Genomic DNA, 60,948 nt, shown 5'->3' on the forward strand with positions numbered 1-60,948 from the left:
ATATAATTTGCCGTATAGTCATTTCAGTGAACTGAACATATTCTGCACAGCTACGTACCACCCACCATTTAAAAACCTAATCACAAAATAAAACAACGAAAAAAACAACAAAATGAGATGAGCGACAATCTTTCCCGACAAAAGCTCTATCATAAACACATTTGTCGCATTACTTGTCCCCATTTCATGTACAATGGGGGGTCTCATAGGCCAGAACCATGTTCCAGCCTATCAATCTGTCACATTAAATCAATAATCAAGTCACTTGACGCTTTCACTCATGACGTTTCCTGCAATCCATCACTGATCAGCATTCTAATTCTGTGCTCAAATGCACTGTGATGTGTGTTTCAGTGTTTGCCTGTCAATCTGTTTACTCCTACATCAGTTCAGTCAAATTAATTTAGACCTGCAGCACATATTTTCACTGAAACTTCGAAGTCAAATTCAGATGTTTTTTTCCCTTACACATTTGCATATTATTCATTGCAGTAAAAAAAAAACACATTCGACAAGGATCATCAGCAATCTAAGCTCCCATGAACCTGTGATGCATACTTTCCCGGCAAAAGATTCGATCCAACTTAGAAGGATCACTTGAATTTGTCTCCGAGCTCTCATCCTTTCTTTCCCTTAACGTCCGAAATTCCCTTCTCCTAGCCATGATCAACTTTAGGGGCATCAAATCCTGCCATGGCAAGCGTCTCTTTTGGTAGATAAGAACGAGCCAATGATTTGTGACAAGTCATTGGACCTCTTGTGTGTTGGAAAATTATCAGAAAAGATCGATTGCTTTGCACCAGTGGCACCGGATCATCGTCCTCGGAATTGCTTTGCATTATACCGTTTACATTACATTACATTATTATTCAGTGGGATTGCAATTACCCAAGTTACTCTATTTTTGACCTGTCAATCTCTGCATGTTTGAGAGGACAGGACTGGTGAATCTGAATATTCTGAAGAAATGGTGGAGATATCGCTCTGAGAAAGTGGAAAATTCCTTTGGCATATACTGAACTTTCACTTTCTACTGTACCAAGCTCTGAGATGTCTGCAAGATTTCATGTGCATGCTCATCTGCAAATAATAGCCTGTGTATGTGCTTGCAACTGTTGCATGATTTGGACATCCTGATCAAATCAATAAGAACGCCATATGTGCCACAAAATTGTCTATTGGTGTCGTCACCCTGTTCACGGATTTACAGAAGCTGAATGGTCGCATGTAGAAATATCTAGGACACTTCTTGCGTATCAAATTGTCCCCAAATTTCACACTTGGCATGATGCACTTTTTACCAGGGCATAGCTTCAAACTGCCTCAGAAACGTTTTTGTTTTTTTTGTCACTCTTTTTTTTTCTCTGACAGGAATAAAAACGTGGGAAATTATGTCATTACTTTGGACAACATTGGACAGAGGAGAGATCTTCACAAGGTGTTGTACAGCTGTGAGCAAATGATGTGTGAAAAGGCCATCGAAGAAGGCACTTTCTGTACTTTGGAAGTACCATTTACTAAGAGAAGTACACCAGGTTTCTGGAAGAAAAAGAAAATTGCTAACTGAATGCTAGCCCTGTTAGAATAACTTTTATCCTAGTTTCTACAACGAGATTGTACCTTCTTACCCTAATAAAGGTTTCCCCTTTTCAGTTTTCAAATGGTCCTTTAAGCTAGCACCCTGAAGCTAATAAATTATGGATTCTTGATTTTGACATCATAGGTATTTTGTATTGTTCAGTGAACCAAACATGAGATTCTAGTTCAGATAGCTCCTTAGTGGGGGCAATATGCACTAAATCTTACATTAATACTATCATTATACAGGTGACAAGAACCTGGCAATAACCAAGATTTGCATTGTTCTCTTTGCCAAGCTGTATCCCACGGAATCTGAAGAAAAGTGGCAGTTTTGCTTTGGGCAATTACCTGGAGATTGCTATGTAGGAGTATTGTCAGAATACCGAGATTGTTCTCATCTAGAGAGTGTGAAAATTCATGCTACCATGGCAAATATAGATCGCTGAGTTTGCATTTGTGATGAGAACAAGTTGCACTTTGAAGCCACACCTGATAAATTTGCTTTCAATCAGGAGAAAAGGCTGCCCAGAGCATCTATTCTCTGCTATGAAACAAGCTAATGTAGCATGTGCATAGCTCTCTTATCTTTTCTGAACCTCTGGCTGAGTTATAAGCATATTTAAGCATCATACACACTGGTAGGTTGGAATTATCAGAAACAGAAGATTGGTAGTTGGTAACCAGACAAGCAAAGAGACCAGTATTTCAGTACATGGTACGTCTACTGACGTACCAACATTCAACAAAATCATTCTTTGGACTTGTCTACTGGACTGCCTATACATACAAACATGTTTTCAGTGATACGTTTTTCAACTGGGATTGGCATTGCTAGGCAAAAATAGTGGGACTAGTTCTTCTTTTTTGTGCTAGCAATGGACAATTGCAACATGCCAGACTGTTGTTTCGATGGCGTTGAAGGTGCAGCGATCACCCTTTTTTAACCTTTTTTTCCAGGCAAAATTTTCTCCAGCCTGGTCCATTTATGTAGCCATAGGTGTTGGCAGTTTTGAAAGCCACTCGCCAAGATCCTTTATTCTTCATAGATATCTTCAGTGTGATCGTAGATGCTTCTAGGAGACCAATTTGAGAGCAAAAGGTTCCTTTCACAGCCTGCAATTTATCATATTTTGCAGAAATACTGGTAAGAAATATTCGATCGATTTTTTTAACTAAACATTTACAAGTGAATTTCTCTTTTGACGGACTGTAGATTAAGAATATTTACAACATGGCATTGTATTTTAGTTTTATGTACACACATCTGTATAGGTTGAAACAAGGTCAGTCATACTAGGCGTGTCGCCTTCCCTAATAAGTTACACAGAGAAACACATAAGTATTTTCAAGTCAGAATAAATGATTTGTCCAAATAAACGACCAAGGTCTTCTTGTCAGGGAAGTATTTTCACCAGAATTCTCATAATGAACTTTTTTTTTTCTTTTTGTAGTGTTCTCTTTCTTTATTTGTAAAAGAACAATTCCATAAAATTACATGTTTGGCCGTTCAAAGTGTTATAATGTTCATAAGAAGATGTCAACTAATAGTTTAGAAATAAGATCCATGTTAACTACTCCTTCCGTTTTTTTATTTGATACTATTGACTTTTTAAGTCTACGTTTGACCATTCGTCTTATTCAAAATTTTGTACAAATACATAAAATTATAAGTCGCACTTACAGTGTATTTAGTAATAAATTAAATCATAACAAAATAATTAATAATTACATAAAATTTTTGAATAAGACGATTAGTCAAACGTAGACTCAAAAGTCAATGACTTCAAATAAAAAAAAGAAGTGAAGGGAGTACTAATTTCTGTCTTTTTAAGCTTAAGTTCATAAGCAGTCAAGGAAGATAGGAAGAGTAGAAGTTGAAGCACTCACAAGGAGGCTATGAACACTATAGCTCGTCATTTCTTTTGTGAATGAATTTTGTGGCACAATGCTGAGATGTTTCATATGTGATTCAACCTTCTTTACAGAAATCGGGGAAGCCCTAGATTTCCTGCTTGATTCCTCTAAGCAGGCACCCCCACTTCGCTGCGTCCTTTTTCTCTTGACAGGTGAAACTTCAGCTTTTGTCACACCTGCATAATTACACATTGCACAGAAACATGGCAAACCCATAGCTGAAACTACAACGGAGTTTCGTTGGAGTACAGTGACTTACATTGTTGCGGTGCAACGCTCCGGCCTTTCGAACCATCAGTCAGATACAGGGTTGCCGTTGTGTACTCCTTCAAGCAGCCATTCTCCAGGAACACCTCAACCGTAAACACCATGTTACCTTCATACCGGAACAGCAGGATGTTCCCTTCAGAGAGATCATGCGCAGCCAGAAACGCAGCCCAGCCGTCTCGCAGTAGCATGTCCGGTTGCTCACGTTCTACTTCGACTCGGCAGAACTTGCCGAGAGGGCTAAGGATAATGGCATTCTGGTGGCTGTTTGTGCAGGTTTCAGTCAAGTGTTGCTGCACAAACTTTTCAGGGATTTTCTGAAAGAACGTTGACAGAAAAGGAAAGAGCATGCTGTGAGCAGATATAGTTGCATCACCTTCAGAGGCTAATAGCCTATCAATTCCACACACACATTGTTACATAGCACTATTAGTACTAGCCGAATTAGGTGGTGTGCATTATCAGAAGAAGAGAAGCAGATATAGTATAGATAACTTGCTGGATCCTCACCATTTTTTCCAGATCTTCCTGTTGGAGCAGCTTGATGAATCGAGGCCTGTCCTTGGTTTTCATACCTGTAATTGAATCATTTTTTTCTGAATAGTAATTGAATCATATTTTGATAGTTAAAAAGCTACACCCTCCGTTTCATATATAAGATGTTTTGATCCTACCTACATTCGACTAATGCATACATTTATATATGTTCAGATTTGTTACCATCGATGTACATCTAGTAAGCAAGAGTAAATAAAAAATCTTATAACGTGAACGGAAGTAATACTACAATTTTGCCAAACTAAAACCAAATTACTCAAATTTCAATAAAAGAAATCATCTCAAATTTTCCTCGTGATAGGGAGCAGAAAGGCAGAAATGGATACACGCGCTATACCAGTGTGAGGAGTACAGAAGCGCGCGAGGCAGCAGCACGGGTCGAACGCCCGCAGCGACGCCACCCCGCGCCGCTCCAGCCTCAGCACCACCGTCCACCCCTCGCCGAGCCCGTGCGCCGCCGCGAGCTCCGCCCAGCCACCACCTCCCAGCCACGCCTCGCCATCGCCGTGGCCATCGTCGCCCAGGCACAGCTCCACGCGCCAGACCTTGCCGAGCGGGCCGACGACGAGCACAACAGCCGCCGCCTCCCCGGCGTCGCCGGGCCCGAGCGCGGCCACGAACTCGCCCGGAACGCACTGCGAGACGAACGATCCACGCAGAAAGCATGTCAGTGGAACTGAGACGCAAACATGCACAGCGAGGGGGAGAGCACGCAGCTCGGCCGGCTGCTGGCCTGCTGCTGCTACTAACCAGACGACGGAGGCAGGCCGGCGACAGCAGCGGCGCGGCGTACTTGGACCGCCGTACGCCGGCGGAGAGCGCCATGTGGGTGGTCGGTCAGGACAGGAGAAGGAGAAGCTCGAGGAATGCTTCCGAGCTACTCCTAGTATCGATTACAACGGCGAGAAGACGAAACGAGCGGCGCCTCGGGGATGGGGTTCGATGGGACGAGACGGCGGGTAGTCCCGCCATGGCGCCATGGTTGATCGGTTTCTCTCTCTTCGGTATTCAGCAGTTTCTAAATTTTTTTTCTAAAAACATCACATTAAATCTTTGGATATCTAAATAAAACATTAAACATAAATAAATTAAAAAACTAATTGCACAGTTACGGAAGAAATTTTGAGACGAATCTTTTAAGCCTAATTAGTCCATAATTAGTCATAGGTGCCACAGTAACCAACATGTGACAATGACGGATTAATTAGGCTCAAAAATTCGTCTCGCGGTTTCTAGGCTAGCCGTGAAATTCGTTTTTTCATTTATGTTCGAAAATCTCTTTCGACATTCGGTCAAATATTTAACTTGACATTTCTCCCAGAATTTTTTTCAATCTAAACACCTGGTCTCAGAAACGGTCGCGCAGAGGTGAACTTGCAGGAACAGGATCCGATTGGACACGAAAACCTCCGCAATTTTGAGAAATTAGGCCTTACAGAAAACTTATTTTAACTTTGGTCACTGTCAAAAACTAAAAAAAAAAAAAAGACTATCAGGTCTGACGCTGAACCCTGAGAAGTAGCGCCAATGACTGGCGATGACCACCTGCCAGCGTGTACGGCGACCCCCATCCGACGTGGTAGGGGTTCAGTGCCACTGCAGTTGCCGCTAAATGCCCGAGGTCACCTCATGTACTTAGCAGCCGCCCGGAGCCGACCCAGCCTTTTTCCTCCTATTTTCTCCTGCTGTTCTTGTTGACTAGGGTTCATCCCCATAGATAAATTATCTCTCTTCTCTCCCCCAAATCTTCGAAAAACCATCCCAAATCAAAGGGTGTTTCACGGGGATTGCTAGGTGAACTGTTGAACATATATATGATTTAATGTGTAGGAACCGAAGATCCCATCTTTTTTTTTAACTTTGTCGAGTGGATTGATAAGGAGATGAGCGACTTCCTGTTCACAAAGCTTCATCACAACAAAATACCTTCTCTAACAAGGCTTCATGACAACAAAACACCCTTCTCTGACAACATTTTTACGGAAAGATCAAAAACCCACGTTCAGAAAATTACATGTGATATATCTTGACCACAGAAAACAGATTAGTACATTCAGAGATGAGGGACTATACCAATTTTACCTTCAACTCAAGAACTAAAAGGCGAGATATAAGCAGAAATTTCGAACATGGAAAAGCAGTACCAACATTACCTGGCCCAACACAACTGCAAAATAGCTCATTATCCTTCTCAGCGTGCTCCAAATTATGTAGCTTGTATAGTCAATACTCAATACAAGCATAACACAGCAACAAAGTTTCAATACAGAACCAGTTGACTGTGCTAAATAGAATTCTATGCACCAATGCTCTACGACTAAGAAACTACTTTGTAGATAAAAGGTAAAATGTATGCTACTACAAACAGCAAACAAACTAATGATTCAAAGTTCCTATACTCTGGCAAAGGCTGTTCAGGTAACTATATTCCTTGCGATGATCAGACTGGCAAACAATTTGCCAGGAAGGGTAACAGATCAAATTGGACAGCAGTACATAAAGAACAAACCATCCATGGCTTTCCCAGCGGTGTCTATTATAATGTCCATATTATGACCAAATATGTTAGCCTAAAAAAGGAAGCTGATACAAAGAAACTTAGAGCTAGAACAAATGACTGGTGCATATACTGTGGTTATCAAGAAATAGCATCACTCACATTACAGCAGACAAGGGAAACTCTCCACCTAAATGTACATAGGAAAACTGAACCAATGGGTAGACTATGTGCTCAGAGGAACTTTGCAGGTTGCTTTGTTGTGGCCATAAGCTTTGCACCTGCTGCACCGCACTGCCCTTTTGATCGCGATGCTTGGGTCTGCTGGCTTCTCCTTTGGCCTGCCAACCCGCCGTCGGGTTCTTATCGGGCATGGGTATGTTACTGGACTTTGAGATTGGTCATTTAATATAGCAGGGGGCAGCATAACATCAGGTATTGGATTTATCGACATACAGTAGGTCAGGCGGTAACATTCTGTTCTGAAATACTTCACACAGTAATCATAAGCACAGTGTCCAATCCGCTCTATTACTGCAATAGCATGCATGCTTGGCAAACCAGAAACATGCCACTTCCTGCAGGTACAATCCCATGCGTCGATATTGACAACATTTACAGAATCATCACAGACCTTGAACACATTGCCATTTTCATTACTTTCAGCAGGGATGACGTTGAGAGAGTGGGCTTTGCTCACTTCTTCCTGAAACTTCTGATTAGCTGCAGGGGTTAATACCTCAGCCCATGCATTAGAAGACTCCCTGCGTGTGTACATCATCTCCATGAGCTTGCATCTTATGGTGTCAACTAACTGAATAACTGAAAGCTCATATCTAGTGGGAATCCACTAAACAATAGTACTAGAAAAATTGCATGAATACTGCCCATGCCTTGACCCCTTAAAAAAGGCATCTGACCACCGCTCAGGTTTAATCTCTAGAAGCCATTCAGCAAGTTTACCAGATTCACCTTTGATTAGTTCAATATACTGATTGAACTCATCAACTGTGCATGAATATATGGCCTTCTTAAGATGCTCAACCATGGCATCTCTTGTTTCTTCAGTCCATGCATCATCCAGATGTGCCTTAAATTCTTCGATAAGATAGTCTACACTGTATCCATGATGACTGTCAGGGAAAACCAAAGGCACTTCATCCCATAGTGCATTTTCTCCATTTGATATGAATGTTATGGTGAGAGAAGTTGACAGTGAAGATTTAAGTTGCTCAAGAAACCAATGCCAGTGTTCACTGCTCTCATCATCCACTACAGCAAATGCAACTGGGAACACGTCACCTTCACTATCGACAGAAGTAGCAGCCAGTAGCTTCCACTGCTTATTTGGTTTCGCAGATATTACATCAAGAAAAAGTAATGGCCTGCAACCATGCTCAAAACCATGAAGCGATGCATGGAATGCAACAAACAGACGGAATTTTGAATCTTCTAATGCTACTACTGTGGCCACACTTTGAGGGTTTGTCTCCACAATCCGTCCACAAAACCAAGGTAGCTGACAGGTTACCTCATCATGTGTGCTATGAAGTTCCTTTTGAGCAATTGATCTTCCACGCAAAGCCTGAGAATAGTTCAGGCATAGTCCATACTCCCGCTGAAGAACTTTTGCAATATCTCTTGGCCTGTAGTTTGGACTATCGCGTAACTTTTCTTTTATAACACTAGCAACCCATCGCTGAGAAGCCAGACGATGACTTTTGACTGTCTCTGATTCACAGGTGTGGCTTTCAGAAATTTTCTTGATCATGAATTGCTTCTTGGCAGGGGATTTGGAAGCATGTATTCGCCACGGACAATCTTCACCAGTACATTCTGCTGTCACACAAGATGAATCATTCTTGATAAATCTGTAATGGAATCTATGGGCAATAGCATACTTATGTAAGGCATCACGGAAATCCTTAGGACCATCAAACACTTGGCCAACTCCGGTAATCACATTCTTCCATGTTGCACAGATCTTCTATCTCTTAGACCCATCCTGAGTCGTTGGGATGATTGCAGTGGCATCTACAGGACTACTGAAGTCAGGAACAACACTCAATGCCCTGCAAAGATGCCTTGTGTCAATTTGGCAAAGCAACTGACAAGAAATTTATGACACAACTAGAAAGGTACCTGTTGTCAACCTTCTTCTTCATGACATAGATGTATGTAGTCTCTGACTCCGCATGGAACTCAACCATGCGATGTAGGTCCTTGTCATTGGAGATAGAAATCAAGGTTTTGTTATTCTTTGGGAGGAAATACTTGCATAAAAACTGATCGACTTTGATATTGTTAATCGTTGAAGATATCTCATGCTTAAATGCACTAAACGTCCGGTCACTTTTAACAAGCATTGCATGTGCCTCTCCACTAGAGTAGGACATATGTCCATCAGCATCTATGCTGAATTCTCCACCTACTTGAAGAACAGCCACAATTTGTCCCTTCCCCATGAATACCTGATCAAATGGGTTATCCTTGGTAGGGAAGCAGCGTTTTTCCTTCAAAATGAATGAGAGCGATTTGAGAATCTTCAAGATTATATGAATTTTCCCAACACAAAATTTGACTCGAGGTTATCATAATCAGGCTTTTGTAGTTTTTCATTCTAAACTCATACAATGGCAGCCATGTGAAGCTAGTGGGGGGGGGGGGGGGTGGTAAACAGTGTGGTTGCGAGCCTCAAACACTGCCTGGTCAAGCAATGATAAACAGTAAAAGGTAGATTTAGCTTGTCAGCCATTTCCAACCATGATTGAATTGGTGGGTCGCTTTGGACCCAGGAGCTCAAGGCTTTCAAAGAAGGTTTAAGCAGCCTAATTAGCCTTCTAATTTCGAATTCCGCAATGTAGCAGAAACGGTGCACCTTGCTCGAACCTGCATTCAGCCATAACAACGATGCAGTCCCGCAATCGAATCATGTAAAACAAGATTTACCAAGAATCCTTAATTGTCACTTTTGCATAAACAGAAAGAAAGAATGAACTGAATTCAGGGTTGAACAAGTAGTACAGCCCCAGCCAGAAACCCAAACCAGCAAGGATCGCATTCGAGCACGGAGATATCGATCGCAATACGACAGCAAACGAAAATGCCTACCCCGAAGAGCCCAACGCGAAGGAATACAGGCAGCAGCAAAAGAAAAAGGAAAGAAGCAAAAAAAAAAAACGAATCTTTCTAAAGAACAGAGTTTTGCCGGATTATGATTTTAACTATCACAGGTCTACAAGCAATAAGGTTCGCACGAACAAATCAAACGAAGAATTCCCAAACGTAGCAGACTCACTTCGGGGCGATCTGTCCACGTCGATGGATCTACGGTCCGCCGGCGACGGCGGCGGCTGTGTCGGTGGGCGAGGAGGACGACGGCTGGCGACGTGGGGGGCTCCCGTCAAGGAAGCCACGGAGGGGCAGCCAACACTGACGCAGCGCCTCTCTCCCGGCGGGTGTGGCCGGCGGCGACGGCTGGTACGACGGCGACTGGGGGAGATAAGGCGCGGGCGTGTCTGTCTGCGGCGAGTGCGCGGCGGCCTCGGATCTAGGTTTGCTGGCTGGCCCCACTTGTCATTCACACATAGGAAACACCGCCCGCGCGCGGACGCGACGCGGCTCACGTGCTGCGCCGGCCCAAGCCCAACCGATTTTATGTAGGCCCAAATAAAGCCCGTATACTACGGTAGCAGTGAGCGCAAACGGAAGGCCCAACAGGTATCTGGGCTTGAACAAATTGCAGTACAAGGAAAGAAGTTTATATTGCCTCCTTGAGAATTATGTCCTCGGTCTTAAGCTCACCCAACCGCAAAACCGGGTAGAATGCCTTCCTTCCTAGTTCTCGTATCTTAAACCCAGTATCAATGAACTTCTTCTGTGGATTACAATTTGTATAAAGTTGCTCTTCTACGTAGTAAACAAACCCACCAAACTTCACGCAAATTTGATTTTTTATAGTGTAACTGTGAGTTTAAAAAATTTTAGATCCGACTTTATATATACTTAATGGGTATGAACAAAGTGGATAAATTGGGAAGGACAACCAGAAGGGTTGATCCATGGATCTTAGGTTTACTTAAGGTTAGAGCCATTTGACCCTTTTAAATTGTAGGGACATAATTTAAAATTCATTGGAGCATATTATAGATAGGCTCAAGTGCATAAATGGATTGAACCTAACCATTCCCACCCTAAGCTCCGCTACATAGGGTTTCTCCATCTCCGAATTTATACTTTTCAAGCTTTACCGGCGAACCTGAAAATATGCAAAACCTTAGAGTCAGGGCGCAAGGCGGTGAGTTTCAATGCCCTATGCCCTACTTACAACGGTCCTGCATGGTGAGACATGGATTGAGCTCGCAGTGGCGGTGCTGGATTGGGATGGTGTCGTCATCGGCTTCCAAAGCGAGTGCAGTGTCAGAGGGACGTGGTGGAGCTAATTAAAGGAGAAGATGTAGATGAAAAAAAATAAGGTTCATACAACTTACATGTGGGTCCAACTAGGGTTTTTGTTTCCTTTTTTTTTCCTATATTGTCATGTAGAACGAAAACCACCTTTCAAAGCACACAGCAGATGAAAATGAGCTGGTTTTGATATTTTGGGATGGATATAATTAAAACACTGTTTTGTGGTTGAGTGACAGAATAGGATTCATGTCATGGTTGAGAGAGGTATCGAGAGAGGTGATATGGACTCTTTCCTCGCAGGAGGCAAACCCAATGAGAGAAGGCAGACAAGAAACAACTTTTCAGCTGGAGCCATGTTCTGCACACGAAAATGATGTGCAAATACAAACGAACAGACAGCCATGCATCCCTGCTCCGTCGCTCTCTCCAATCTGAAACCACCTCCCATTTTTGGCCTCCTTTTCCTCCTCCCCCACCGATCGATCATGGAACCCGCCGTCATCCTGCCCGGAACACACCCTGCACACACCCACCACATCACAACGATCGCACCACCACCACCACCAACACCGATCGATCTCCTTGCCTTGTACTACGTACAGTACATCCCAACGTGGCGGCGTTTATCACACGATGCTGCTGCATGCGCCGCCGATGATATGATGAGTCGGCAAGACGACGGGACGTACTTGCGTAGAAAACGCATGGCACGTGTGGCCCGGCCGGAGCCGTACGCTGAAGCCGTCGTGCACGGTAGGCTGTGTAATGTTGACCTCACGTGCCATATATGTACGGGGTGATCGATTGACTTGTTTAGACTTATAAATAAAAATCAATATACATATTTATAAATAAAAAAGAATTTATGAAACTTTTATATATATGTGTTCACAGTGATCAAAATAATACGACTGAAAAATAAACTATGGAGAAAAATCTTTAAAATTACTAAATTAAAAGTTCAAAATTTATAATAAGCTTAAGCAAAGAAGCGAAAAGATGGTGGTGTAGTGGATATGATCATGGCTGTCGGTCGAAGGTGACAAGAATTTGTGGCGTGATTAATTATTGGTCTGCGTAGTGATAGTGTAGTGCCGGTCGAGCCACCGCATCGCAGGGGGCCCCGGATCGAGCTGAGAGCGACTCTAGCTGCTTCTGTTTGTCAAAGATCTTGTGGCACTAACGATTGTTTGTTTAAGTGCTACTAGTAGTTGCTATACTTGCTGGCTGGTAGCTAGCAACCCGGCCTGGACATGGAATGCTGCATGAAATGTGTGTAATTCTGTAGAGATATAGCCGTACTCGAGAAGCCTCGGTCAAAAATATTTATCATTTAAAATAAAATTTGATTAAAGCTATAAAATTATAACAAATATTTTTTATTATAGTAAATTTATAAAATATAGTCAGTTTATGATATTATGATAACATTTTTCGAGAAGAATGATCTATTTGTATCATTTGTGTTGTATTTAAGCTAAGCATTTAAGAAATTATTGATTATCAAAATTTTAGAAATTTGATCATATATTGTCGTACACTAGAAATATTTTTGACCGGGTCGAATAATTTGGAGTCTTCCTACAGATTTAGCTCAATCAGTGAGTCATTGAAATTTTTTAACAGTTCTTTAGGAGTACCAGTTAACCATACTTTGGCATCCAAATATCACGCCTTATCAATGGATTATCATGGCAAAGTTAAAAAGATTCTTCCGGAGTGGGATGAGAAAGTAATAATCCAGGATGGACCCAGAACTACTCAAGCACCTGGTGTTGTGAGCTTTTACCCAAGGATGGTGAAGCAACTTTGCCAAAAAGAAGACGTGCTTAATTTTCTCTCCAACAAACTTTGCCTTTCGCACCGTTCCATATACGCCATTAGTGCACTAACTAATTAATTAATTACCGCCACTAACGAAGTTGTGCGCGCGCCCGAATCTTCCCAGAGAACCAAGAGAGAAACCCTGTTACCCCTCCTCACCCATGGCCGCGGATATACACGCGGCGACCCGCGTGATGTCAAAAAGTTCTGCATAACTACTACTCCGAAAAACTATTTTCGTCAGTTTTAAAAATACAAAAACTGACGAGATAGATTAACGTGAATAAATCTTCCTATAAATATGCGTGTTCAAATTTAGCTTCCGTATTTTTTTAAAAAAATAGATATATTTGTGAATTTGTATAGACTAGTTTTAAATTTTTTTTTCTTATAGCTTGTTGAACTTGTATATCTGTGGTGCATCTTGTTCATGTTTTTTAATTTTTTGTGGCTTATTAAATGACGTATAAGAAAAGAGCGAGCCGAACAGTCAAAACCATCTCCAGCGGTCCAGCCCCTGCAGGCCTGCACCATATTTGACGCCGCTTTTCGTCTCGGTCGTGTGTCGACGCCTTGTCTCGATCGGCCGGCCGGTCTCCTCTGCGATCGGGTACGTACGTGTGTAAGGAATTTTCTCTTCTTCCCCGTGCTGCCTTTCTGCTGAACAGAGTCGTAGATGGAGTACTGTCATTGTGCTAATCCAGTTGAGTGTGTGTAAACGCCGCGCCCTACCTGGACTCCACAATTCAGGTACGGATCAAGTATATATGGGCAGCCATCGGATTGAATATGTTCCGCCTCTGTATATATCCGTTTGGATCAATTGCCATCCCTATTTGATCTATAAATAATCATGATATTTCTTTTAAAACATAATTACGGTAGGATGAAATGTCCACCTGAATATATTACATCAATCAAACAATCTTGTATCGGACATATTTCATATGCATAGACACGGCTACACACTAGAGGATAATATAAAAGAATACGCAAGGAAAATACAAATAAAGAGCTACAATTGAATTAGTACCAGCTATCCCAAATAGCACATAGAGTCATACAAAGGGAATGCTACAGTAAGAATGAGCTTTGACTATTGCCACCTATAAAATTATCCAAACAAATCCTAGACCAAACAATACCGGTACCTTAGCTTAGGCCATATTTAGATGATAAAAATTTTTGGAAAGAAGATCAGACGTTTGACCATGAACCAAACATCACCGGGAAACATTTCCACCACACGCATGTCGGCTTGTTTTTCTAGCAGTCAAATCGGGATTGGATTTAGACTGCTCTATCTTTTTGTTTATTATAAGCATAATCATAATACCTTATTAACAACTAAAATATAATTTATAGGTAAAACTTTCATATATTGTTCTTACGATCTAAAAACAAATGCTAAAATATAAAATATAATAAAAAAACTCTAAATCTAAGTATAATGGAAAAGACGAGAGAGTATGTTGGCCCTCCGGTCAGACCAGTCTTTGCGTCAATACTTTGGCCCTTTTCAAATTAGTTCTCTCCGTATTTTTTTATACGACGTCAACGACTTGTATATTCACGTTTTTTCTTTCGTCTTATTAAAAAAAATATTAATAATTAATTATTTTACTATAATATAATTTTTTATTATAGAACCTTTAAGTATGCTTTATAATTTTGTATATTTAGATATACATTTTGAATAAGACGAACGGTCAAACATAGATTCAAAAGTCAATGATATCATATTAAAAATATAGGGAGTATATTTGAGGCCCCGAACGGTGTCATATAAAAAGTTAAGTAGTTTCCTTTTGGTGAAAAGAAAGCTACTTAACACTTCTAACAATGGGTTATGGCATAGTTAAACGCTTCTTCCAGAAGGGGACGAGACTCAAGAGACAGATCTCGCAATATTCGTCGCACATTCGGATGAACTCAAGAGACCTGCTTTTAACTCAAGCAACTGGTTTATGAACTTTACGAAAGAGATATAGTCAAACAACTTTAGCAAAGGAGACGTGCTTAATGTTCACCTCTAATCACAAACTACTCCCTCCAACTGGCCTATATACCGCCATCATTAGGCTAATTAATTAATTACCGCCACTAACTAAGTAGTGCGCCCGCCCCCACGAATCTTCCGAGAGAAGAGAATTAAACCAATCTTAATGAGAGTTTTATGGACAATAAATAGGTTGTCATGTAGACATTATTGATGATGTGGCAAAGTATTAATGAAGATAGAGATGAAATGAGTTTTATGGAGATGAAACATTGTATGCACTGTTACCCTAGACAGTTTATGTCTTGCATGTAACCTAGGAAACAACAATAGATGAAAATATGTATTGAGAAATGATCCTAGTTTCAAACTTTTTAGATGACATGTCACTCTAGGTAATCGTATCCATAAAACTTACATTGAGGATGACCTTAAACCCCTTGAAAGAACTGTATTCGTTTCAAAATAAGTTCATTTATCAGTTTTTAATATAATATTTTGACTCTTCGTCTTATTTAAATTTTTTGTGATTAATATTTTTATTGTTAATAGATAATAAAATATAAATAGTACTTTATACGTGACTAATTTTTTTTAAAAATTTTTATAAATTTTTTTAAATAAGACGAATGATCAAACCACACATAAATCGAAAAATAAAGTCATTAAAGGGGGAGGAAGTAAGCCAGCAAACGACCTATCCTGCCGCCTCAGACACAGCTGATTGCTGATTGCTCCGGATGATGATATTATGATGGGAGGGATAATCACGCGGGTCGCCGCGTGATGTCAAGAGCTTCGCGCAACCGCTCCACGATCGGACGCCGCCGCCGCCGCTGTCGTCGACTCGTTGTCTCGATTTTGCGGGTCTCGTACGTACGTTTGGGTGTGCAATGAATGTAGTACGTGCCGGCGCCCGGTCCTCGCACGCAGGTGGTCACGCAAAATTGATGGCCTCGTTCCGTACGTTGTGCTTGTGCATATATTTAAAACAGGATATATAAGCTATATCTGATCTAGTACTTAGATATCATATGATCATACCTATTTACATTTTGGACCTGCATGCATCCTGTTAATTGCATATCCTATCTCTTTTTTTCCCTATGTAAGTCGCGTACTGTAGTGTCTTCTGTTGAGCAGAGTATAGTTCAGTAGAGTAGAGTAGCAACAAGTTAATTAATTTTCGATTGATCAGACGTCTGAAGACGTGAGATCGGTGAGGATGTACTAGTAGACGAGTTCTGTAGCACCACTCCAGCAGTGCTAGACCAAAAAAAAAAAATGCAAGCAGCTGGGTATACATGCAATGGACCCGACCACAAAGCAGAGCTGGAAACTGCAGGCGCGTGGATGTTACGAGGACTCCTCTCCATTGATCAATGTTCGGCTTTTACGTAACAAAAGTCAAACCATGCATTTGTAAATTAAAAATAAATTATAAACAAAAACGTTATATATATATATATATGTTCTCAATGATTTAAAAAATCTAAAAGTTTATTTTAAAACTAAAATTTTAAATTTTTAACTCTTAGCATACTATGCCGATATCTAGCGGCCCACGACGGTCACGCTCACGCGCACGGCACGTACGCACGCCTGCCTACGTAACGCCAGCTGCTGCGGCGCTCTTTGTTTTCCTTGGCGTTGGCGTGGCGTGCGCGTAAACCGCAAACGCGGCGACTCGGAAACGCGAGTGCGCAACGCCAACGACCGACCGAGCGAGCAGCTAGCTAGTGCCAGCTGATCCTTTTCCCCTGTGCTGTGCGACGCACACGCCGCCGGCTATTTAATGTGATCCCATCTCACTCAGTATCTTCGTCATGATTAGAAGCCGATCGATCGAGGACTAATTTGATTTCCTGGCCGTTGTTCACACGCCAATTAGACCATTCCCAACCAATGATTAGTATGATGTCCATAGCATTAAATAAGTTGTCATTTAGGATAAAAATGATGTGGCAAGTGAATAAATGAGGAAAGAGAATGAAATCATGTCTTGCATAAGACATGGTTTCTACACAACATCCAAGATATCATGTGAGATAAGTAGCATTAAATTGAAGTATGGAATAATGGTGTTTGCATTGGAAGAGTAGTGTCTAATACTAGTTTCTTGATAATATGGAGTTGATAGAAACTATATCTAGTGTTATGGGTTGGAAATGCCCTTAGAGCAAGTATAATAACAGACTATAAACTGACTATATGTTTATGTGAAGGAGAGAGTATGAGAGATAGTATAAGCAAGTTATAAGCTTATAGCCAGCTTGGACATAGGAACCAAGAAACTCCGTGAAAATGACATATGAGTCCTACATTAATGATAAAGAGCTAATTAGTATATGGGTGAGCTAAGAAAAGACTATAAGTCAATTTGTTGACTATATTATTAGCCTTGCTATTAGTGTCAAAAGACGCGGCTAATGCTAGCACCGATCCTAGCAGCATGCAACCAGTACAGTACACACTGCTCTTGCCACGTACAATGGCGAGCCATGCAGTACAAAAGTACGGTGTACTACTACGACCGATTGAAACTGATCGTTCCAATCAAGTTTTAAAATGTTTTTTTAGTTGCTTCAGTCATTAACTTTTTAATTTTGAATTGATTGGATTTTCTCTGATCGACTCTGAAATGATTTGAATGATTGAATTACCGAATTAGTACAAAATACTTATATTATAATATAAAGTATAAAATTATAAAATTATATTTTAAAATATTGAAGTATTCGATCGATATATGACGCCACCGCCGCCGTTGTCATCGACTCGCTGACTCGACTGGCGGGGCATTTATCTTTCTGTCACTCTTACGAATGTTCATAATAGATTTATTACTAGATTCATATTTCATAGACTCGTGAGTATCCACATGTCATAAACATCGATTGACAAATCAGTTTTGATCACCCATAAGATTAGGTTAAGTTTTCCTCGATTGGCCGGTCTCGTCGGGGTGGTCAACAGGGCAAGGAATGTACGTACATGGCGGCCGGCCGGTTCAAGCACGCAAGTCGCGCAAAATTGACGGCCTCGTTTCGCTGGTGCATTTTAGAAAATGCTATACATATGCATATGATTTGTATTTACGATCTCAGTACGATTAAATGTTGAAGGAAGATGCCGTGAGCAACGTAACATGGAGTATAATCAGACCAGAGGCACTTTGTATCATAATAATCATCGTGACCTTTTATTAGAAATTTTTGACAACTAAATAAGACCTAAAATGCATGCGTGGCAGATTTTGCCTTTCCTCCCCTGTGTTTCGTGCACTAGGCGGTGCATTGATTGATCAAGGCCTATGCTATGCGGAGACACGAGAACGTACTAGACGATTTGTGTACCATCACCTGCAGCAGCTACTAGACAGCAGAAACGAAACAAGAAGCTCGTCTAGCTAGCTCGCACAACCATCCATAGCAGCTGGAAATCGCAGAAGTGGAGGCTGGAACAGCTAGCTTTCGGTCGACGACGCACGGACTTCCCAAGCCGTGTCGAGGCTGGAGCAGATAATAAGACATGTTTCGATGTATGTTTCATGAGAATGTTATATACTGATATATATTAAATAGGGTATCACATCAGAGTCATTAAATAAGAGAGTTTTATGAGATAAGAAAATAGCTTCATCTATATAAAACCTATAAAACTTTGCGTGAGACTGGTCTAATAACACGTGAGCTTTCTGCTTCCACACCGAACATGTCCATATATCAGCGAGGCATACCAGAGGGCAGTAAAATTAGACGAGGCTCGTCCGTGAGACGGACGTACCCGACGACGACGCGCTTGCTTGCCTGCCTCGAGGCGCACACGCACGTAGCACCAGGCTGCAACCCTATCGCGCGGCCGGGAGGGAGCTCGCGATCTAGCCGCGACTTCCGGACGATACACACGACCACGCGCGCACGAGACGACGGATTTGCGTGGCCGTGGCGTGTGCGTAAGAGCAGGAACATCAGGCTATAAATCAGCTATAAATATATTTTAAAGAGATGAGATAGAAAATAGAAAAGAGGTCTAAGTTATGGACTCCAAGACAAAATATGTATATGACATGTGGGACCATGTATTAGTGTTTTGTGTATGAATTGGCTATTAGATTGATTATAGATAAATTGAAGCTCGTAGTTAGCTATATTATTAAACTTGCTCTAAAACGCCCGCGCACCGCCCGCGCGCGGTGAACTGGGAAACGCGACTGTGCGTGACTCCGTTTTCCAACGCGCTGCTAAACAGGGGTGTTACTTTTTTTTTGCCACTTAGGATAACGCGATGAACTGTCTTTTGGCTAAGTTTGCTTGTCCTAACGATGGAGATTAAAGACCAGAGGGAATATTACTTCTTGCGGGTAACATTTAGAGAAACTTATTCAACAAGGCTTTGGTCTTTACTTCTCAGAGAGGATGATGGAGAGGAAGTTCAAGTCAGGTGCAAGCTTTTGGAGAAACGAGTCACGGAGTTTTCCACTATTTATGGATGGAACTTTACAAGAAGAATTGAAGCGTAGTCTTACCTTCTTCTTTAATTAATGGTTAAACTTTATTTACTTATTCCATGTAACAGGATGTGTCTTACGTACTCGTTATTATGGTTTTGGTTGTATACACCCTAACAAGCAACGGGTTTAATATAATTCATTATCTAAAAAAATTAATAAAAATAAAAAAAACGTCTTTACATCATAAAACAGATGAATGGGGCATTTTTTAACTATTTGCCATTCTTATAAGTGGTCTTAATATTTTGTCACTCACATATGTCTATAACATATAGGATCGGACCCACATATCATATATACTTAGGATTAATTGTATTTGTAAGAGTAGGAAATGGTTAATTTTCCAAGGTGAAAAAGGGCAGGAGGAGCAGTTGGCAGTGCACCCTGTATGTGCACGGTGAGTGGAGCACAGCGAGAATACTGTAAAGAGGCCAAGTGCATGCCAAACAGTCACGGGACTAGCTAGGTCTAGTGCAGCAGCAGCACCACTGCCACTACTACTCCATAGCAATAGTTGTACGTAGTATAAACGTACTACTACAACACCGAGCCATATGCCGACTCTGCTTGAAACGGATCATTCCAAGCATCCCGGTCAGGTTCGTCTTGGCCAGCGTTTTTCCCATGGCTAGGTTCACTGAATCCATTCAAATCTCGGTGGACACCGGATAGGCCTAAATAAAACTCACCATGACCCAACCTTTAGCACGCACTCTGCTTTCCGCTTTCCATTTCACCAGGTGCTCCTGCTAGCTCCACAGCATAGTTACACAAAGAAAATCTAAAGAAAAGGAGTAACTTTCATAAAACATACTCCCTTCGTCCCTAAATGTTTGATGTCGTTGATTTTTTTATATATATTTGATCATTCCTTTTATTTAATCATTTTTGTAAAATATGTAAAGTTATATATATATGTGTATGAAAGTATACTTAACAACAAATGAAATGATATAAAAAATTAATACCTTTAAAACTTTTTTAATAAGATGAATGGTCAAACATATGTACAAAAGTGAATGCTTAATTAATCCACTTTTTTAGATTCATACGAATTAATACTGAATGCTTAATTAATCGTGGACTACTATTATACTGTGCTTTGAGTGTTAGTATTAATTACCTTAGAGTTTCTTTGATTCTGTGGGATTTAATCCAAACCTTACAAATGACCTTTAAAATTCATGTTTCTTTTGAAAAACACAGTATGCGTGGGAGAAACCGGTTATCAATTTATTAACGATAATGAGCGAATTGAACGTGGGCCACGAGTGACACGATGACAACCAAATGAGATTCTCTAATTTTATGTAATATACATAAAAGTTAGAGAGAAAGGGTGTCGTGGCTTTGATAGTACTTTTAACCGTCCGATTCACAATGAACGTGGGATGGGAGATCAATCGCTACAGTACCGATGAACAATGTATGTGTTGTCGTATTTTCACTGTTTTTACTGTAGTTATAGTGTTCGCCTACATGGTGGTGTAGCACAAGACTCATTTTACTATGTATTTTTATGACTTTTCTCAACAAAGTTAGAGAATCCAAACTGCGACGACAACTATGTATCATCTATATCATTCTTTTAGATAATAAAACAAAATATCCCTACCATCTTAGAAACTCAAATTCACATTTTCTACAACTGGAGCCCAACCAAATAATTTAGCTAGACAGAAAAAGTGGGCTAGAATGATCTGAAAAGATGAACAAAAGAGGTGGAACAAGGGTTCGGCCACTCACAGCTCCAACGTACTGCTTCATGAGTTAGATCTAAAAGTGAGAGACCTGCTAAGCAAGACCTAAAGTGCAGTCGTCCCAAAACCGCTCTCCCTGAAGCAAGGAATTTATATACTTCACGCTTAGAGGCACTTCTCCACAGAAACGACATTTATAATGGACACCTTAAATTCCTAGCCCCATATATTGTCTCCACAAGAAACTTCTAGATCCATAATAAATGACAAAACACCGCCGAAACCAACGTTCGAAGTAGTTATGCAAATTGTACACTCCATACGTATACGTCCTTGTTTAGGATGCTCTCTTGCCTAAAGGTGTAAGATTTTTTTTATTTTCTATAACTATTTGATGACATAGACAATAGAATTAAACATTATAAAATAGATAATCTTCTTTTTATAAATATAAGATGATAAAAACTTTTAAAAATATCTTTGAACAGTTCGAAAAATATACACGAAAACCAATAAAAATCTGGAGAAAATATAGCAAAAGAACACGCAGCCTGAATTGCCTCACAAAGAATACAACAGTAGCGTTTCAATGGAACAAAAATCTATGAAAAGAATGCAGCCTTAATTGTCATACAAGAGTTTTTTTTTTTGACGGGATGTTATACAAGAGCTTTATATTATTCTTAAAAACTAACTCGGAGTATGACATTTTTATTATAAAGATGTAGTATCTTGAGTTACTATGTACACTAATTTTATAATAAAACTTTTTATATTTTAACATATTTCTCAAATAGAGTAAAAGAAGAAGGATACCATGGTAGCGTCGCAACGGAACACTCTGTCAGCCGGCCACCTGTCACCCAAAAACCAGGCGGATTCGGCCTCAAACCCAGCAGCCGCCTGCCACCGCCACCCATCCACTGCAGCTAGACGCGTCGTCGCGTTCGCGCCGGCTCAAACCCAGCAGCGGCGCGGAGCGGAGCGGCTAGCCGCAACCGCGCGCGCGCGCGCCCCACCTGGTGCGGGTGCAGGCAGCCCCCCCCCCCCCCCCCCCCCCCTCCCCCACCTATAAGTACCGCCCTCCTCTCCCTCTCCTCCCCACCGCAGCAGCAACAGCCGGAGACGCAGACGCTCGAGAGAACCGAGGAGGAGGAGGAGAATGAGGGGAGGAGTGAAGCTGGTGGGCGGAGGCGGGGTGGCGGCGGCGGCGGCGGGGGCGGGGCACCCGGGGATGTGGAGGACGCCCACGCCGTACCTCTTCCTGGGCTTCGCGCTCATGATGGGCCTCATCGCGGTGGCGCTGCTCGTGCTCGTCTGCACGCGCCGCAAGCAGGGCGGACGGGACGGCGGCGACGCGGAGGCGGCATCGGCCTTGAAGGTGCTGGTGCCGCTCGACAGGGAGCCCATGGCCGTCGTCATCATGGCCGGCGACACCGCGCCGTCCTTCCTCGCCAGCGCCAAGCCTCTCGCCTCCTTCCTCCCGCCGCCGCCGCCGCCGTCCGCCGGCGAGCCATAGCGCCGGAGCTCGCTAGCCCCGCGGGGCGCCAATTTTGTTCGTGGCATTTGCTAGGATTCCCCCCCTGTAACCCCATCGGCTGCTAGCTCTAGCACATCGAGAGAAAGAGGTCGAGTTCTTGGCCGACGCCTTCGGAATCTGTAAATTAATCCAAACTCTTGGGTTTGTTTCTTGTTGCAACTGGCACACACAAAAAAAAGCTTCTGCTTTTCAATAAATGCACGAGGCTTTTCCGCCATGAATCCACCTCCAAACTCCCCAAAAATTCGCCCTTTTTCTCACCCATTTTTACCACTCTCTCTCCGTTTGGTGATTTTCTGTTCGCGATACGTAGCTGTCTGAGATGAGATCATGCTGCAACCGCCATGGCAATGAGTCACCAAGCACTCAACTCACTCGCCATGGAATTCTCTGAATTTTTTTTTCGTCTTTTCCACCTTCTCAGATTGGTCAGAAATGTGCATGCATCATCACCACACCAAGCCTCTTTTGTGTGGCCGGGTGCAGTGCAGAGTAATTGCAGCATTTGGTGAGGTTCTTGGCGTAAAATTGGTGTGAAGCGACAGAACAGAGGCGCAGGTACTGCTGCTAAGGATGGATTTTAGCTTAGCTGCGTGCACGATTATTGGAAGTTGTTCTGAGGTTTCCGTTTGGCTTTTGCCTTTTGCATCCGTCTTCTCTCTGGTGCTTACGTTTATAAATTAAATTTTAAAATTTAACTTTATATTTAAAATTAATTTTAAAGTTTTTATATTAAAATTTATTTTTCAGTCTTAACTTTTAGATATTACAAATACATACATAAAATATTTATTTTTAAATTATTTTTCGTTTATAAATATAAGGTTTCACCCTCTTAACTGGAAGAACGCTACTGCATAATGCAAAGTACGCAAGAAAGAAGCTGCAGAAGGAGAACAGATAGTGCAGATGGCCTGATGCACATCCGACGATCAGGGCTAACAATTTAGCACGGACACAATATTTCCCCCAGGGCGGGGAAAATCCGAGAACTTGGAAATTCCTGAATATTTCGATCCAAAATTATGTGATTTTTTGAAGAAATGTTGACCAAACTTGAGAATAGATTTTTGCTAAATTCAAAAAAAATTGAAAGTTTTGGATTCGTGACCGGGAAAATTACCGAAATCTCGAATGAAATTTCAAGCCCAATGAACGATTTGCACACTATACTCCACTACAGTGGTGTTGGGGTTTTAAAATGCGACCGGTAATGGAATACCGCTCATGAGCTATTTTGTCACTGCTGGGTTAAAAATAACTCAAAATAATAACTGCTGCGTAACAGGTTTTGGCAAGCTTTAAATTTAAATTTGTTTTACTTTCAACTTTGACATGCAAACCAATTTAAATAAGACTATCGTTCCAATAGGTTATTTGAAGGGTACATACGCGACTGCATAATGTTTTATTTTTCTAAAACGGGGGGAAGTTGTCTATAAATTTCTTTGAAAATTGGATGGAAATCCTAGAGCTAAATATATCTTCCCCCTTCCATAACCTAACTAATTAACCATCTCTCATGCGTCACGCCAAACTTGCAACTAACACTGCACAGCTAAACCAACTGTTACCATACTGTGGGCAGACTAGGTAATCATTTTCATCCTACAAAATTATAAAAATTATAGACGACGAACCTAGAACAAAAATTACTAGGGTTCTATACAAATCATAACACATATAATGTTCTTATTTTTAACTAATAATATAATTAATATAGACTAAAATAATTAAATATTATAATTCTACCCACATAGGCACGCCCCTGATTATAGATATTAAGATCATGTTCCTTAAACTTATAAACAGTACGTCTCTTTAATAATATCTTCGTTCACTGATATATTTCTTAGAAGTTTTTTCAAATAAATTTTAAACTTGATAGTACTTTATTCATTCACCCCATTAAATAATTGACATGTACTCGGTTTTATCCATCACCCATCAACTATAAAGACATGCTCTAAGAAAGGCAATGAATATGCATAAACCTACTTTGGGTCGACTAAGTCAATTGTAAATAAATATTTAATTTATAGATTATATTGAATATTAAAAACTCTATAAAGACAAGTATTCTATCTAAAAGTACAAAAACTGGTTTGGGTCACCTTTTCTTTCGAGCGGTTTGCAATTTAGACCGATAAAAACATCTAGTTAATTTAATCAAATTAGAGCGAGTCAACGGATGTTATTAAAGGTTTTCCTACTTACATCAAGTGGTCTTGTCCATGCATTTTTCTAATTAAGCCACTGAAAACACATAATTACAAATAAGTGCAACTAAAGTGCGTGGCGACACGTTGCGTGGAATTTATGCAATGGCATGGATTGTTGTACAAATTATATACATTAGCAAAACTATGGGCCACACATGCAGGGTACTTGTATAAAATATATTGTGAGACATTTCAGTATTTGACCTTTGTTTGCCAATTAATAAGAGTACTCTACCGAAAAAAAATAAGAATACTTTCTAGGAGAAATAAGTTCATATCTCCTGTTGCCAATTTGTACGATCAGGTGCACCCATAATCCATTTGTTTTGTGTGCCCATATGTCTCAAAAAATTGGCACTGCTATTAATTAGTGAAAAACTAGGATCTATATATTCCTGACCAATAAGAAACTCAGGAAAGGGGGGCAAATTCTCACCATATTGATGTGATTTATTCACTTCAATTTGTCAACTATACCGAACTCATGAGGTTCCAAATTATGTAACCGTATCATAAACGTCTGTTGTAAATTGATTTGCACGAGTACTTACAGGCCGGATTTAGCCTGGTAGCTAGGTCTTTATGAAGTAAGCAAATCATTTTACCAGTGGCAGAGTTTTTTTTCAATGAAACTAATTTCTTCTCTTTCGTCGTAAATATCTGTGCCATGTCATCAGTTAAGCATATATAGCATGTTAACATCTTATTAATTGACGTTTTTAAGTTTCCGTCGAACAAGTGGAATTCTAACTAGTTTAATTCATCTAAAATTCCCGTGAAATTCCTGCACACAGAACGGGCCCTCAGGCCTCAAACAGGACCAATGCGCGAATAATTATCGACCGATCCCATCTCATATGCATTGTTTATACACATCTTTTGCAATTAAGTGGAGATCAACCAAACGTTTTGCTTAGCTAATCCATTATCAACGGCTAGCGCACTTCCATCTTTTGGCAAAGGTGCTTTATTAACTTGTTGTTTGATGGGCAAGTATTATTCCTTAGCATAACTAAGTAGATTGACAAATTAAAGTGATTGATTGAGCTATCGATTCGTCCCTCTCAAGCTCCTGTTAAATTCCTTCCCGTAGGTTTCATTTCACCCCAATCTTTTCCATACCAAAGTGATCATCATCATCGTCAAAAAAACTTGGATATTAGAAAATGACCTAATATCAATTAAATAGATATAAGTGAGGCTTCGAATCTAGACTGACTAGCTCACTGTCTTATGATGAAGCTAGCTAGAAGACTCCTGAGTGTTTCTCATCATCATCATCCAACAAATAATTTTTCTTTGTTTTCTCATAGAAAGAAAAAAAGAAAAAGAGGAGCGGAAAAAAATAGAGAGGCATGTAGAGGTAGAGAGTTCCAAATCCAATAGCGATGCTAATATGAATATGATATTCCTAGTAGTAAAGTCACGTCGTTGGGGGCCTACGCTCTTGCTTGCTTTCCAAAAGGAGACGTGTGTTTTTGTTGCTGCTAACTAGCCTGGAAGCGGCGCCTCGAGCGTGTGAGGGGTGGTGACAAGGAGGGGGAGAGCTTTGTGCACTTCGGTCCTCCTAGATCATCTTAATTTTGTGTATGCACGGTATTTTAATTTCGAGGAATGTGCATATCTTTATGTAAAAGTTGATGAAGACTGAAATTACGATTATGTTGTTATTATACTATAATGATGATATACAGGATCATCTGACTCAAATAACATGAAGATTTAAGATCGCCAAATAATCAATGACATTTCATCGAGTGACAAAATGCCATGAAACAACTTGTTTTGTTTCAAACAAGCTCATCTTTTCACTTTTTTAAGGCCAAATTTGAATATTCAACCTTAAATTTAGAGTAGATTTTAGAGTTTCTTTTATCCAGTTTATTTTCCAATTCCGGCTCTAGATAACTAAATATATATATATATATATATATAAATTTATTAACAAATTATTTTTTACAACGTTTGGTTTTTCATGAACAGCCAAACAATCGTTCCAAAGTAAAATTTCATATGCAGTACTTATTTATTATATTAAAACTTGTTCCATAAACTCTGGAAATCCAAACCCAGCCCTTAATTTTGTTAAAATTTTAGCAAGAAGTATCCATCTATTGACACGACTGTCAATGCGAGGCTTGCGGCGTGTCTAGATTTATCTTGACTCTCTCATCCTCATTCTCACTAGATACCCTTGGACAGACCGAACAATACTATAGAAACCTCCAAGACTACAATCCAAAGGAAGATCAAAAATTCACCATGGTGAAAAATGTTGTTATGGGTATAGATATATTCTCTAAAATACAGTTTCAACCGTTAATTTCCATTGACAAACATAAGAAAACATGATAAAATTATAATATCATTAGAGTACTTTATAGGACAAATTTACGCATTTGTTTTTTCATACATAGTACATTATTCTTTTATTCTGAATTGATGATATGTTATCTGATTTTATGATAAATATTTGAGGGTACAAACGAATCAATCAACTGTTTTAAAGTTAAATTTTTATCTTAGAAAGTATGCCAAAAAAATTATAGTGGTATGTATAAAGTGTTGAAAAAAATCACACTTTTTCTGAGTTTAGGAAGTGTGCCCATGTTAATCCATAAACTGTATAAGTGATGATCAATGTTTTTAATAGTCTAGCATAAAACATGTAAATACAGTGAAATTTCTAAATACAGTGTTAAAATCGAATATTGTTATTCTCTTTCTTCTAAAATATAACCGTGTTTACCATTTAAAATTTATCACGAAATGGATTCTCTTCTCAACCAGTAAGAGTCCTCCACTATTCACTTTGTCTTAAACAATCATAACATCCCCTTATTTAATTCCACGTACTTTTCTAATATCTACATTATAAACAATATACATCAATACATAGATAAATTGGGAAATAGCCAAAATTTATAATATAAAATGAAAGGAACAAGTTCGACGGCAAAACTCCTTATTAGTTTATAGTTTGGAAAGCTGCCACCATTCGTAGAAGCATACATGAACCCTAATATTGTTCTAATTCTGGTGGGATACATAAATGACAGTAGTCTAGCATTTGCTAGCTAGTGGAAGCGGCGGATCGTCGGTGTGCAACGCACGCCCTTTTTTTTTTTTTTTTTTTTTTTGTTCAGAAGTCTACGAACTTATGGAGCTTTTGGGGGAGTGGGGGCCTAGTCAGAAGCCAAAGGGAGAGGCAGGGAACACACACAGCTTGTAGCCTTGTACCCTGCCATGATGATTGCATCCACCACGGCTACGGCCGCGTTCAGGTATAGGTTAGATATTTGGCATGAAAAATATAATAATATATTAGTATATAATTAATTAATTATTTATTAAGAAAAATTGAAAATATATTAATATGATTTTTAAAGTAATTTTTCTTTAGAAAATTTTTAAAAAATCATTTAACGGTTCGGAAAAAATGCGTATAAAAAAAAAAAGAATCGAGCTTAGCGAGAGGATGAGAAGAGTAGGGCCTACCTCTGCATTTCAATTCCATCTTTTTTTTTCTCACAGTTTTTCCTCTTTGCCGAGCCAGCCGAATATCGTGGAGCATATATGTGACTCTTTCATGTCGATCGCCAAGTCGCGAACTTTTGCCATGGAGGAAAACAGAAAAAGCACAAGAATTTACTCTGATTAGCTCAAATATCTCCCAGGTCAGAGATGCTGTGTTATCGGTTTAGTGCAGGTTACTATTGCAATGTGTAAAAAAAAAAGAAAGAAAAGGTTACATTGCAACAATAATGGATTCGGAGATTTTATAGTCTAAACAAACACATATGTGAACAATTATACATGTCCTTAAACACAATAAATACATAATACTCTATTGAGTGTGTTCCTTAGATCTGCCTATGCATTGACATATATAGAAATATCACACGGAGCTATTGATCTTTAGCATGAGAATTAATCCTATCGAGTTCTTACGTTTTAGTTAAGCTCTCAATAATTAGTACCACAGATGATTAATTTGTCGGTGTACTACAATGGTGTACTTTGTGATGATTGTCATCACCAGAGCCCAGCATTTCCATCTCCTTTAAAATAATCTCTCTTGCCGAGGCAACAGAATATCCTGGAGCATATGACTCTCTCTCATGTCGCCGAGTCTCAGCTTTGCCATCGATCCAACATCGTCACTGGATGCACTTTCATGCTCATTGTTGCCATGGAGAGAAAAGCTTAGGCTCTCATTACCCCAAATCTCTTCCGAGTCAAAAGAGCTACAGAACCTGCTCTGGTGTAGCTACATGTAGTGTGGGTTACTGTAACACTATGTAACCGTTTTTCTTATACTTATAAACCAAAATTTTAATTTTTTTAATATTAAAGTTAGAGTTAATTTGGGATTTTTTTTATCAAAGTATTTTTTCAGCCTTGACGCATATAAAAGTTTTATCCACAAAATGTTTTCCAATTTGCCAATATATCATTTGGATCACATCCAAACTATATGATTTTCAGCCATGAAAATTCCTGCGGTTCAAACAAGCCTCAAGATTTATCATTTATGATGGACAGTCGATTGGTATAATGGTACAAAACTAATGAACAACAAATTAGAAATTTCGAGGAAAAACTCACTGCTTGATCCATCCAAAAATATTCCCGTAATCCTAATTATGTTAGCTTATAAGTACGATGAAAAATACTTTTTAAACGATAATCTCTAGAAATTTTTTTATTAAATAAACATTTTTAGCAAATAATTTTATTACTAAATCACTGCGCAAAATTTTTCCAAAACCAAACCTTTTAACGACGCTGCGTGGCAATACAACGTGCCACGCCGCCTGATCAGCATGGCATGGTATGGCATGCTGTATCGTCACGTCAATATTGTTGGCGTGGCCAAAAGATTCATAAGGTGAAAATATTTTTACAGGTTTAGTAATAAAATTATTTATTAAAAAAGTTTTAAAAAAATTCTAATCTCTATTGGTATTACCAAAAGCGATTGTGCTAGGTCCTATTCGTAGGTGTACATGTCTCATATCTGCACTACTTCTTGGATGGATGCCAGCAACTACTGAAACAACAGTGCAGAGAAAAACAACATGCAGAATTGCAGAGATTGGAACTCGGAGGAAGCATTATCCTCACGAATATTCTCGCCATGGTTGGAGCTAGGCTTAGCTTGCTTTCTCCGATCTCTAGCTTTAGCCACTCGCAGGCAGCAACACATCCCTGCAGATTTTTGCATGCCGAAATTTGGGCTGTTTTTGGTTGGTCCTTTCAAAAATTTATCTTCAAAATAGATTGTAGGAATACTAGACCCTGAACTTACCGCTGTGGCTGCTGAAGTACAGCACCTTAATTAGAATTTTTTTAGTGTAATATGTGGTGTTTAACCAAACATACCCTGTATAACTAAAACCGCGAATTCACGGTATACTACATCAGACCCTGTCTAATCTCCTAGTGTCAAAGAAATGACGCTGAAATGTTATACTTCCTTTTTTCCAATGATGCTTAGTTCTAGGTTTGAGTTTTATTTTTAATTATTTTGTCACCAACTATTTTTGAAATTTGTTTTTTTCTAGAAAAAACAAATACTACGGCCGTGTTCGGCACTACCTCTTGTTTACCTAGATTCTCATTTTCGTGCGCACGCTTCCCAAACTGATAAATTGTGTATTTTTTTATGAAAATTTTCTATAGAAAAGTTGCTTTAAAAATTACACTAACACTTAAATAATCATATTTAATCTAGTACTATATTTTCCATACTGGATTACTCATCCCTAAACGAGCGCGGCCTACCTCTATTTCATTGCAGGGTTGTGGACAAAATTTCAGAGATGCACACATCTACCAGCAGCAGCAACGGCACCAGAAGCAACATACTCCATCTGTTCCAGAAAAGTGAATTTATAGAGATGAATCTGGATACATTAATTGTCTAGATTTATTCTTATAAATTGTGTTTTTTACGAGGGAGTACAGTGCAATTAGCTGGACAGAGCTAGCTAGTTGGTGATCTTTCCGATGAGCTAGCTAGCGCCAATGGCAGCGGCAGTGCCATGCCATCCGATCCTATCCATGCCACTGCTCGCTGAGCGTGAGCTGCGTCAGATATGTCGATCAGATCACCACGGATGAATATCTGTACAGTTGCTGATGGAAACGGGAGATCGATGGGCGACTAAGCAGATTAACGCGTCTGACGCAGGACAAAGTTTTCTACTTCGCCGTAGGTTTTCAGAGCAATTCTCTTCAGCATCATATCGTCAACTCTATCTATCTGCCTTTTTCTCAAAGCTCTCCCATGTCATACTTTTTTTTTTTTCAGATTGGTGATTCGGTTGGGGAGAAAGAAGATAAATGTATGGGATTTATCTATCGAGCTCGATCGTCACATCTTTTCGATCTCTGCATTTTTTTTTTGTTTGGCGCAGCCCATGCCTGAATTCGCCACGCCAATCATCTGTCTGAAAAAGTGATGAACACATAGGTGATGAAATGATCAATTGATCATGCTGCACGCGGTGCAGCTTGCGAGGGATCAAACACGAGGAGATAAGATGTATGAGCATGGTGCGAAGAGTGATGTCGACACTGCAGTGACATGTTGCGTTATCTCAGCAATATCATGTGGTGATTTATGAACGGCCGAGAGGTGAGGTGATGGCCGATTTGCATCATGCTTTCTGCGTTTCGTCGTCGCCCAATTGCAAGCAGAAGAGGAGGAGGAGGTATGGATCGAGTGGGTGACTGGACGTACGTGTGCGTACCTGTTCCCAGGTCAAGAAATGGAGCTATGAACATGGCTGCAAAAGGTGAAAGGACCATACATATATGTCATGGTTCCAATTTTCACGATGTAATCAAAGATGATGTTTTTTGTCTTGTATTTCTAGCACTCGAATGACTAAACGGTAAAGGATGCAAATGATGATGGATAAGAGTGGAAAATTACTAAAATAGGGGGAAAATAACTGGATGTGTCGTTGTTGGAAGGAAAAGTTGTACTTAGAATAACACTCCTTGTGAGATAAAATTCAAAACTCTTCCAAATATACTTATTATAAAACGGAAGTAGTAGGTAGGAAGAATGTCTTGTTTAGTACACTCTAAAAGTTACACTGAAATTTAGCTCTGTTTAGAAGAGCCTCCTTTTCTTTCCTTTTTTTCTGATTTTTTTGCTCTCCAATTCCTAATAATAAATGTCGTTTTGGATAAGACAAATACTAAACTTTTACAACTTTAACTATAAATAATTTTAAAATATTTTCTTTAAAAACATGGCGATCCTATGTATAGATTAATATCAAACAATACTTTAATAAATTTGTATTTTTTGACATTTCTATATAGACGGTAATAGAAAATAGTGGCTAAAATTATTTTATGAAAACATTGTTTTTGTCTAGAACTATATTTTCTTTGTTCCACACTATAAGACTTTTGTGCCTTACCTAGATTCATTTATGAGATAATATCTAGACACACGTACAAAACACATATATTGATGCATCGATGAATCTAGTCAAACCCAGAAAATCTTATAATATGGTAGATATTATGAAACTAAGGCAGCACTACATAAGCCATATATAGGATATTTTTCTCATGAAAGAATCCTGGAAAAATTGTGCAAAACAGGCTCTGCCAAGTGCTCTCTAAATTTATTTATGGAAGGAATCCTGGACAAAATGTGGAAAAAACTGAAATAGTGGGCCTTGTGGGCTTAAACGTTTCTTCCAAATTGGTATTGAGCCCAGTTATACTTCCAGGCCTTTTTCTTTCTCTGAACACTAACACCCTAGTTAAACTTGTTCTTGTGGATTTTTTCTTACATGGAAACTTGTGGGCTATATATACTGAATTAGTAATTTTATAGTCCTTAGCGAGGGGTACCAAAATTTTAAAATTTTAATGTAAAATTTGGTACCTCCTACCAAAATTTATATAAAAAAATAATAACTCTTGGTACCTTTTCAATGATGTTAAAATTGCTCTTACTGACGATGCCGATAGCCGATAGGTACGATCAATCTCTCTGCGTTACTGCTTTTTTTACAAAGTTCTGGTTGGAAAACAGCAGCAGATAGCTGCAAAACTGAAAAAAAAAATCAGATCTCTCTGCATGCATTCTCCTCAAAGCAAGAGACAAAAATGGAGCTCATCTGATATATGGACGCCCACATATCCGCCACCACATCCCTTTGACATTACTACATCAGAGGATTGCAATCCATCGTATATTACAGGGGTTCCTGACAATATCGGTACTGAACTCACAGGCCCGGGAAAACCGTAAATATTATCGAAAATAATACTAGCTGTATATTGCTAATTAATTATACAGTGCAACACTGATCACTCCTGCACAAAATGGGCCGAGTGGGATTTGCTTGGGATTTAAGTGGTTCATTTAGCTAAATCCCAGGCAAATCCCCTCTTCAAACGAACAAAAGATTGGTGCAGAAGGTAGCTACTACTGCTAATTATGGTTTTTTGACATCTTGGGTGTAGATATAATCCGTGTGGAGTTCTTCCCATTTAGCTGAATCAAACTGCAGCTGCCCATCATTGTTGGCACCTGTACTTTCTCCTTTCTCTCTGGATGGTTCCTGCTTGATCAAGATCAGCAAACAGTTAAAAAAAATCCGACAAAAGATCAGCAGACAGACATGTATTGAGCCAACACTGTAAACTTTTGAAAGATAGATTCATAGGATATGTACGAAATCATATTCTTAGGTTTATATTAAAAAAACGTTCATAATATTCTGATATTATTGAGTGTCACAAATCCATTGTAAAGAACCTATTATTTAAAATGGAGGAACATGCATGCAGCTGTGCCTGTCATATGCAATAGCATCTCCAAACATGGAGGCAACATGCAAGGACACAGATTGGGAGCTCTGGACCAGGATCCCAACGATAAACATGTGGTCTAGTACTTGTATTACGATTATCAAGAATGGTGTGCTACTGTTTCGGGTATCAGAGATTCAGATTTAGAGTGTTTTCCCATGTTGCTGCCTTCCAACAGTCACACACACAAGCTGAAAATAAACAAGAACATGACGTCATTTTCAGAACACGATGTGCCTGTCATTTCAGTATCTTACTCCAGATGCACATGTAATGGAGTGTCTTTACATGCCCTCTTCTCTCGATGCATACGCGTGCTTGCAAGTTGCAAATCGGAGCCAACAAGAAGAGTGCAGAACGCATGCACTGTTCACTAGGAAAGCTTCTTGCAGGCCATGCATGAATGGTACTAAACTACTAATGATTTGATGAATCATCTGAAGCAGATTCAGTGCAATGGTGAGAATTCAGACAGAGATCAGTCTGCTCACCTGGGTGGTGGTTGTGCCGTTCCCGACGCCGTGTCCATGGCCATGGCCTTGCCTCTCCTGCAGCAGGAGCTTCCTGGAAGAATGGGCATCCTGGGCTAGCAGCAGGAGAGCAAGGCAGAGAAGGCAGAGTGCCCTAGCTGTTCTTCTCCCTGCATGCACCATTCTGATCTCTCACCAGAAGAAAGAAAGAAAGAAAGACAGAACAGTTGCTGACTGAATTTGCTGCTACACTGGCGACTTCTTCTTCTTCCTCCTCCTCCTCCTCTTGCCTTCCTGCCATTACCAGCATAGGAAGGAGGAACATATTTATAAGCAATGGAGGCTGGAGAGAGGGCATCGAGCTCAGGCTCGGCTCCTAGGGAAGAACAGCATCTCGTACGTGCGCATGCGCCGTTGAGATGTACACAGATGGCAGTAAAAAGTTAAAAAAGTAATCGAGGTTTCGTGTGTACGTGTGATCCAAAAGTCTAATTACCCGGCAAATCTACGTGTGAATTGTAAACCAATTGAGATCTGCATTGAATGCAGGAAAAATTTTCTATTGCTCTGGGAATTAATTGAAGTGTTTTATATGGATCTTTTCAGTAGAATTTCTTATGTTCTAAAATTTTGAAAGTGCTTTTGGGAATAGAGGGTTATTTTCACAATTCCTATGTGGATTGATATATTATTATGGGAATCTTGTAAAATTTCTGTGAATTTCTTTTATCTTAAAGGACTTGTTTATGGATGCGCAACCAAACTTTATGTTGATCGCTCCAGGGTGATTGTTTGACTTTTAACGTATTTGCAAACGAAAAATAATTTGTAAATAAAACTTTTATATATGTATTCTTAGCGATCTAAAAGTCATGGCTAAAAAATAAATTTTGGTAAAAAAATCCTAAAATCAACTCTAAACTTAGAATTAAAAAATTTAAATTTTAACTTATAAGTATAAGCATAAACATAGTTATCTTTTTTCACGGGAATTGGGAAGATTTACCATGTCAGTAACTAGATGCATCGTACCGTACATTTTGACTTGGCAATGTTTGCACAGGGTCTATACCATCAAGGCCTTGCACATACCAAGGGAGAAATTTAATGAAGTTGACCAAGTGGAGGGAAGGGCAAAGGAGACATGAGCAAGGAAGACTGAGAAATGGAAGTAAATGATGCAACATTGGGTTCTGCAAGGGCTAGGGAGACCTCTGCATTGGGAGCTCTGCATTGAGCGGCTAATCAATGGATTCCAACACAGAGTCAAATGTCAAAGTGTGTGTGTTTCCATTCCCTTCTCTTCTTCCTTGCAGAGTTGGGCAGAGATTGGGCAATGTTGGGAACCGGCCTCTGTGCCATTTCCACAGGAAACACAATTAGCACATGCCCATGCATGTAAGCTTGTCTTTGTGTGGGGGATGGTGGTTGTAATTTGTAAAGAAATTGACATGAAAAAAAATATGGTTATATGAAAAGCTCCTCTAGGAAGGACATGGATGATGGAATGGATAATACAGTAGTAGTACTCCCTCCAAGTATGTAGTTTTTCTCCTTGGTTGAATTTTCCAAGGTTTGGAAGATGAGATTTTTGCCAGATTCCATGCTTAACAGATGAGATTTGAACTAATTCATACAGAGTTCTTATGTGCCAAGCATGCCCTTATCCTTGATCTTTGCTTATGTTATACTCTCGTCCCAAAATAAGTGATTTCCTCTGGGTAATAAAAGATAGCCATATTTTTTATTATGTGTAACCATTGTGGTGTGGATCCTCTGCAGTACTGCATACTACTCACTGACAGGTGGGTCTCACATGCTATAGGGCTCACCTGTCAGTGAGCATTACTGCATATGCAGTACTGCAGAGGATCCCAATTGCAAGTTTAGTTAACAAAATATGTTTGGATATATAGTGCCATAAAACTAAGTTGTTTGGATATATTGTGTCATAAAACTAAGGCGCATAAATTTGTCTCAAAAGTATCACAATGAAAATAGTGCAAAAGTGGCTTCCTACCATGGTTTCTTTCCATTTCTTTCTACAAGTACTCCCTCCATCCAAAAATATAAGAAAGACTAGCTAAAGATCTGGCTGTGTCCATATTGTAGCCAGACATCCTTATATTTTTTGGACGGAGTGAGTATATATTTGTCTGTAGTTTATTCCATGATATCAAATGTGCTCTTTAGATATTAGAAACGGTTCACCTCTCCGGTCTTAGACAACAGGCACACGACCAACCATGATACCAAATATGCAAATGAACTTTGTTGTTTTCCTTGTTTGCCTTAATTACCTTAAATTCAATTTTTTTTCCTAATTCAATTTTTCGTTCTTACACACCTTAAGTTTGATATTGCTAGAGCACTTAGAAATGGTTTGGTTTGCATCACAGAGATAAATTTGGAGTTATCTCCAAGCTAGCATAATGCCTTTTCCATTGAAGTAAGAAGATGCCACTATCTGAAGAAAACTGCGGCTTGTGTGCAGCTTTAACTTTTGTTACAAACCACTATAAGTATAACGTATGCAGTCTAATTTTTTGCTAGATATGACCTTACTTTCTTTATGTAAATGGACCGCTTTAGCTCACCACACTTATCAGGTATGCTACAAGGGGATTGCATATCACAATCCTGGATAGGTTATTATACTCTAATATCCATCATTAGTAGTCTTAAGGAGCAAAAATCTTCTAAATTGTTGGCACCCATTGCTTTACCTATGGTGAGATGACGTTTTCCAACATTGTTTTGATCTTGCAAACGTAACAAGAAACATGGGTGCATTGAAAGTTAAAGCACTAACAATTGTTGATGATAAAGGTTTTTAGCCCACAAATCACATCATATCTTCTCCATTTGTATAATTGAAAGATTTCTCAACTAGATGGAAGAAACTAACCATTTGCCTCATCAGGTCTGCTTTTTATAAGCCCTTCATTTTCAGATGGTAGATGTCAAATTTACAGTGTGTGAAAAACTGAATCAGTGCTGAATATTAAATACTGCAGTAACTAATGGAAGAAAACTAAGTTAGGAGTTTCAGGATCACAAGAAATTAGGTTTTTGCTTGAGTAAACGTTGCTTTCGTTCTTCTTTCAGAAAAAAAGTTACTTTCGTTCTGATTAATGTGCAGAGCTGAATATCATAAGACATTGATAATCAGCACATCTCATGAACATCTGGTACAAAGAAGCATTTCTATTAAAAAGCACAAAAGCGAGGGCCATTTGTTTCATACGGAACAAAAGCAAAGTTTGCCTAAGAAATATGCATGCATTTTGCGTTTTTCCAAAAGTTGATGGTCAACAAGAGTCGCCATAAGCAATTATTGCCATCTGATTAGTATGTCGTGCTTTAGACAAATGTAAACTGTCCTAAACTTCTTCATCACTCAATTACTTTCTGCTTTGGACACTCCAACTGCCTTGAGTGTCTCTTAGAAGTACTACCATAAACCAAATTGGAACAATTATTGCCGCTAATGGCATTGGTAGGTAAGCAAAATAAAACTTCTTATATATCAAAAATAAGCCTATGTAGGAGACCTAAGGAGCTAAATATAATATCTTATTATGCATAAGAGGTCATGTCATGTCTAGAGCTCTATTATAAAAAAAAAACAAATTGGGCAGAAGCTAATATCTTATTATGCATTCACTGAATAAGGAGGTGCGCACCTGGAACAATCGATAAAGATTTCAATCCTGATTGTCATGGCTGTGAATTGAAGATAAAATTTTGGCATACTTCAGAGAAAGGCACAGCACAATCTTGAAAGAAACCAATGTATCCATCTGAAGATGTACGTTGATGTCAAGGTATTCAGAGATGTCACTATTTACCACATTTGCCTTGGGGTTTGTGGGTAGAACTAGTTCTTTGTGAACCTGAACAAAAGACATCAAATCAAACCAAAGGCCTCTACATGAGGATTGACCAAACAGTACCTGAAAACCTCATAAGGATGCAACATGCCTCCTAAGTGGACCAAAAGTTGGGCTCTGCTACTGGCATTTGCCCTTGTGCTTATAATCCCTTGTGGTGTTCACTATACAATATACATATTGCTGTCTTGTCTTGACACAAAAAGTCCTAAAAAGTACTGTCATTACTTTGCCAATTGCCACAACAACAACAAAAAGGTTTGGCCAAAGGACCTAATAATACACAATTCTCTGTGTCCTTTCAGTATGCTATAATGCTCTCTGTAAAAAAAAAACAGTAAGATGAGAACCAAGCTCGCAAAGGAAAGAAAGGTGAGGAATTTTTAAGTTTCAAATAAACCTCCATAAGCAAACGCATTTTCTACATGATCCAATGCATGCTTACAGATTTCCCTGAACAAAGCAAGAAAGTGTTTGTTACTTCCTGACAGAATTCTCCACACGGTAAGAACATTTCTGAAAATGAGAAGAGGTCATGTCCTCCCTGCGATGCTGACATGTGCATACAAAACTATAACCAGAGGACAGTGGCAAATCAGCAGGATAATCTCGATAGAATGCAGACGCAATGAGCTGCAAAAGGCAAGTTTGCTTACAGCATATCCGGGGCCAGTGGCTTCAGCTTTAGGGCTTCTCTTTTCTGCAGTTTAAAGGAGCTGAACTCATCTCAATCTTTCTCCCTCCATCAGTCAGGCAGCGTCAGTCAGGGCTGCTTTTATATAAATAAAGAGCTAGTTAGTTCTTGCTAATCATCTACTACTCCACATTGCAAAAGGTTTGCATCCAATCTAGTCATGCAGCAAGACATCACAGCCATGGCGTACCAATCGTTCGGCGCAGTGGACATGGCGAGCTTCTTCTTCCCGCCGCAGCCGGGCTCGCATTCTGTCCATGGTGGGGATCAGTTCTTGGGCGGCGGCGGCGGTAGCGCGTGCAGCCACGGCGGCAGCTACGACGGCGTGGGGGCGAGCGAGCGGGGGGGCAGGCGCGACGAGAGGAAGGAGAGGCGGCTGGCGTCGAACCGCGAGTCGGCGCGGCGGTCGCGGATGCGGCGGCGGCGGCAGCTGGACGAGCTGTCGTCGGCCGTCGCGGAGCTCCGCGCCGCGAACCACCGGCTGGCCGTGGAGCTGAACCGCGCGGCGGGGAGGCACGCGCAGCTGGCGCGGGAGAACGCGCGCCTCGCCGAGGAGGCCTGCGCCCTGCGGGAGAGGCTCCGCCGCGGCGACGGCGACGGCGACGGCGTGGCGGGAGAAGGCAGCGGCGTCGAGGCGACTTTGGCGCCAAAGAATTAAACCAGTATCCGTGTGTTAGCATTAGGTGATTAGGATGAAGTGATTAATTACTGTGCATAGCTATTGTTTCCTAATCGAGATTAATTAGGATTGCTCAATCCAATTCCTGTACTCTACCAACGTCTCTTTTGGTCTCGACTTTAGTAACTTGCAAAATCATCTGTCCATATTTGAAATTTAAAAAGAAAAAGTAGCAGAGAAATTTGACAGGAAATATTGCAAAAGTTTAGGGTTGTCATTTGTGAAAGCCTATAAGTAATGGCAGCATCAGCGAGTGATTCACACCCTCGTCGTTTATCAATAGCTTATAAGCACAAACCAACATTTAAATTTTAAAAGTAAATTTTAGGATTAATTTTGGGTTTTTTATCATACTTTTTTTACAATATTTGTTTGTCATTAACAGTGTGTATGTAAAAATTTGTTCATAAATAATTTTTAATTGCTAATAAGTTGCTTTAATTATTATAAGTGTAAACTAAAATGATAAGGCTGTTTTAATTTTTATCCAATGTCACCGGCGGTAACCGTTAGTCTGACAAACCGTCACTACCATACGACATATGAACATAGAGAGATACAGACCTGGGCACAGATCAACTCGCACGTCATTTATTACCTTCCTTTTATACTGTATAATATTTTGGCTCTCTATAGATTATTCATGTGAGTATTAATAAATATGGATACATATATGAATATATATATATATATATATTATTGATTAGTGAATAAATCCAGATTGAGCTAAGACATCTTATTATAATACTCCCTTTAATTTTTTATTTGTCGTCGTTAACGTTTAGATTTATATTTGATTTTTCGTCTCATTTAATTTACATAAGAGGATACGCGTCCCGGCTCCCAGTACCACCTAGGGTTTCACTTATCGCGATAATCGCGACGATTATCGTGATAATCGAGGGCTCCGCCGAGAACCGATAACGGTTTTGGGCGGTTTCCTCCGAGAAAAACCGCTCGAATTCAAAAAAATTGATGAAAAATTAAGAAAAACAACAAGGTGATAGATACGTATTTATTGAGCTTAGATGTGCTGAAAATTTTCAAAAAACTCAATGTATCATTCATACCTTTGAGAAAAGACGACTTGACTTGAGTCAATTGAAGAAAATATGTTTTTTTTTTGCACAGTGCATCCGCCCTAACTTGGTCCACTAGGGAGAATAACACGACCGGTGAAATGGTCCAAAATCTCTTTTCATTTCTTCATTTGTTTGCATGACCGGTGTACTTGACTATATTTCTATGACAGGCTTTATGTTATGGTTGTAGACCTGAGCCTCTGGTTATTGTGGATTTTACTAGCTTATTATTGTGAACATTAATATATTATGGTTGTCGACTTCATTATAATATGCATGCTGATTTCATACCATAAATTACGAATTTATGATTGTTATATGTGTTATTAATTGCTAATTTGTTGAACTATTAGCAAAGGTCATGCCAATTTTTTTCATTTTTACTCTACGACTACTCAAGTATACTTTTTTTTTTACTATAAGCCTCACCATCTTTTCCCCTTTAATTTTGATACCTAACGGCCTCTATATTTTAGCTAAAACCATGTCCTTATCACTTATATCACCACGGTTTTTAGCCGAAACCGTAGGATTATCGCTTTAAACCGCGATCGTCATATCGTCGTGATAATCGTCTGAAACCACGCAATTATCATCCCAAACCACAATCTGCAAGTCGTCGCGATAATCGTACCAAATCGCGCGATAATCGCGAGTTACCGCACGATATGGTTGTCAAAACCATCATGTTTTTGTTTGAATTTTTAAATTTGAATTCATGCGGTTTTTAAGCGATTATCGTGGCTCCGCGCAAAAGCGGTTTGGAGGGCCTCAGCGATAAGTGAAACCCTGGTACCACCAACACTGGCGGCTAGCAATTTCCAATCCGCAACCAGGAGTTTTGGGCTTTTGCAAGACAATCATGACTTCATGAGCCCAGGAGCTGTGGTTTTTAACTAAAGACCACCTTCTTTTTGTCTTTTTAAATAAAATTGCCAAACTCTATTTCTGTAATGAAGATAATACCAGCATTCCACATTCCTGTTCTTCTCAACCATGAAAACAAGACGATATCACCTTCCTTTTAGCTTTCTCTGCAATTCTGACCACATTGATCATCTCTCATGTCTTGTGTACAGGGATGACATGCCATGGTAAAAGGAAAACATGTGTGGTCTGAAAGAACAGAACAGGTAGGTAGCAGCCTGCTGTAAGCTCAAGTCAACAGGCACAATAACCTGTGTCAAACAGGTGTTGTATGATTGTATCATCTCTCCTGTTCAACCATCAAGATTAACCCGTTCTGTATTCTAAACAGAGATACACACTATCAAGTTTCTACAATAGTATCCCAAATACCATAATCCCTACTAACTGGAGCTTCTCAAGGAACCATTCTGTTAGACAAGAATAACAAGAGATTTAAGCTGGTCATTGGGCTTAAAAGCACTGGGTACTGTCAAGCATGAACCACTGGCCAATGTGTTAGTACTACAGGAACTGAAATATATATGGTACTCAGACTCAGAATTTCAGTGCAATCATGGTGCTTTCTGTAGACTGACCATAAAACAGGAAGTGAATGACATCTTTACATACCCTGAAAACACAGTATGACAAAGTTGCAACCCCATCAACATACCAATCTGATCAAGGCATGCAAAATTAATACTTCTGAAACGGTGATGAAGAATGAGTATGTACCAGAAACTTCGCTTATCTTGTGCAAATCACAGGGATGTGTGCAACATAATAGGACACATCTTCAGATCTAGCTCAAACAGAACCCCAAACAAGGCCAAAGGAAAGGATATGAGCAAGTACAAAGTTCTAGAAACAGCCATCCAGTTGGTTAAAAAAACTCAATAATAAATTTTTGAAAAGCACTTGAAATTGACCTTCGACAAAATTTTGCAGATAAGTTCTCAATGGACTAACAAATCTGTATTTTTTTTTAACTATACACCCATGGACCACACCATGATACACTAGCTCAAGTGTGCACTGAATGCGGGTTAGATCCACATTCCACAGTTCAAGGTTGTTCCTGTGACTACAGCTACCTCTGGCCCAAACCCGTGTCTACAGGCTACGTCTAAATATGTATACGCCATTCTCTAAGTGAAGTCAGTAAATGGTGACTTCAGTGGTTTGTTTGCTAGACCTGCTCTATGTGAATGCATAGAAGTATAAGCAAATACTCCCTCCATTTCAAAATTCTCTTTCAAAATATAGTGTGTATTTTGTTTCATTAGGACAAGGGTTTGACCAAAGATTACTCTAGTAATATATCACATATGTACTACAAAAGAATAATCATAAGAAAGTACTTTTGAATACTAATCTAATAATATCAAAAGAATAGTCATAAAAAGTACTTTCGAATACTAATCTAATAATACCAATTTTGTTTCATAAAAATTATATTCTAATAGAGTAATCTTTGGTCAAACCATTGTCCTAAACTCTTTCAGAAACAAAATGTGCCCTATATTTAAAATGGAGGGAATAAATGGTTATGATTTATGAATGTCTCCAAGACACACTATTGTGCTACTGAAGGGGCAAAATATTAGTAAATAAAAGATAGAAGAACACTTTTACTTAATCAACATTAGCGATAAGTCGATAACCATAAAATGGAAACTATGGTGTCTATATCAACGTTCCATGTTTTCAACAAGCAAATTATAGTAAACTTCACCCCACATCTTAATAAACACATGTTTTCCTAGCATGTTCCCTGAAGATGGATCCTTCTGTACTTTGCCTCCCACAAGTTTATGGGCCCATATGGCTTATTTGTGAGTACTTGGTAGTACTGAACATATATAAGACAAAAAAGTTCTCCATTTTTTGAGGGCCATGCTGTTTTTCAGCAGTCATCTATTAGCTACTGGCCTATTGCTTATAGCAATGGCATGCTGCAATTGTCTTTTCTGGGACCTAAAAGTTGGTTCAAGGATTTATTATGAGGGAGACTGAATTTCTGAAGAAGAAAAATAAAATGCTATACTGTTGTGTCATAATCTCAAAACCCCAGTATTTATAGTCAGAAGTAAATACTAATTTCTTATTAAACAGTACTGATCATAAATAGCAGCCTACAGAAAACTTTACAATTTATAGTCATTTATGAATTGTCGTTCGATTAACACAAATAAGCACCACTGGATTGAGTATGCTAGTACAGAGGAAGACAAGCATTCAGTGTTGTTTTTCAAATTATAATGGCTGTTACTCATGCAGTAAGTGAAAAGTAAAAAAAGGCTAACAATTCAGTGGGAATCATTGCAACAATGCAGATTAAACAAGCATGTAGTGAGTAAAACAATTTTGTGTAATATTGGAGCAGCACAAAATATTTACAGAAGTTCTAAGTTCTAGCAATTGTTCTTACCATTCAATTACCAATCATAACAACTAGATACTAAAATGTTTTTAAGATCAAAGAGGTATGACACTCTCGAAGCACCCCAATGGGCAGTCCAAGAGTGAATTTGTCATTCCATGGAATTGCATCCAATGCGTACCACCAAGCAATCCTAGCTCAAATTTGCATAGGAGTACCCAATTGCGCCGTGGAGCTACCAGCAGAACGCCGCTTCACCCGCCGCTTCTCATACTCGGGGTCATCAGTCGGCAGCTCATAACGGCACACTGGACACGAGTTCCGGATGGCCAGCCATGGCTCAATGCATGCCCCATGGTAGAAGTGCGCGCACGGCAGCCGCGTGGCAAGCTCCCCCTGCGTGATCCCATCCTTGCACACGGCGCACCCCCGGGCGGCCTCCTCCCCGCTGATAGCCACCACCTGGAGCCGCTCCACTGCCGCACGCGCCGCGGGAGGCGCTCCGCCCACCGCCACATCGGCGATGTGTCCCGGCAGCACCTCGAAGTCCTCATCCAGCGGCACCGGGAGCACCTCCCACCCCACGCTCCTGAAGATATCCCCTAGCTCGTCGCTCTCATCGCCAAAGTCAAATGGCTCGTCGGAGAAGCCCGACTCGTCCCCACTGTCGAGTCCCTCCATCGCGCCGAGGATCTCCCTCTCGTCGAGGAAGCCGAACACGTCGCCGTCCCCCACAAGCTCCCCATACCCTCCTCCTCCACCACCGCCACCACCACCACCACCTCCTACTCCTCCTCCTCCCCCAGCAACGGCTCCAGACGCGGGGGCAGCGGCGTCGGCGATCTCCTCCCACTCGAACCCCTCGGCGAGCTCGTCCTCGAGGCAGTCCCAGAAGGGCGGGGAGCGGGAGGAGAGGCGGAGCTCGAGGTCGATGTCGGGATCGATGTCGGAGCCGAACGAGAAGGGCGACCCGAGGGCGAGGGCGGGCGCGGGCGCTGGCGCGGCGGCTAGGGTTTCGTGGTCGCCGAGGGGGAGGCGGCGCGGGCGATGGCGATGGCGCTGCCCCTCCTCCTCCTCCTCCACCTCCATCACCTCCTCGAAGGACTCGGAGAAGGCGAGGTAGGAGGGGCCGTGGAGGTGGCGGTGGCGGTGGAGGTGGGGGGCCTCGTCGGCGTCGAGGAAGAGCTCGTCGGCGATCTCGTCCATGGTGGGGGTGCGCGTGAGGAGGCGTGGCGTCCCCGTCTCGGGTTGGTTGGGCCCTGCCCACTTGACTTGGTCTTCTCTGCCTTCGAGGTTTCACAAAATACGTCTTCGTGTGCCGGTTACGGAATTTTGTTGGTGTGTGGGTGCTTACGCCTTTCGGCCGGGTTAACGGGATCTTCGGTTTCGTCAACCTGGAAGTTGGGAAGATGCTGTCATGCTTTGTGATCACCTCAAATGAAATGAAGTTAAACGCATAGTTTTAGAAGATGCCCGTAGCTTTTATTCTTTTTTTTTTCAAATATACAAGCAAATAATTGGGACTAGCATGGGTGAAAAATGGCCATGGAGACTCCGGCCATTCAATCATTTCAAGGCTAGATTTTAATTTGTATTAAGTGGGTTCATGTAAAACGGTGACGGTCAAAAATAGTAGATCAAGTGAAGAATTTTTTCCTCTAAACGTGTGAATATATCCCTGCAATAGTTTGGTCTCTTCAATTCAGATTATTAGTGTATTGTCAATTTCAACTTGCTTCTCTATCTCTGGAGGGATCTACTCTGGCACCCAGTACACTAGCGATAGTTGAAAGTGAGAGGCGTTGGTGGAGATGGAGGATGTGATTTCAATGACGAGAAGGCAATAGGATGCGAGTGGCAATGGAGAGATACCGATCGACTTGCCATCTTACTGAGTAGAGTTAAGACGAACATGCTAATGGCTTCGATGTGGATTAGTCATGAACTAAAGTACCTTTAAGTGTGTGTGGGTTATTTGGTTAAATAAAATCAAGAACCTAAAAAGATCGTAATAGAGGTGATAAGCAATTAGCTCTACTCAATACACTTAGGGCTCTGGCTCGGTTTTTGGTGAGTTGATGATAACTATAATTCGAGAGAAATGTTGACAACCCGACCGTAACTATACGAGACATTGTTTGCGCCTTAGCGATCGATATACCTCTTTGTAGGGTCATTAATATTGCCGTTATAGATCAACCTTATTTTTAGTGTCAAGTCAAAGGAACAAGTAAGAATAAGATAAAAGCAATATGAGAAGTTAAATACATTTAGATAAAAGCAATATGAGAAGTTAAATACAAATGTTAGGTTGGTGGTTCGTAACCAGAAAACAACTATCTAACCGATCACGACTTTATTCAAAAGTAGCACTAACCATAATTTAATCTAAACTAAAGTCAAGAAACCCTAAAGGCACACCGAACTATTTAATGAGATGAGATGATAACCAAGGGATCTCTAGGGTCGTGCTTTCTAGGTTGGGACGCACCCCACTTGGACGGGGTACCAAATAATGTTACAACCCTATAGGCCCATTATAGGTGACATAACATTTTGTTATGTACTTTTGGCCGATTGAGATGGAATTTAGAGATGAGGTTGGATGTGTTGGAAAGAGAACTCCGAGAGGCTTTCATCAAATGCTTATGAACCCAAAATGAAGCTTGTATGCATATTTGATGGTCATTTGAACACAATACTATAGCAGTCGTCCGAATTGGATTCCCTACCTTGGACAAATTGATATTAGTATCTTCTAGTTGACCTATAATGTGAGAAGTAATTGTATCAAGAGTAGTCATAGTTACATCAAGGAGGTGGAAGTGATATAATATAAACTTTATGATATTTCGACGATATTAAGGTGTATCAGGAACTTTCAATTGTATATTTCTAAATTTGAATCTTTATATGAGTATGTTATATTCCTAAAACAGTGAAAGTCGTGGTGGTTGTCGCGCCTACCATTGTACCGCAATGTTTAGTCACCCTAAATCAAATACTCAAGTAGTAAAATTGAAAAATGATCTAAATTTTTTATTAAATTTTATGTGGTTTTGCACTGTTCAAGTTAGGTGTAACATCACACCACGATTTTGGACAAAATAATATCTATACCCCTAACTATTTACCATTTTGATGATAAAAAAGAATATGTAATAACCATGCATACCTATATTTAATCTGTTTTATTTATTTCTTAAGCCCTAATATAATTACTTATTTTAGCATATCTTTTTTATAAACATATTACTTATTTTGTAACGAACATAATATAATTTTATCCACGAATCTTTGTGTCACGTAACCAACTTTCCAATAGGAAAAAAAACTTTTCACCTTTGTACGGTTCTCACGAGTGGTCTGGAGCTGCCACTAAGCTGATACCATGCTTGGGCTGTATTCGTTTTGTACCATAAGACTTTCAAATATGACCTAGATTTATTTGAATCTAGATACATATATAAATTATATATATTTGTTAGGTAGTAAATATTTTCTCTCCCCAGTGCAAGTGACTTTGGCGGTGGTTTCAATTTTTTTTATTCCAGCTTCTAAGGGGTTGTTTAGTTCGCAAAAATTTTCACCCAAAAACATCCCATCGAATTTTTGGACACCTAAATAGAGTATTAAACATAGATAAAACGAAAAACTAATCTCACAATTATGTGAGAAATCGTGAGACGAATCTTTTGAGCCTAATTAATACGTGATTAGTCATAAGTGCTACGGTAACCCACATGTACTAATGACGGATTAATTAGACTCAAAATATTTGTCTCGCGGTTTACGGGCCAACCGCGAAATTCGGTTTTCATTTGTGTCCGATAATATTTTTCGATATCCGATCAAACGTCTGATGTAACATACAAAAATTTTCATTTCACCAACTAACCACCCCTTGACTTTATCTTAGTCCTTATAATTTTATCAGTTTACGAAGAATTCCAACATTTTATACCAAACCCCCTAAAATGCACAAACAATTATAGAATCTACCAGCTCCCCACTGACAGCCACCACCGCCCCTCCATGCCCTTCCACCGCCTCCCCCCTCCGGCGTCGTCCTCTCCCTGGCGGCGGCGGCGGTGGATGGAGCCCAACGACGGCGTCTCCAGTCCGTGCGGCGGTGGTGGAAGAGCGGCGATGGGGAGGAATTCACGCAGATCCAGGCGACGGCGCGGTTGAGCCCGACGAGGGGCACCAGCGGCGTGGGCGGCAACGGGGCGATGAGCTCACCGGGCGCCGGACGGCGGCCTTCCAGATCGACGCGGCGGCCGCCTGCGCTCCTCCGGGCATGCCCCTCCTAGCTGCGCCCCCACCTCCATCATCCCCTACGCTTCATCCTCCCTGCCTTGGGGGCCGGAGCAAAGCATCCCCCAGTCAGTGCGGTGACCCGAGCTTCACTCTGACGAAGCCACGACACGCAGGAGCACCGTGAATGCCCTCGTCGACATCATCGTCGTCTCCACTCCAATCACTATGAATGGGAGAAACCGCGGCCACCAGCCGCCGTCGCAGGAGCAAGCGAGGAAGAGCAGCGACCAGAGAAACCCAAGACGTCAAGAAAAATAGCAACAGCACCAGAACAGCGGCAGGGTCCAACCCCAATCATTCCATTGGATGCCACCTTGCCCCCACAAGATTCCGAGGACAGCAAGACATGGACGGGATCGCGTCGGCTTCAATTTTTTTCTTTTTTTTTTCATCTCTCTCTGTCACAGTGCGTTGTAGCGGCAAAGAATTGCTGTAGCTCGTGAAAGCGAGAGGTTTGGATCCCAGTGGCTGATTGCCTGGAAGCAGCTCGTCCTTCTCCCTCCCTCCCGGCTACAAAAGGAGCGGGGCCGGAGCCGGGTTGCGGCGAGGCCGCCCTCCACAGGTTCTTCGCATCTTGTCTGGCTCTGCTCCTTGCTCTCCGATTTCAGATCCGGGAGGGGTACTGAGCCTCCAAAGGTATGCCCTTTTCTTTTGATTCCTTTTGCCCTTTCCCTCGTCAGCAGTGAGTTCTTGGTGAGGAGTCTTTGCTTGGATTGGGAATACCGTTTCTTTCCTGCGGCCAAATTGTAGGGAAAATCTCGATCTTGCTGATTGTCCTCCTTTCAGTTTTGGTAGCTGGTTTGTCCGGTGCAATGGTTTTAGGATAAGTTTTGGATGTATATGCTCATTAGCTTGAATTCGGTCGATTTCTTTTGTTGTACAGACACTTTGGTTATCTCTGTGGTTGTGAATTGTGGTGGAAAGGTTGGATTTTGGGCTGAGCTTTAGTTGGCCTAACATGTCCATCGAGCGTGAAAAAAAAAAGAAGACAAAACCTTGCAACATTTTTGATCTCATGTTACCAGGACTTTCTTCCTCTCCATAAGTCCATACCTGCATTTATTCAAAATACGATACATTTATTTGATGGGAGTATTAAAGGTGTACAACATAAAGAAATGGAAACCAAGTTAAAAACTGTCTGATTCAAAGCAAAGTAGATTCATGGTAACAAGTGTTCAACACAAAGCATACTGGGTTGTTCAGATAACAAATCCATTGCCTCAAATATCTGACTGAATCTTTGGCATCCAGGAGAGTAAAAGACATAATGGGTATCAGCAATGAATTGCCAAATGGGAGCCAGCAGATCGTGCAGAAGGAAATACGAGATGAGACAACACCACTTCTGCCGGTCAAGGTGGAGGAAGAGGGGTTTCATGAGTTCAATGGAGCTTCATTCTCCGGGGCTGTTTTCAATTTATCGACCACTATCGTTGGGGCTGGAATTATGGCCTTGCCAGCCAGTATCAAGATGTTGGGCATCATCCCTGGGATTCTGATGATCATCGTTGTGGCGTTGCTCACAGAGGCATCCATTGACATGCTTGTCAGGTGCAGCCATCAGGGCAAGATTACGTCTTATGGGTGGCTTATGGGCGAGGCTTACGGACAGTGGGGGAGGATTGCACTGCAGTCCTCCGTTGTCATAAACAACATTGGCGTGATGATTGTTTACATGATTATCATTGGTATTCCTTCTAGGCTCTGCTGTTACATTTGAACATTTTGAGATGTGCAACCGAAATTTGCTGAGCTTCGACCAACACAAATAATCTAGAGCTCAAGTAAAACATCTTTTATTCTTAGTGTAGTTAACCCGGTGCAAAAAAAAAAAAATGTAGTGAAAAACCCATAGGATAGTCCTCCTAATTAACACTTGCCTTTAAGACAGACAACTTTATTTGTCCTGAGCTGAAACTGATATTGGTTCTTAACTGTAAATAGGTGATGTATTATCTGGAACATCATCAACCGGTGTTCACCATCGTGGTATACTTGAGGGCTGGTTTGGAGCTCATTTCTGGAATTCACGTGCCATTGTTCTTCTTGTGACTACCCTTTTCGTGTTTGCTCCATTGGTGAGCTTTAAACGTTTGGGTATGTCTTAATGCTTTTATGTTGGTAAAGAAAAGTATCTTTCGTTTTATTCGATATTATTGGTAGCATGGTGTTACTCATATATCTTTTCAATTGTCATGCCTTGTAGATTCGTTGAGATATACTTCTGCCCTATCAGTTGCTCTTGCTGTGGTTTTCGTCGTCATTACTGCTGGAATTGCTATCATCAAACTCATCAATGGAACTGTAGCGATGCCCAAACTTTTTCCAGAACTGGATGGTCTTAGTTCCATCTGGAAGCTCTTCACGGCTGTCCCTGTTCTTGTCACTGCATACATCTGCCATTACAATGGTATGTGCTCACAATGCTCAGACTTTCTTTAAGTATTCAATAATCTGATGTCTAAATGCACTTTCTCATGATTCACAGTTCACAGCATTGACAATGAGCTTGAAGACAGAACACAAATTAAACCTATTGTGCGAACATCCCTGTTCCTCTGCTCCAGTGTTTACATCGCTACAAGTTTCTTTGCATATCTCCTCTTTGGCGAGGGTACTCTAGATGATGTCCTCGCCAATTTTGATGCAAACCTTGGCATTCCATTTAGTTCTCTCTTTGATGATATAGTGAGAGTGAGCTATGCTGCCCACGTCATGCTTGTCTTTCCCATTGTCTTCTTTGCACTTAGGCTCAACTTGGATGGACTACTCTTCCCCACATCAAGGCACATTTCTCGTGACAACAAGAGATTTGCCATCATCACCATCACACTTCTCACAGTAATTTATCTCGCTGCCATCTTCATACCGAGCATTTGGGATGCATTCCAGTTTACTGGTGCCACTGCTGCTGTCCTGATTGGTTTCATATTTCCTGCCATGGTTATACTTAGGTAACTAAATTATGTAGTATATATTCCCTCTGTGTTCATGCATTTTCATATGGGCGCATAACACTCCGGCTTTATTTCTTTTTTTCTCTAGGGATCCTTATGGAATTGCATCCAAGCGTGACAAGATCTTGGCTGTAACCATGATTGTGCTTGCTGTTCTCTCCAATTCTGTTGCTCTATACAGTGATACAATGAATATCTTCCGTAAGAAAGAGGTGGCCTGAATGTCCAACTCCAAAGGAGTGGTGGCAAACATCAATGATGCAGGAATCGCGGCTTCACATCAGAAGACTCAGATATCGTGGAAGGAAATGATTTCCTGGAATCCAGCGAAAGAAGATGATTTGTTCATCAGCATTTGAAGTTCCAGTCACCTGAAAGAATTGGATGGTTCAATCTGTGTGGTTTCTTGTGTAAACCGGCTCAAATTCGAGTTGAGCTGCTCGCGGTATATGTATTGTCGTCTGCTTGTATCCATAAGCAATGTATGGCTTCAGAAAGCCTGCTTTACAATAATGTACAGTTTTGAAAATATTTGAGATGAGTCTATGTGAACCTGAACGCAGTGTCGAAATATCACTTATTCACTTTTGTATCAAGTTCGTACCTGTTTGAATTAATTTGTTAAGATAGTCTAGATTATTAAAAAAATATGTTTTCCAATGATGTTGAAAAGTAGCATTGAGGTATCAAATATGATACTCCAAACATTTCGACCACATTGTGCAATGTACAACTCTACAGCATGTGCTCTATGCAATATTTTCATCACCCTGCATCGGTGTATACCGTGTACCAATCTTAGAACTGCACATTGAGTTCAGAAAGAATGACCCATCGCACTACTTATCTTTGCCTTCTGCAGGTGACCAAGAGATAACAAGCTCAGCTGGATCTCTCTTCGTTTTGAAAGGTCAAGGCTTCAGGCAATCAACAAAGCAAAATAGCAAATTATGAATTCCTGGACCCAATCATCTGCTAACAGCTGGCTGATGTGAGGGACCCTTGAAAGAAACATTGCTGTTTGTCTCACGTTTTTTTTGGGTTAATATTCTTGTGTTTGGATACTTGGTATCACATCCAGCCAATGGGCACAATGACAGAATCCTAGAATCCCTAGTTGTGATAGGCTTATCTTTTCAGTCACTGACAAATTACGCCTGATACTAGCAAAATTGCACTCTTAGACACTTGATTAATATATGATTGATGAGTTTGAATCAGAGGAAATTCCTGGCGTAGAGACAACTAATTTAGGTATGATTATGGTGAACAAATTGCGGCTGGAGTGTTTAGAGCCACAAGTTTATGCGTTGGACAAGAATGATTCAGAGATCAATTCAGAGAGGGGCCCAAATGATATTTCCCTGAACAATATTTTACTCTGATTTGCAGGTTAGCAGAGAATTGTTTTAGGGTTTCTTCTCTACGTCAATCTACAGCACTCAGTTGGCGTGAACAATCAATCGCCTGGTTTTCATTACGTCACTTGGAGAAACAATTGTGCTCCCACTTGTCCACCTTGTCAATGTCGTAGGTCTCATCAGAAAGTAAAAGAACATTAGGGATTTTCAAGTGGTAATTGTTTGGTTTTTTGAGCGAGAAAAAAGAAATGGGGGTACTTGTAAATGAAATATAATTTATAAATAAAATTTTTATATATGTGTTTTTAATGATCTAAAAGCAAATGTTAAAAAATAAACTACATGAAAAACCTTGAAATCAACTTTTAATTTTAAGTTGAAATTTTAAATTTTAGCTTATAGTTATAAACAAAAGTGAAAATATGAGGTTCGGAAATTAGAATGTTTGACTGTATAGAGCATTTAGCCAATTTAATTCAGCCATAGATAACAACCTAACATCTGAATGCAAATTGGAATGCGTGAATTTTACAAAACTTTTAGAGGAAGTAGTTTAATTCCTACAAAAAATCCTTCATGATTTCCGCAGTCCAAAGGTTCAATAAGAACAGGAAGATTTCTGTACTGAACAGTTAACAAACTAGAAACTAAAGGACTTCACTGTAGTACAGACCATAGTATTAGTGCACTGAATGTGGAAATAGGCAGATTCTGCTTAACTGGGCTTGCAAATTACTACTACTACTTCTTCTATACAGCAGACTGACAAGATTTGAGTTTGTTGGGATCTGCATTCAGTAGGACAAGAATCAATTATTTGATCTTACTTATCAGGGCAAGAATATGACATGTGTGTCCTTTTCATTTCATGGTGTATAAACACAATTATTGCTTCTTGAGAAAGTGGGTCACTGCCTGCTTAGCGGTGTTGCTGCCAAGATTAGTTGTAAGGACTGTAACTTCCATGCATTTTGGAGAAACAAAGGACCTCTCCAACTTGTCTATCACTCTATCATACATTCATACTGGCAACTAGACGGATACAGAACATGTCTCGTACAAATTTAATTGGCTGTGTGAATCTTATTACATCACTTCTATTATCTAGTGATTTAGTTGCAAACCTTTTCCAAGATAAGGAAAGCTTAATTGATCTAAACAAGTTACATCAAGCTGATACAACGTTTCTTCCCTCTGCAGATCAGTTGCAATCTATTCCCTGCTATGCAATTTCAACAATATTCATCGTTGCTCTGCAAATTCGCATCAATGGTTGAACTGCAATTGGACTGAGCACATAAGCACATTCCACAGCCGCCTATATGCCATATTTTCAAAGGGAACTCTCTGGTGCATTTTACTTGTAGTATTATATCATCAGTATAAAAAGAGTATTTTTTACTTTGTTAATTACTTGATTAGGAGTATTTTGTAATTTTGTTTTTTTAAATAAAAATCATAATAAAAAGAACAATATTACCCCATTAAATTTCTACGACACCTAATATTATTGGTAGTATAGTTTAATCGCAGTCGCCTGATACAAATAGATCAACGGTATGGATTAAATTCTACTACCAGTAAAATACACCAGAGCCAACCCCATTTTCAAATACAATCATCTGTTGTCTGTACTGATCATTGACATGTGAATTTGAAGTCCCTTTTTTCTCAGGAACACAAGACTTTTTCAGTAAGACATTTCACATGCGTTACCCCGGTGTCTTCAGCTTCACACATCAGGCCAGGTTTCACTGCTGTAATCAAGGCTTCCAATTGAAGTTAAACACTGTCTTTCATTTCACTTTAAGCACTAATAGACCTGTAATTTCTTTTGCATCTAGCAGAGCTGGTTGTTGAGATGTGAAGCATCTATCTACCATTAAAATTGCTCTCCTGAATCTCCAACGAGACGCGTGGCAGTAACATGCAGCCCCGTGGCTTATGCTTCACATTACGCATTTGTTTATGCTAAAACAAAGCTTGATTACTCCATTTAGCTTCCAGATCGAAGCTTTCAGGATGAACGAGATGCGTGCGTACGTAACATGCGAACCTCGTTACCGGATCTCGTCGCCAGTTAAAGCTTAAACAAGTCTCCTTAAGAAACTTAACTATTCTTAACTGAATTCTGTGTTCATATACATGTCTACCGAAAATGACACCCTGTTTGAGAGTTCAGAAGAGAGAAGAATCAATTCACAATATTAAGGGGCGTTTGTTTCTAGAGACTAAAGTTTATTCCCTAGTCACATCGGATGTTTGGACATTTATTATAAATATTATTATAAATAGTAAACGTAGACTATTAATAAAACTCATCTATAATCTTGGACTAATTCGTGAGACGAATCTAATGAGCCTAATTAATCCATGATTAGTCTATGTGATGCTACAGTAAACATTTGCTAATTATGGATTAATTAGGCTTAAAAATTCGTTTAGCGGATTAGCTCTCATTTATGAAATTAGTTTTTTTATTAGTCTATATTTAATACTTCAAATTAGTGTCCAAACATCCGATATGACATGAGACTAAAAAGTTTAGCCCATCTACATAATCCCTAAGTCTTATAATTCAAGACATATACGTAGGGCAAACAATGAGCTCTTAACCTTTTCCAAGAGGATAAATTTAATATTTAACACTTTGTTCATTATCAATTATTTATATTAATACATATGGGTAGAACACGTGAAACTAAATGTGTGAATAACAGTGGACTCGAATATCGAATAATCGAACCTCAATTTACGACGAAAGGTCGGAAAAATCAAACGCGTCGTCCTAATGAGACCCTACAAAACAGTTGATCGATCTGTCAGGTGGGGCCCAGCACGAGTGGGCCCACATGGAAGTGAGATGCGTTTAGCAGTAGCTTTGCCGTTAGCAGAGAGAGAGACATGCAAAGGCGACAACTATCCTAATCCTTTTCAGAAAGCAATGGCGTAACGCCCCCACCGGCATGAATGAGGTTACATGAATGAGGTTAGGCTTAAGCTAAAGCTAAGCTAAGCTAAGCTTAATTAGTTGCTTCACATGCTGGCTTTCCGCATCTTCGTCATGGCTGTCGCCAAGATTGGTGCCTCAACTTGCTCTTGTTTAGGGCTCAACTTTAAAGCTTCAAACTTTTTATTTTTTTGATTCTGTTGAGTTTTAACTTTGAATTCGCATGTAAAGTGTATGTCGATTGCACAACTATGGGGAAACTAATGGTCCAAACGAACGCATTTTTACATGATTTTTGTAATTTTCGGTTGGGGTAAGGAGGCAGCCTCATCTTCTTTGCAGATTAATTTTTTTGACTTAATCATTGGATCTCTGAATATGGGTTATTCTTCATAAACTTGGTTTACAGGACCTATCAGTTGCTATGTGTCAAACGTTTAGAAAAAAGTGGTCTAGGAATGGAATAAAAGGTGGCGATCTAATCATCCGATTGAAATATTGAATTGATAGTACTTGGCACTTTATGTAATCTTTTACTTTTCTAACTTTGTGAGTGTATTGTATATTTGGTTGTGGGTATCTTAGGTATATATATAACTTTTTTAACTTAAGTATTTCAAGATATCATATTTTTTAGTGTAAAAATTTAGTATATCAAGATACTTTTTAAGTATGATAAAAATACCATATATATAAGTTACATATAGGTCCTAAGTGCTTTTACCGGTATGATTTGATATTAAATGAGTACAATAAATAATTCTGTTAACTAAAATGAGTCTAAATTCAAAGTTAATAAATTATCATGAAATGGCATAGTAAGCTAACTGGTACCACTAGTTAACTTTGGAATCTCATCATTTAGGCATATAAAAATTACAAATGCTCTAAGCCTCCAACTAATTCCTCTTTTGCTCCTTAAAACTTTTCTTTTTGTGAGAAGCTTAATCCCTCCTTTAATCAAAATCATTAGCGTTCAACTATTTCGCGCTGCTGCCGTTGTCGCCGTTTCACCTTTTCCTCTCCGATCGCCGCAGCTTCCGCGAAGAAGACGCCATTAAAAAACCGAGCTTTCCACGCCCAAGGCAAAAGCATCTCGAGCGCAGCTCGAGCCACGCGCGCCACCGCCGCCCCCCGAACCCTAGCCAGCGGGAAGAAGCAGCAGCAGCAGCGGGTTCTTCTTCTTCTTCTTCCTCACTGCATTGCCCCGGCGGCGAGAGAGGGAGAGAGGAGAGGAATGGGGGCGGTGGCCTCCACGGTGGCGGCGCGCTTCGCCTTCTTCCCGCCGGCCCCGCCGTCGTACGGCGTGGAGCCGCCGCCGTCGCCGGCCGCGGCGGCGGCGGACGGGGCGGTGGTGGAGCTGAGCGGGGTGCCGCGGCGGGCCGGCGTGGAGGCGCGGCGGCTGCCGACGAAGCGGGGCACGGAGGTGGTGGCCATGCACGTGCGGCAGCCAGGGGCGCGCCTCACGCTGCTCTACTCCCACGGCAACGCCGCCGACCTCGGCCAGATGTTCGAGCTCTTCGTCGAGCTCAGCTCCCACCTCAACGTCAACCTCATGGGGTACGCCACGCCACCGCCACGCCACGAGCTTCTTGGATTGGATTGGATCGGACTGGAGCATGATCTTCTTTGTTATCATTGCGTTATGATGCTACTAGGTTGCTTAATTCGTGCAAAAGTCTGGATCTTTGAGCGATCGTTTCCATTACGCTCACGAATCAGGATGGCATCAGGAGCACGTTTGGGATCCTGGCATGGATCGGTAGGAATTTTTGGGGCTTTCCAACTGTTTCAGTTTGCATTTTAATTTAGAGTTATATATGCAGGCCCGGTGCCATTGGCCTTGTTTTAGTTTGAATAAATGCACTATGCGATGCTGTCTGTTTTTCGTTCTAGATTAGTTGGCAAAAATTTGATGGAAGTTTCTTAATATTCAAGGCCGTGCTTGCAACTGGTTTTATATTTGCAGAAGGTGGCGATTGTTACAGTTGCTATTCATAATTCTCTTAAGTGTTGGGTTATGGGGGTCTAGTCTTGGAGGGTTCATGTGTTGTTGTATCGGTTCAAAAGTAGAGAGTTATCCGGCTGTGTGGTTCAAAAGTAGAGGCTATTTTGGTGAATAATTGGTGGATTTGATTGAAGTGATGATTATTTTTGAACTAAATTTTAGGCTGACTGGAAAGTTTGGATGCTAGTGTGCTGTCCTAGAGATGGGTGGGGTGGGGACTGGGGATGTCTGCGTCGTTTCAGTACTAGTCTGCTAGGATATATGGATCTTGGAAAGGGGAGGAAGAGTGAACATTTTTATATCAGAGATATTAGTCCGAAACCCTGGATCAGGTGCTAAATGTCTCAATTGATATTATGGGACCGGTGCATTACATGTAGTGTAAACAAATTTAGTTGCCATCTTTGATATAAATTTGAATACTTCATTGGTGTCTATCAAAGAATTTGTAAGATGATAATACTGAGTTCTTTGATTATGTGCCTTGTGGTGCCTTTTGTGATGTGCATTGAGTGAAACTAAAACTAATTTTATGCTATGGTTTTTATTGGACTTAAACTGTTAATACTTAATGGTATGCTATACCATTTCTGCTGTTCATACAGTAGTGAGAAATTGAGTTTCAAAACCAGTTAAGTTTAATCATAGATTTCGTAATATTGCAATTTGTTTTCTAATATTGCTAAAATTGTAGGGCATTTTAAGACCATGTACACCATTTAGATGTAGGGTAGTGGATAGTTTGATTCTTTATTATGCAATTTAAACGAAATACATGCCTACTCAGTGGGTTCTTCAATGAACTTCCCACTTTGGGCTAGTTTGATTAGATCTATAATCCATTGGCTCTTCAGGATTCAATTCTGGGACTATGGGGTTTTGTTTCTACTTTAGGTGTTCTAGTGAATAATAAATGCTCGCAATGTTGTCTGTTAGCTTCCCTTCCAGACATGCACTTTAGCAGGGTTAGGTTTTTAGTGAGGTAATTAGGTGTATTTGATCCCACAACTGTGTTTAATGGATAGGCTGCCAGATAAGCTGTTTGTTGGAGGCATTAGATGGTTACCTGGATTTAACACTTACAAATTATAATCAATTTCTAGTCTTATCTTCGATCAATTGGTGCATTCTGTGCCTCCCATTCAAATACTCAGATTGGTCATTTTTTCCTAGTTAGGAATACAAAAAAAAAAAAAAATCATCATCAAGTTTTTCTGGTAGGGATCTAGTTGTGTCTATTATACTGTTACTTTGATATGATGGCAGTTACAATTAGTTGATTTGGAATTTTGGATGATCACACATTATCCACATAGGTTGCTTAAATCACTATTTTATGAATGATATACAAGCTTCAATTGATATCTTCCTAAGTCCTAGTCATGCTTCCTTCAGTTTATAAGCCTCGCTGATATCTTAACATAAAGTAACTTTGTATTTTTCTTTTTACAGTTATGATTATTCTGGTTATGGGCAATCATCAGGGAAGGTATAAACTCATCCTTTTTTAGGAAAGTGTTTTTCCTCTTCCTTTTTGTCCATTTCCTTTTATTTCAGTGAATTCCTAAGTTTTAACTGATGGATTTATTTTTCTCTCATGCTGCAGCCAAGCGAGCAGAACACTTATGCTGATATAGAGGCTGCCTATAGGTGTCTAGTAGAAACTTATGGAGCCACAGAGGAAAACATCATTCTATATGGTCAATCAGTTGGCAGTGGCCCTACTTTGGATTTGGCATCTCGTTTACCTCATTTGAGAGCAGTTGTTCTACATAGTCCTATTTTATCTGGCTTAAGAGTTATGTATCCTGTAAAGCATACATACTGGTTTGACATATATAAGGTGATAACCACTTCTTTGTTTATGTCAATTTGAACTTTGCTAGATCTAATATATACTTGTGTATTTGCAGAATATCGATAAAGTTCCATTGGTCAAATGTCCTGTATTAGTAATCCATGTGAGTATTCTGCTAATATAATTTTTAGCATAAAGCCGTTAAATTTGACCACTATATCATTTTCTTGGAATACTTCACAACGCACATCAAGTTGAAAATTTATTGTTTTCTTTTCACTGACATTGGTAAAATCCTCTTGCTCAACTTTGTATGTCAACAAAATGAGTATTTCCTGATCAGGCATAATCTTTGATCCATTGTTACTCACACCTGCAATTGTTCTCCGATAACTGTTTCTATTTTTATATCCTGGTTATGATGTTTTGGTTGAAAATGACTATTGAGTAGCTACATATATACACATATTTTCAAACAGTTTAAAATCATGTATCTGCAGGGTACAGCTGATGAGGTTGTTGACTGTTCTCATGGGAGGGCACTGTGGGAACTCTCTAAAGTAAAATATGAGCCTCTGTGGGTCAAAGGTGGAAACCACTGTAATCTGGAACTCTATCCAGAATACATCAAGCACCTAAAAAAGTTTATCACAGCCATCGAGAAATTACCACCTGCAAAGGATGAATCCGCAGAGAGTTCAGGTCCTTCAGATCCTTGTCAAACAGGATCAGAGAGCTCAAGAAATAGCACGGATGTAAAGGATAAATCGAGGTCAAGCATTGATCACAGGCATAGCATTGATAGACGGGAGAAGCCAAGGGGAAGCATAGATAGGAGAGATAAAAGCAGAAAGAGTATAGATCATCCTGACAAGCCGAGGGCTAGTGTGGATCAACCTGACAGGCCACGGAAAAGCATCGATCGGTCAGTATAGTCTTATTGCCCTGCTTTTTTTTTTCACGTTATTTTGTGGGTTTCTGTTTTTGTTTTTTAGAGAATGTTATTTTTACCCAGCCTCTATATCCAACTGTATATATGCAGCCATATTAACCTTGGGTAGTACTTAGATCACTGCAACCATCAGACTACATGCCCTTTGATTGACTCTTACAAACCATTTCTGTGACAGCTTTGGAGGGATGATGAGATCCATGACGTCTGTCAAATTGTGCAATATTGACTGCTTCAAAGTAACTTATGCTTCCGGGAGCTGAAAAGGTTAGTGTTTGTGAGTCATCTGTATTTACTCCGTTTTGCATTCTTTTGTTTGTTTGTGGCTGTGGAAGGTGTATTGTTTTGGCTGAGGGCTTGTCTTCCTTCTTCTTGAGTTGTTTCTTGAAAAGAAATGGCCATTCGTTCCCAACCCTTTTTGAGTTTTTTTCAAGCCATTCTTTTGTTGAGTTCAAGAAAGCTACTGCTGTGGAGCTCCAAGGATCACCGTTCTTACAAAAGATGTACATATTTTGCTGTATCATTACACTGTCCTGGTTTTCTTCCACAAGGAAACAGTTAATGTGATCTAACGAAACTGGGAATTTTGTTGTCCCTCTCTGAGTATTGTCTTG

At 40.2% G+C, this 60,948-nt stretch overlaps 8 protein-coding genes across 10 annotated transcripts; 4 read left to right on the top strand and 4 right to left on the bottom strand.

Moving 5' to 3' along the window:
* Window positions 1–2,183: 2,183 nt before the first annotated feature.
* Window positions 2,184–5,145, bottom strand: LOC102704534 (putative B3 domain-containing protein Os06g0632500). Its single transcript, XM_040525505.1, has 6 exons — window positions 5,071–5,145; window positions 4,658–4,955; window positions 4,273–4,337; window positions 3,755–4,079; window positions 3,469–3,671; window positions 2,184–2,694 (listed from the first exon to the last, which is right to left on the bottom strand). The coding sequence occupies exons 1-6, from the start codon at window positions 5,143–5,145 to the stop codon at window positions 2,512–2,514; spliced, it is 1,149 nt and encodes a 382-aa protein (XP_040381439.1). The 3' UTR covers window positions 2,184–2,511.
* Window positions 5,146–6,782: 1,637 nt separating this feature from the next.
* LOC102706014 lies at window positions 6,783–10,349 on the bottom strand. Of its 3 annotated transcripts, XM_006656210.2 has the most exons (3): window positions 10,116–10,349; window positions 8,960–9,330; window positions 6,783–8,889 (listed from the first exon to the last, which is right to left on the bottom strand). In XM_006656210.2, the coding sequence occupies exon 3, from the start codon at window positions 8,586–8,588 to the stop codon at window positions 7,668–7,670; it is 921 nt and encodes a 306-aa protein (XP_006656273.2). In that variant the 5' UTR covers window positions 8,589–8,889; window positions 8,960–9,330; window positions 10,116–10,349; the 3' UTR covers window positions 6,783–7,667. The 3 variants fall into 2 exon arrangements, with proteins under 3 accessions (XP_006656273.2, XP_040381215.1, XP_040381216.1); XM_040525281.1 differs by lacking the exon at window positions 10,116–10,349 and having other exon boundaries at window positions 8,960–9,467.
* Window positions 10,350–22,425: 12,076 nt separating this feature from the next.
* LOC121054801 (protein GLUTAMINE DUMPER 6-like) lies at window positions 22,426–23,055 on the top strand. The gene has a single exon (XM_040525564.1). It carries the CDS (start codon window positions 22,426–22,428, stop codon window positions 22,780–22,782), a length of 357 nt encoding a protein of 118 aa, XP_040381498.1. The 3' UTR covers window positions 22,783–23,055.
* Window positions 23,056–33,207: 10,152 nt separating this feature from the next.
* Window positions 33,208–34,599, bottom strand: LOC102706293 (phytosulfokines 1-like). Its single transcript, XM_006656211.2, has 2 exons — window positions 34,367–34,599; window positions 33,208–33,625 (listed from the first exon to the last, which is right to left on the bottom strand). Exons 1-2 carry the CDS (start codon window positions 34,526–34,528, stop codon window positions 33,500–33,502), a joined length of 288 nt encoding a protein of 95 aa, XP_006656274.1. The 5' UTR covers window positions 34,529–34,599; the 3' UTR covers window positions 33,208–33,499.
* Window positions 34,600–39,113: 4,514 nt separating this feature from the next.
* LOC121054729 (bZIP transcription factor 44-like) lies at window positions 39,114–39,590 on the top strand. Its single transcript, XM_040525188.1, has one exon. It carries the CDS (start codon window positions 39,114–39,116, stop codon window positions 39,588–39,590), a length of 477 nt encoding a protein of 158 aa, XP_040381122.1.
* Window positions 39,591–43,961: 4,371 nt separating this feature from the next.
* On the bottom strand, window positions 43,962–45,256 carry LOC102705087 (NEP1-interacting protein-like 2). The gene has a single exon (XM_040525240.1). It carries the CDS (start codon window positions 45,189–45,191, stop codon window positions 44,184–44,186), a length of 1,008 nt encoding a protein of 335 aa, XP_040381174.1. The 5' UTR covers window positions 45,192–45,256; the 3' UTR covers window positions 43,962–44,183.
* Window positions 45,257–48,824: 3,568 nt separating this feature from the next.
* LOC102706572 (amino acid transporter AVT6A-like) lies at window positions 48,825–51,836 on the top strand. The gene is made up of 6 exons (XM_006656212.3): window positions 48,825–48,941; window positions 49,560–49,996; window positions 50,253–50,405; window positions 50,515–50,718; window positions 50,797–51,262; window positions 51,354–51,836. The coding sequence occupies exons 2-6, from the start codon at window positions 49,576–49,578 to the stop codon at window positions 51,484–51,486; spliced, it is 1,377 nt and encodes a 458-aa protein (XP_006656275.1). The 5' UTR covers window positions 48,825–48,941; window positions 49,560–49,575; the 3' UTR covers window positions 51,487–51,836.
* Window positions 51,837–56,813: 4,977 nt separating this feature from the next.
* Window positions 56,814–60,746, top strand: LOC102705358 (alpha/beta hydrolase domain-containing protein 17C-like). Its single transcript, XM_006657099.3, has 6 exons — window positions 56,814–57,136; window positions 59,037–59,073; window positions 59,191–59,427; window positions 59,498–59,545; window positions 59,883–60,307; window positions 60,513–60,746. Exons 1-6 carry the CDS (start codon window positions 56,814–56,816, stop codon window positions 60,595–60,597), a joined length of 1,155 nt encoding a protein of 384 aa, XP_006657162.2. The 3' UTR covers window positions 60,598–60,746.
* The last annotated feature ends 202 nt before the right edge of the window (window positions 60,747–60,948 follow it).

The sequence above is a fragment of the Oryza brachyantha genome, chromosome 6 (assembly GCF_000231095.2).
Source record: "Oryza brachyantha chromosome 6, ObraRS2, whole genome shotgun sequence".
Lineage (NCBI taxonomy): Eukaryota > Viridiplantae > Streptophyta > Magnoliopsida > Poales > Poaceae > Oryza > Oryza brachyantha.

Bases quoted from the DNA above. Each gene is read 5' to 3' on its own strand.
- LOC102704534 (XM_040525505.1), bottom strand. From the start codon at position 5,145: ATGGCGCTCTCCGCCGGCGTACGGCGGTCCAAGTACGCCGCGCCGCTG. The intron at 4,956-5,070 runs GTTAGTAGCAGC...TTCGTCTCGCAG, and splicing joins CGGCCTGCCTCCGTCGTCTG to TGCGTTCCGGGCGAGTTCGT. The intron at 4,080-4,272 runs GTGAGGATCCAG...ACGTTCTTTCAG, and splicing joins AGGAAGATCTGGAAAAAATG to AAAATCCCTGAAAAGTTTGT.
- LOC102706014 (XM_006656210.2), bottom strand. From the start codon at position 8,588: ATGATCAAGAAAATTTCTGAAAGCCACACCTGTGAATCAGAGACAGTC.
- LOC121054801 (XM_040525564.1), top strand. From the start codon at position 22,426: ATGAGGGGAGGAGTGAAGCTGGTGGGCGGAGGCGGGGTGGCGGCGGCG.
- LOC102706293 (XM_006656211.2), bottom strand. From the start codon at position 34,528: ATGGTGCATGCAGGGAGAAGAACAGCTAGGGCACTCTGCCTTCTCTGC. The intron at 33,626-34,366 runs GTGAGCAGACTG...TTGATCAAGCAG, and splicing joins ACGGCACAACCACCACCCAG to GAACCATCCAGAGAGAAAGG.
- LOC121054729 (XM_040525188.1), top strand. From the start codon at position 39,114: ATGGCGTACCAATCGTTCGGCGCAGTGGACATGGCGAGCTTCTTCTTC.
- LOC102705087 (XM_040525240.1), bottom strand. From the start codon at position 45,191: ATGGACGAGATCGCCGACGAGCTCTTCCTCGACGCCGACGAGGCCCCC.
- LOC102706572 (XM_006656212.3), top strand. From the start codon at position 49,576: ATGGGTATCAGCAATGAATTGCCAAATGGGAGCCAGCAGATCGTGCAG. The intron at 49,997-50,252 runs GTATTCCTTCTA...AACTGTAAATAG, and splicing joins TGTTTACATGATTATCATTG to GTGATGTATTATCTGGAACA. The intron at 50,719-50,796 runs GTATGTGCTCAC...CATGATTCACAG, and splicing joins ATACATCTGCCATTACAATG to TTCACAGCATTGACAATGAG.
- LOC102705358 (XM_006657099.3), top strand. From the start codon at position 56,814: ATGGGGGCGGTGGCCTCCACGGTGGCGGCGCGCTTCGCCTTCTTCCCG. The intron at 59,074-59,190 runs GTATAAACTCAT...CTCATGCTGCAG, and splicing joins ATGGGCAATCATCAGGGAAG to CCAAGCGAGCAGAACACTTA. The intron at 59,428-59,497 runs GTGATAACCACT...GTGTATTTGCAG, and splicing joins ACTGGTTTGACATATATAAG to AATATCGATAAAGTTCCATT.